The sequence below is a fragment of the Sorex fumeus genome, unplaced genomic scaffold (genome assembly GCF_029834395.1).
Source record: "Sorex fumeus unplaced genomic scaffold, SorFum_2.1 ptg000047l, whole genome shotgun sequence".
NCBI classification, from domain to species: Eukaryota; Metazoa; Chordata; class Mammalia; order Eulipotyphla; family Soricidae; genus Sorex; species Sorex fumeus.
Genome location: NW_026606104.1, coordinates 17,145,265 through 17,216,991, shown reverse-complemented (window position 1 = coordinate 17,216,991; position 71,727 = coordinate 17,145,265). Strand labels below are relative to the sequence as shown.

At 39.0% G+C, this 71,727-nt stretch overlaps 5 protein-coding genes across 5 annotated transcripts in view; 3 read left to right on the top strand and 2 right to left on the bottom strand.

The window, feature by feature from the left end:
* The window catches only part of RPF1 (ribosome production factor 1 homolog), a 17,792-nt gene extending 16,993 nt beyond the window's left edge, over nt 1-799 (top strand). The window contains exon 9 of the mRNA XM_056123048.1: nt 581-799. Coding sequence (XP_055979023.1) covers nt 581-622 — 42 coding nt within the window. The 3' untranslated portion in view covers nt 623-799. The remainder of the gene's footprint in view (nt 1-580) is intronic.
* A 21-nt stretch (nt 800-820) lies between these two features.
* Nucleotides 821-10,378, bottom strand: GNG5 (G protein subunit gamma 5). The gene is made up of 3 exons (XM_056123049.1): nt 10,218-10,378; nt 4,280-4,421; nt 821-1,434 (listed from the first exon to the last, which is right to left on the bottom strand). Exons 1-2 carry the CDS (start codon nt 10,296-10,298, stop codon nt 4,296-4,298), a joined length of 207 nt encoding a protein of 68 aa, XP_055979024.1. The 5' UTR covers nt 10,299-10,378; the 3' UTR covers nt 821-1,434; nt 4,280-4,295.
* Nucleotides 10,379-19,420: 9,042 nt separating this feature from the next.
* LOC130031511 (spermatogenesis-associated protein 1-like) lies at nt 19,421-29,828 on the top strand. The gene is made up of 6 exons (XM_056122857.1): nt 19,421-19,425; nt 20,073-20,190; nt 22,999-23,052; nt 23,133-23,364; nt 28,159-28,282; nt 29,765-29,828. The coding sequence occupies exons 1-6, from the start codon at nt 19,421-19,423 to the stop codon at nt 29,826-29,828; spliced, it is 597 nt and encodes a 198-aa protein (XP_055978832.1).
* Nucleotides 29,829-34,871: 5,043 nt separating this feature from the next.
* LOC130031760 (spermatogenesis-associated protein 1-like) lies at nt 34,872-52,321 on the top strand. The gene is made up of 5 exons (XM_056123251.1): nt 34,872-34,916; nt 38,587-38,803; nt 45,963-46,061; nt 50,584-50,668; nt 52,262-52,321. The coding sequence occupies exons 2-5, from the start codon at nt 38,738-38,740 to the stop codon at nt 52,282-52,284; spliced, it is 273 nt and encodes a 90-aa protein (XP_055979226.1). The 5' UTR covers nt 34,872-34,916; nt 38,587-38,737; the 3' UTR covers nt 52,285-52,321.
* Nucleotides 50,243-65,464, bottom strand: CTBS (chitobiase). The gene is made up of 7 exons (XM_056123250.1): nt 65,232-65,464; nt 60,901-61,039; nt 59,881-60,089; nt 57,614-57,785; nt 55,017-55,114; nt 54,362-54,523; nt 50,243-51,735 (listed from the first exon to the last, which is right to left on the bottom strand). Exons 1-7 carry the CDS (start codon nt 65,397-65,399, stop codon nt 51,544-51,546), a joined length of 1,140 nt encoding a protein of 379 aa, XP_055979225.1. The 5' UTR covers nt 65,400-65,464; the 3' UTR covers nt 50,243-51,543.
* Between the last annotated feature and the right edge of the window lie 6,263 nt (nt 65,465-71,727).

Below are 71,727 nucleotides of genomic sequence, written 5' to 3'. Positions count from 1 at the left end.
TTGGGATATAATCTTAAAAATCTGGAAAGCAGTATTTCATATATCTCACTTTTAAAATTTTATTGGCACCAGAGAGATACAGTATATATAGCATTTGCAGCTGACCAAGTTCAATCTCAGGCATCCCAAAAGGTCTCTTCACCCAAAAGCCCCGCCAGGGATGATCCCTGAATGTAAAACCAGGAGTAAGCCCAGACTACTGCCAAATGTGGCCCAAAAACAAAACAAAAAATGTATATTACATATGCATATACTTGTTTATATTTTAGTAACTGCAAAGCTTTTTATATCAGACTTAAAGACATGATCATTCTTTTTTTTTTTATTTTGGTTTTTGGGTCACACCCAGCAATGCACAGGGGTTACTCCTGGCTCAAGCACTCAGGAATTACTCCTGGCGGTGCTTGGGGGACCATATGGGATGCTGGGAATCGAACCCGGGTCAGCCGCGTGCAAGGCAAAAACCCTCCCTGCTGTACTATTGCTTTAGTCCCCAAGACTTGATCATTCTTAGAGACATTCTTTATTAGCACTTGGTTTTAAGAGTTTATTAATTCCTCCCCACCCCTCTAATTTTTAGCCCAAAGAAATGGATACAAGTAGAAGAAAATTCCATTTATAAGATGTCAAGAAAAAATGCTATCTTGAATTTGTGAAAGAAGATCTTTTCCAATTTAGTATTTGTAAGTTTTATTGTCTGGACAAATTACCATGTTTCATTACTAATATTTGTTCATTGTAGAAAATAAAAGTCATTTTTGGTGAAGGTTCAGAAATTGTGACTTCCTAAAATTTAATTCTTCTGTGAATAAATTAGAATCGACTTTTTTAATGTTTATTTTTTTATTTTTTAATGAAAGCACCGTGAGGTACAGTTACAAGCTTACAAATTCTTGTGCTTACGTTTCAGTCATACAATGATCCAGTACCCCTCCCTCCACCAGTTCCCGTTCTCCCTCCACCACCAGTGTTCCCATCCCTCCCTCCCTGTGGCAGGCACATAGAATCAAGACTTTAAGAGACTATTTGGGCTAGAAATGTTAAGTGCTTAGTAAATTCTATGTAACCCACTGGTTTTATACAAAACTAATCTTGAATAAGGCAGTGTTTGTTTTTTCCTTAAATATATCTTTAATTTTCTAGCACCTTTTGTTTGACACGTTGTCAGAGGAATAAAAACTTAATTCCAAAATTATCATTTATCTTATCAAAACAAATAATGGTGTATTTAATAACAATATGCAAAACAATTTATACTAAGTATTTTATTGTATGCTGTTCTATATAAAATAGTTATTGTGAAAAAGAAATTCATGAAAATTCAGAGGTAGATGTTAAAGGACTGAAACGGTTATATGGCACAAGTTGTGTGTAAGCTTGTATAGACTTCGAATGTAACTCCGGTGAATATTCTGTTTTCTTGAATCGGCAAACCTGAAATAGTGGGGGAAAAACTGCATTAAGGTAAAGTTCAATATAGGTTTTTCTAACAGCATCTCTTTGGTTTTAGGGCATTCATTTGAATGTCAATTTACAATTTCAATTAAACCAAGACTACTTGTCTATTTATTTTGTTTTCGAGTCACACCCAGTGGTGCTAGGGAGGTTAACCAGCTGAAACGTAGGATAGTTTGTAAGTCTGTAACTGTGTCTCATGGTGATCCATTAAAATTAAAAAAAAAAAAACTGTCTCTGTCCATTTGCAAAGCATGCACTCAGCTCACTCACTCTCTGGCTCCTTATCTGTACTAGTAAAAGGGTCATAGCCATATCACAACAGTATTTGCTAAGGATAAAATAAAATCAACTGAAGAGCCAGAGTGATAGCATGGCAGGTAAGATCCTTGTCTTGCACATAGCCAATGTAGCCAGATTTCATTTCTAGCATCCTATAGTCTTCCAAAGGCCTATAGTCTCCCTGAGCACCACCATGTGTGCCCCCCACCCCAAAAAAAGACTCAGATGGGAAATGTCTATGGGTTACATTTTCAACAACTTAATTTTCACACCCACCCTGAGTAGGTAGGTCTGAAAGTAGTAATTTAAAGGTAAGCACACTTTAGATTAATTTGCTAACAATGCCAAAATAACTGATTTATATACATTTTTTTAAAAAATCCTGCAACTCTCAGAGAAGGGAGCACCAAATAAAGGGTGTTGGGAGGTTCCTCCCAGGATGGGAGATGCATGATGAGAGTAGACTATAGACTGAACATGATTGCCACTCAATGTCTCTTTTGCAAACCACAGTACTCAAAAGGAGAGAGATAACAAAAGGGAATGTTCTGCCACAGAGGTATGGGGGCATGAGGGTGGGAGGGATACTGGGATCAGTGGTGGTGGAGAATGGGCACTGGTGGAGGGATGGGTATTCAATCATTGTGTAACTGAAACCCAAGCACAAAAATTTGTAAGTCTACAACTGTACGTCATGGTGTTTCACTAATAAAATTTTTTAAAAAAATCCCGCAACTGAGAAAAATAGGAACATCCTTAGAAAACAGCAACTGTATTAAGAGCCGTTTGACATTATCTGCTGAGGTAGAATGTACAATCACACATCTATATTTCTTTTTATCCTGATAACCTTATATACAGTGAAAATCATGTAGATCGCTATTTTTTACTGTAATAGTTACTGACCAGCAACTTAACAGCAGAATGACTAAACCTAGATATAGGCATGTGATAATCAGCAATTAAAGTGACGACACTCTATGATCAACAAATTTCAAAAAGCAGTAACAGTTTTTAGGAGTGTGTATGTGGGGAGGGGGTGGGGAGGTGGGGAAGAGAAGTGGGGCCCAAACCCAGTAGTAAGTAAGAAGCTAGTTCTAGCCAGCAATCTACTTGGGGGATGGGGTTGTGGGGGAGGAGGACATGACACCATGTGGCACTTTAATCTCTGTATCCTGTAACACATTTGTTTGGTGGAGATGTGGGGGAGTCTGACCCAGGCAATGAGGAGACTGCCTCTGGTTGTGCTTAGGGATCATGTGGTAATGGACGGAAGCCAGGCTCCTGCGTCGAAAGTATAGATGACTGCAGCCCTTTGAGTCATCTACCCAGCCCTAATGGATCTTTACTAAAGGGCCAAAGAGAGCTCTAAGGGCTGAATGATACTGCACTGCACTGTCCCCAGAAAACAGAGCCCACCCCAACACTGCCAAATAAGGTCCAAGCCCAACCCCAAATTAACATGTCAAATAATTGAATACAGTATGATTCACCCGTATCACTTCCTCAAGGAAAATCTGATACATAAAAGATGACCCTCCAACAATGCCTTAAAATTTTTAACCAATATGCCATTCATTCCATTTACTGGAACATTGCAAAGACTTAACACAGACTTCCTGGACACTCCCAAGCCTACAAAGCTTAATTAGGGCACAGCTATGTAACGTGGTATTTTAGGAAGCAGTTTCCTGGACTTTGAGAAGAATGTTTGTAAAGGGTGTGTACCATATAGTCATCACTTTTTAAAAAATACTGGTAAGCCTGTCACAGTGACAAGCAACAGTGACCGCATGCCCTGGCTAAAGTACCACAGATCTTTAAAGTGTAGTACTCTTGGACTGAATCTAAAGAATTATTTTGATCACATTATTTGAAGTTTGTTTTTGCACCCCAACACTTGATCTGGAAAAGTTCAGATTAACATGTAATAAACATACTTTTAAACCATCCTTTTAGTTTATCTTTAATAAGAATAAAAACCAGTTATTCGCCATTCCAAATCAGGCTATTCAACTATTTTCTTTTTCTCATGCATTCACATATCCCAAGTATTTGATATTCTGCCTTGTAGCCAGATCATATAAGAACAATATTTAATCCAAAAGAAATTAGTAGTAATTTAAAAGTCATTACTCCCTGACATGGCATATGGTCCTGAGCACTGTGCCAGGAGAAAGCCTTGGGTGCGGGCCCAAAACCAAGAAGAGGTCATTACTATAAACACTAAAAAAAAAAATATTTTGCATGCCTACTTATAGATATGCAAAAACTTAAGCCAGTATTTATGGGCCCATAGCACACTTATTAGGAGAATGCTACGTAAAGTAACAGGTCTTGTCACGGTAGCATTGAATTTGCTAGTAATTTAACACCTTTTTTGTGGCTAGAGAAAAATGATATGGCTACAATCATCACGTTTCATCAATCCTTTCTTCACAAAAATCAAGATGATCGACACTGGTCAATCTGTAAATGCTGCAAAAAGATTTGACTAGTTTATTTCTACTATGTGGGATTTTATTGTTTTAAGGAGACTTACCTTCCAAAGATTTTATCTACAAAAAGGAACAAACTTTCTGGGGTCTGAAGGGATTTGTACTTGAAGACACTCCAGTCAGTAGGGGGTCATGCTGAGCATTCTGCAGACAGAACTGTTTCAAATCTGCAGCGGCCTGGGAAACCTGTAAGGACAAGGTAGTGGTAAAAATGCCTTAATGACTATTTCATCACATACCTGCAATAAGTACTACTCTTAAAAGATTAAAGGTGAAGTTATATACTGAACTCACTAAAAATACTACTTGTAAGTAGAGAGTCCTCTATCAGAGTTCTTTGGTAGACTTTTCAACATTTGAGGGGAGGCCTTTTCAAACTTCCCAATGATGCTAATCAAGTATTTTAAGTACATTTATGAAAGGCAAATCTAAGCTATAACATTTAGTAGGTTAGATGAATTAAATTCATTTCAGCATACAATATTTTCAGTGTATGATGAGTTTGTAAGTTGAGAAAGATCTGCAGTTTATAGTACGTTTTCTTTTACTTGCTTATTTAGAAACAGCAAATGATTCCGCTGTATTTATCTGCAAAGCATAATATCTCGCTAGTTTACTGACAGGCTGTTCAGCCTTCCAGCGTCCTTAACATCTTGCTTTTCATTAAAAGCAGCACATAATTAAAAAAAAAAAACTACAATTGTAGCAACTTTTCACTTTGTCATGCAAGCAGTGTTACTAAGCATTTTTCCCTTGAAGAAACTTAAGGGGGCAGCCCCTATTTAAAATAAATTAAAAATATGCATTCATTCACTTTAAGTCTACTTATTCTTATAAGGTGATGTAGAGTATAAACTAACTATAAAGCTAACAAAGTTTCTTCAGTTCTGTTTAGTGGCTTACATATATGAAAACTACTAAATCACCTTTAAGGCAAATACCAATTCTTGAAGAGTCTTATAGAAGATGTTTAACAATTTGCTATCAGCCCTTCTATCACATGAAACTCAGAAAAAAGCTCTTTGTTCAGTTTTGTCCATTTGAACTGCTGATAGCATACTAATAAAACAATTGATCCAATGGTTCAATTAAAGAACACGAGCAATCAAAAGATGCTCCACGTGAGAATATCACAGGAAACCGAGATTTAGGAAGATGGAAAACATAATCTTTTCCATTTTAACTAGCTAAGGAGAGTGAGATTAGATGTCCAGTCCACTGGAAGCTGAATATCTGGACTTTGAAAGGAAATTTAAGTTTCATATTCTCCTATAAAGTTGTATTCAACCTTTTTACATGCCCGAAGATAGGCACCTTCTGCATACTAGCCCAAAGACCCGCAATTATAACCACGGCATTAGTGCATTAGTTTTCAACCTTCTACACCCACAAATCAGTACCAGTCCATTAGGTTCTCTAGTTAACGCACCACAAATATTAACTGGAGAAAAGGATTCATCAAGCTGAGATGAATAAAAACTTTTTGAAATCCACTTGTATGTTGGTTTAGAGCAACAACCCAGAGGAACCAAGAAGCACTTTTAAAATCTTGGTATAAAGAAGTACTTTGACAAAAGGTGTGGCTAAGGTGACAATGTGGGTCACTTAATCACTTAATCACTTAACTTCCCGTTAGTCGTCGATTTGCTCGAGCGGGCGCCAGTAACGTCTCCATTTGTCCCTGTCGCGTGCTAGTGTAGCCCAATGGCATCTCTTCGCTCCGGGAACATGGAGGGCCTCAAACCGATCGTTCATGACCTTGACAAAGAAGTCTGACCATCTGGTAGGTGGGCGGCCACGCGGTCTCTTGACATCCCGTGGAATCCAATCAGTAACAGCTCTAGTCCAACGGTCGTCTTTAAATCTCATTACGTGACCAGCCCATCTGATTTTCGACACCTTGGCAAATGAGACAGCGTCCCTGATCCTTGATCGTCGACGGATGTCAGAACTCCGGATTCGTTCTCTCATTTGAGTGAAACGTGATATTCCAAGCATAGCTCTTTCTATTCTTCTTTGGGAGACCTGAATGGCGTTCTCATCTTGTTTGCGTAGGGCCCAGGTCTCTGAGGCATATGTTAATGCAGGAAGAACAGTGGAATCAAAGAGATGTGCCCAGAGCCGGAGGTTCTTCGTCCTCTTAGCTATTTCTTCGACGTTCTTGAAGGCGTTCCAAGCCGCTCTCTTCCTCCTGCGCAGCTCGGGTGCCAGGTCATTTGTCATGTTGACCTCTCGACCTAGGTACACATAGCTGTTGCATTCGGAGATGGTCGTTCCATTGAGAGCGAATGGGGCGTCAGGAACAAGGCTGTTTCTCATAAACATTGTCTTCGTAAGATTCAGCTGTAGTCCTACCTTTCCACACTCACGGTCAAAGTCGGCCAGCATTTGTGCCGCTTGGCTGATGTTTGGTGTTATTAAAACAATGTCATCAGCAAAGCGGAGGTGGTGTAGTTGCCTACCATCTATCTTCACTCCCATTCCTTCCCATTCCAGTCGTCGCATGATGTTCTCGAGGGTGGCACTGAAGAGTTTTGGTGAAATGGTATCACCCTGCCGCACCCCTCTCTTGACATCAACGATCACTTCTTTGTAGAATGGTGAGATCCTGGTAGTGAATCCGCAATACAGCTCACGGAGGATCCTGATGTATTGGGCTTGAATGCCCTGATTGGCTAGGGCTTCAATGACCGCTTCCGTCTCAACAGAATCAAAGGCCTTCTTTAAATCAATGAACGTTAAGCAGAGCGGCATCTTGAACTCCCGAGAAACCTCAATGAGTTTGGTTATCGTGTGGATATGGTCGATGGTGCTGAATCCTTTGCGGAACCCTGCTTGCTCACATGGTTTCGAACGGGATCGGACCACCGTCTCCTTCGTGCAAAATTCTACTTCACAGAGCGGGGGGAAAGGGCTGCAAAGTTCAAAAAGAGAACTCCCAGAACGACCACCAACTGGGAACTCTTTGGTACTATTGCGGCAACATGGGAAGATGCCATTGTTGACAACATTGACGAGGAATACGATCGACTGGTTCAGCACCTCCATGAATGTGCGAGGAACGCCAAGAGAGAGATAGCCACAAAAAGTCGCCTATCTTCGAAAACTCTTGAGCTAATTCGCCAGCGTGGTTTGGCGCATGCCTCAGGCAACCGCAAGCTAACGTCCGAGCTTGCAAAGCAGTGCAGAGATGCGATCAAGGAAGACCTCAAAGAGAGAAGAGCAGAAGTACTGGTAGATGCGGCAGAAGCCGGGAAAAGTATTCGTAACGCCCGCCTGTCCTTCGCCAACTATAAGACCAAGATGACTGCCCTCCGACGTCCTGATGGATCCATCACATCCTCCAGAACGGCAATGGAGAAGATTATCCATGACTTCTACTCAAATCTCTTCGATAGCCATGTCCACTTGCCGACATACCAAATTCCACAGGATGGGTATGTCGTTCCCAACGTTCTCCCTTCCGAAATCCGACACGCCATTTCGTCAGTAAAGAAGCAAACAGCACCCGGCCCAGACAAGGTCAGACCTGAACACCTGAAGAACCTGCCGTCAGTACTCATCAATACACTGGCTCGGCTCTTCACTCGCTACCTGTCTGAATGCAAGGTTCCATCTCAATGGAAAACCAGCAGGACCGTACTACTGTTCAAGAAGGGAGACATCCATGACATTGGCAACTATCGCCCGATCTGCCTATTGTCTGTCATCTACAAGTTGTTCACTCGAGTCATCCTGAATAGGATTGGCAGAACACTAGATGAAGGACAACCATGTGACAATGTGGGTGTTCATTATTTTTCCACAAAACTGCATAACTTGCTGTTATTCACCGGAGTAGCATTCTGGTATACTAGCTATTAATTTTCTGCCTAGAGAGTAGGTTCCAACTTAACATCCTCTTATCTCAAGGGTCACCTGTTGCCAAAAAAACTTGTAAGCATTAAGGATGCTTAAGAACAGTCAGGTTCCTTATTCCTGGTGTTGCAAAGCCTGACGGTTCAGGGGAAACGAAAAATAAAGCAGGTGCTATGCAGAAAAAAAAGTCATGTGCCAGGTTCATGTGACCAAAGGGAAAGTGTTTCTGAGGTGACATTCAAACTGCCATCTCAATGGCAAGAGATGCAGCCAAGTAACCTTCACTAAGAAACCGATCTGTTAAGAGAACTCCGGGCAGGAGAAAGAGCTTAGACAAAGGCTCTAGACCCGGAACATACTGCTAGCTTCCAGGCACTGTATGAACTGCCATCCAAGAAGCTGAAAGGCTATAATCCTGCTATTGTTAGTGTCCTCTTTCACTCTCAAAAGTGCCCTTTTGACAAGGAAGCAAAAGGCAACCCTACATTCAAGCACTCAAAAGTTTAACAGTAAATATATGCTTTTTTGGTTTTCTTTTGGGAAGAAAACAAAAGTTACAAATATGCATTTATCACTGATAAATGCAACAGATGCCCCAAAATAAAACTCACATTTTCCAACCCTAATTCAAGAAAATCTCACTGTAAGTCTCCAGACAAGATGTCCTTTCCCATGCGCACTGCTACCCGACTATCAAACTGGAAACTTTTTCCCTGGCTTTGGGGCCCCACCCAGCCATGCTCAGGGGTTTCCCCTGGTTCAGAACTCAGGTATTACTCCTGGTGGTGCTCAGGAGACCATATGTGATGCTGGGGTTTGAAACTGGGTGGGCTGCATGAATGCAAGGCAAACGCCCTGCCTGCTGTACCCTCTCTCTCCAGCCCCGAAATGAAAACTGAAAACCCAATCACTGCTGGTGGCTTTCATGATCCCAGCCCTGACGCTCCAAAGAACTGGGTGCACCAGGCGGGGGATAGGAGTTGTCTAGTGTCCTCAGGGCAGGGTACCAGCCACTGAGAGCTTCGTCTCATTTTCTTTGGAGACAGGAGTTAGGCACTGCGGCTTACATTTATCTTTTAGCCCACCTTCTTCTGAGGATCCCCTCTCTTTCCCCCTCCCCCACAACCTGCCCCCCACCCCCCAGCCACTTTACTGCATCATGAAAGGCACATCGTGACCGGGCTGGGTGTTAGGAGCGGCACGATTTCAAAGTCTGAGTTAAACTGAGCCAAGGATGGACGACAGCGTGCCACAAGTGAAACTCGGGAGTCTCGGGACACGCACCCCGAAGTCAAGTATTGGGTCCGAGACCCCGCACGGGAGGGACCCCTCCCAACGGAGTCAGGGGCTTCCCAGGGGGCCCACAAGCCAGTCTCTCTGGCAATTAAGGGCCAGGGACCGGGCGGCTCCTTTCCTCCTCCGGGGCGGGTCACCAGCCCCCGCCCCGCCGTCGTGGAGGCAACTCGGAACAGTTGTTCCGAGTCATCTTGGCGATTTTCACAACCTTGCCCAGAGCCCCGGCAGAGGCCGGGGTCCGCGTTAGCAGGGACCGGTCGGCCCCCGGTGCCTCCTCGGGCCGGCGGGCCATGCTCGCGTCCCAAGGTCAGCAGAGAGCGCGCCCGTCCGTGCCCAGCGGCTCCCAAGTGCAGGGTTGTGGGAGGCACCCGGGTCGCCCCGGACACAGAACGGCTTTGTGAAGCCCAACTGAAGTCAAGCGGCGTCGGGGGTGCTGGGGGTGGAGTGGAGCGGGAGGGCCCGGGGAAACAGGCCGGAGAAGGGGGTAAAAAAAGAAAAAAAAATGTCCGCCCCGAAGTGGAAACAAAAACCAAAAAAGGTTCCTCCGCGGCGAAAACCGAAGGCGGGAAGGGCGCGGCGGGGAGGACGGAGGGCCCGGCCCGGCAGGCCGAGGAGGGGCGGCGGCGGCCGCGGGAGGCGGAGCAGGACGCGGAAAGCCGCGGCCCAGCCCGGAGCCGGCCCGGCCGGAGCAGCGCCCGGGCGGAAGAGGCGCGCGCGCGGCTCCCCTCCCCGGACGGCCCGGCCCGAGCGCACGCGCTCTGGGCTCCTCCGGGGCCGCGCGAGCCCGACGCCAACTTCCTCGGGCCCCACCCGCCCGCTCCCGCTCACCTTCACGCGGTTGAGCCCTGCCTCCAGCCGGAGCTGCTGGACCACTTTCTTCATAGCCGCGACACTGGAGGAACCCGACATGGCGCACGCGAGAGCCGGGCCGGAACGTCGTTCCGGGCGGGTCGGGTCTGGCCGTCTGCAGTTCCACGGCGGGGCGGGGGTGGCGGGGTGGGGGGTGGGGGGGAGGGGCGGAGCTCAGAACTTTGTCTCGAAGTTTCCGGTACTTGGCCGGGCGGCGCCGCGCGTTGCGCGCATGCGCCACCCGTCGCCTCGCGCCGTCGCGGTTCTCGGCCGAGCCCTCTGGCGGGACCCCAAGCCGGAGGGCGGCGGCGAGCGGAGCGCGCGAAAGGGCGGAGCGGACCGCGGGCGTGGACGCGCGCGGCGCAGCCTCTCCCCACCCCCAACTTTCTCTGAGGAGAGGTGGGAAAGGTACCCGCGAGGAGGACTGCTCGGGAGCGGACGGTGGAAAGCAGCCAGGTGCTGGAGGGAGTTTGTCGAAGGTGTGGTGGGGCGAAGAAAGTCCCCCCACCCACACCACACACACACACACACACACACACACACACACACCCCGCCCAGTGTTTTCCCGACGGAGTTGGAGGTGGGGACGGCGGCGGAGACGTCCACACTGGAAGCAGTTCTGCGCGGTCAACCGCTCTGGGTTCCGGTGACTCTGAGCCACTGTGTGTGTGTGTGTGTGTGTGTGTGTGTGTGTGTGTGTGTGTGTACACATACAGAACATACAGAATCACAGCACTGCTGCAAAGTTGTTCATGATTAGGTTTTAAGGCCCTGAGCCACGGGGTGTGCGTGTGTGTGTGTGTGTGTGTGTGTGTGTACATATATAGATCAGGGCACAGTTCCAAAGTTGCTCATGGCTCTGAGCCGCAGTGTGTGTGTGTGTGTGTGTGTGTGTGTGTATGTGTGTACACATACAGAATCACAGCACAGCTGCAAAGTTGTTCATGAATAGGTTTTCAGGCCCTGAGCCACGGGGTGTGAGTGTGTGTGTGTACATATATAGATCAGGGCACAGTTGCAAAGTTGCTCATGGCTCTGAGCCACAGTGTGTGTGTATGTGTGTGTTTGTGTGTACATACATACATATATACAATCACAGCACAATTGCAAAGTTGTTCATGATTAGGTTTTCAGGCTCTGAGCCACGGGGTGTGTGTGTGTGTACATACATAGATCACAGGTAGCACAGTTGCAAAGTTTTTCATGACTCAGAACCGCCGTGTGTGTGTGTGTGTGTGTACATAAATACATATATAGAATCACAGCACAGTTGCAGAGTTGTTCATGATTAGGTTTTCAGACATACGATGTTTCAGCACAACCCTTCCCCTTCACCAGTGTAATTTCTATGAATTTCGAGTCAAGATTAAGAACAGAAGATGATAGATCTACCAATAGTCAGAACCACAGTAGACTATGATCATCCATTTCTGTACTCTATCTTACTGAGACCAGATGTGAACTTGGGATCCTTTTCAGCAGTTTTCTTTTATGTAGTCAATTATCAATAGATGGGATTTAATATGCAAGATAAAAAACAATCTCTCAATCCTGGCAAGGAAGTGAAAGCAAAATTGTACAGTGAGATATTAGACTAGAGCACTATGGTAATTTTTCTCTGGCTATAGAGCTGTCAGAAATTTCTTTGAAATTTTGTTTTAATTTTATTAGTAATAAGAATTGGGAAATCCTAACGGTTGTATGTTAGGAGATAGACGCTATGTGACATGATTTGATTATGATTAACTACGCATTCTAAGAATTTCTGGAGAAGCTAATCAGTATTTTTGGTTTTAATAGCAAATTACCTCAAATAATAAGATTATTGTAAAGAAAACAGTGGTAAGAGGAACGATTGCACTAATGCAATGCCAAGGTGAAAAAGGGAATTTAAGCTTAGAACTCTCCCATCCTTTTAGTCCTGATTCTCTTCGGGCTGTGCTTGAGGGACTAAATGCAGTTCCCAGGAACTAAACAGGACTCAGTTGCACGCAAGACAAGCAGCATACCTGTGGTACTATCTGTACTAATCCTCTCCTTATTTTGTTAACAAATTATTAAAACTTTCTCATATTTGCTTAACTTAAGACTTTCGTACTGCTTCCTGATTTCACATACTACGTTCTTTTTGTTTCAGTATCTACTATGTGTTTTTGAGGCTTTCGTTCTCACAATTTAAGTTCCTAATTCTATTCATGCCAGACCATTTATTTGTCTCTGGGCCACGCAGGAGTAGGTCATTTTAGTACTGATTCACTGGAAGATTATAAAGACAGGTATAATTCAAATGCTTTTGGGGTTGGGAGAGTTAGTACACTGGATAAGGTATTTGCCTTGAACACGGCCAGGTTGAATCCCTGGCACCCCATATGGTTCCCTGAGCCTGCCGTAAATGATCCCTGAGCGCAGAGTCAGAAGGAAGCCCTGAGCATGACAGGCTGTGGCCCCGAAATTTCTTCTGAGGCTATAATGATGGTACTTGTGGGTAAGGAACTTGCCTTGGCTGTGGCTGACCCAGGTTCATTGGGCCCTCAGCACTGTCAAAAGTGATCCTTGAGTATAGAGTCAGAAGTTAGCCCTGAGCACAGCCAGTCATGCACAACCCACAAGCCCCAGAAAGAAATTTGTTCTGAATTTAAAAGTTTGGTTCCTTATGCATCCACAGAGATAAAAAAAAAAAAAAAATTAACCTCTCAATTTGAATACCTGTTAAGAATGCCCAAGTAACTATTGTAAATTTTTATATGAGAGAGAATTTACCATAATTGCATCATTAGATGTATACTATATGTGGCTGAGTTGTGTTTTGTTAAAAGACTAAGTTAGTACTATGGCAGAAAGAACCTTTGAATAGATAGAAATGAAATAGGTCAAGTGTTCTTAACGCAACAGTATATTTTAATAGTGTTAAAATGACAAATCGCATTTTAAGTTTTAATCACTTTAATAAGTATACCATTATATAGGAAGTAAATATAAAAATGATTTTGAAAAATGTGGACTCCAGAGTATAATCTTTTATTTTGACAATATTAAAAACAATTAGTGGTCTGGTAGGATGTTAAACAGATCACAGACATTTTCAGGTTATTTGGGATTTGAGTGGGATTTGGTTGGTTTTGGGTTTTGGATCACATTTCAGTTCAGGAAAGATGGGGGATGGATCACGTGGTGTCATGATTGAACCCAGAGCTTCTGAGTGCAAAGCATGTGCTCCTGCCTTTTGAGCTACCTTCCCAGCCCTGAATTTTAATTTTTGTTAAATTTAAATTACCATCTCAGTTTAAATCAGGATAGAGCAATGCTTTGAAATCTTGAAAAAGTTTCTGCTCTGGTGGTGGTGTGATTAGTATACTAAGGATCATCTTATTTTGATAAAGTTCTTAGGGCAATTCATATCAACATTATTCTTTGATTTATTATATATTTTTAATTTTCTTGTCTATTATAAGTTATTTTAAATCCTATCATCAGGACATCTTTTTATGACGTCTTATTATCTCATTATCTCATTCCTACTTTGGACAAACTTGCAGGCTATCGAATGTAGCCTGCCCACAGGGCAGAGTCTGGCAAACTCCCCGTGGCGTACCAAATATGCCAAATACCAGTAACAATGATGGGTCTCATTCTCCTAAAGACCCTTGAATATAATCTCAGGGCTAGGATGAAAGAGACGTTACTGGGGCCTGCTCGAGGCAATCGATGAATAACAGGATGATGAAATGAATGAAATAAAATCATCAGTACCAAAATATTGCCTGATACAGATTGACATTTTTTTGCTATTGAGTTACCAATTCCAGGAGAATTACTAATGATAAAGCTGTTTATGGGACTGGAGCACAGCAGGTATGGTGTTTCCCTTGCACACAGCTGACCCGGATTTGATTCCCAGCATCCCATATGGTCCCCTGAGCACCGCCAGGAGTAAATTCTGAGTGCAGAGCCAGTAGTAACCCCTGTGCATTGCCGGTGGGGGGAAAAAAAACTGGTCACCATTATTATACCTATTTATATAAATTAAGTCTTCCTACTTAAAAAAGTATATTGGACTATATTGTAAATGCCATATAAATTTGTCCTTAACTTTTTGGCTAAGAGAAAATGAATGGTTTAGAATAACAAAATATGCTTAATTGTAGTCCATTATAATGAATTTACCACTTAATTTTATAGTATGAATGTTCATGTCAATGTAATTATCAAAGCTGTTTACTGGTAGTATATATTTTTAAATTAGAATAAGACTATATATATTCTTAAGATTTAATTTAAAATTTTAAGTCTTTATGGTTTTCTTTTCACTTTTTGAACAAATTAGAGACAATAAATGAATGGAATACTTTTTTCCAGAAACCAAACATCTATTATAACTTTTATTAACTTATGCTGAAATGAAAAGAAAGATGTGAATACACACTATTTCAACTGACAATTATACTATGGAGACATTAGTGAATATGTCCATGGATCCTAGTCAGTCATCCTCATCAGAGGTAAGAAAATCTTTTTGTACTAAAATATAAAAACCCTTATTCTTTTTGAAAAGGTTTGATAAAGCATAGTATTGTTATATAGTATAACTAGGGATTTATCTTTTTTAAATAGCTTCACTGTCAGCTGTGTGCAGATGTCTTAAATTGTTGACTAATATTCTTTCATGAAAAAGTATAAAAGTAAAGGCATATATCTCAACCTGAGATGTGTACTTAATTTAATTTTAGTCTGTTTTAAACGAATTTGAGTCAGACATTCAGTTCAAGAATCATCCTAGCAAAAGCACAGCGGGTAGAGCCTTTGTTTTGCACATGGCTGACCCAGGTTTGATTCTCAGCATCCCATATGGTCCCTCGAGCACCGCCAGGAATGATTCTTTGTTTGTTTGTTTGTTTGTTTGTTTTTTATGTAGGAGTACTGCTATTTATTCAGCCACTGATTAGCTGAATGAATTGGGCATGAACTCCACCTTACTGGGTTTTTTTTTTCATTTTTTATAATTTTATTTATTGAATCACCATGAGAGCAGTTACAAAGCTTTCGGGTTTAAGTCTCTGTCATACAATGAAACACCCGTACCTTCACCAGTGCCCATTCTCCACCCCCAAAAACCCCAGTATGCCCCCATCCCACACCCTTCCCCTACCTGTGGGGCAGATGATTTCCACATTATGGTCTCTCTACTTTGATCACATTCAATATTTTGACACCAGACCCACCATTATTATTTGGGATTTTACTCCAACATTCAGATCTGCTGAAAAGGCAACAGTAGACAATTTGTTTTCTATTGCTGGTTATGAATAACATATGGTGTCGCATGGCTGCAGTAGTGGCAGCATGATTTTGGAATTCCAAAGTTTTAACAGTTAAATCTGGAGGGATTTCTGCCAAAACCTGCTGGGTTCCAAGATTTGCTCCTGAGTCTCTGGGATCATGGCCGTTAAGCAGCTTGATCAGGAGCCAGAGAGACCATTCGTGGGCGGTGACTCGGGATCTCCTTGGGATGGGGAGGGGGAAAGGGCCGGCTCCACCCCAATCCCATGAGACCTCATGTGTCTCGTCACGGAGGGCCCAAACCTGACTGTCCAGTGTCCTCTGGAGGATGGAGGCCACCAAGCCGCCCAAGGGTAGCAGGCGGAGGGACAACACCCTTTTCCCCCCTGGGGTGGCCCTGCGACAGTAATCTACTGCAGGGTCCGTACGCATTTCTGCCAAAAGCTGCTGGGTTTCAAGATTTGTTTCTGAGTCCCTGGGATCATGGCCGTTAAGCAGCTTGATCAGGAGCCAAGGAGGCCATTTGTGGGCAGTGACTTGGGGTCTCATTGGAGTGGGGAGGAAAGGGCCGGCTCCACCCCCATCCCTTGTGGCCCCACGTGTCTCGTCACTACGGGCCCAAAACTGTCCAGTGGCCTCTGGAGGATGGTGGGCCACTGGGCCGCCAGGGGGAAATGCCAAGGCATGTAACCTATTACCACCTGGGTTGGCCCAGAACTGGTAACCTGCTGCAGGAACTGGACTCATTTCTGCCAAAAGCCGCTGGGTTTTGAGATTTGTTTCTGAGTCTCTGGGATCATGGCCATTAAGCAGTTCAATCAGGAACCAGAGAGGCCATGCCTCCAGTTATATAACTGAGCCGGAGGTGGTTTGTGGGTGTGTTTCCCACATACCTAACTTTTTGGCCATTTACTTTCTTGGTAAACTTTGCACCAAGTTTTGGGGGTCTGGCCAAAGGCATAGCAGCAATTTTGAGGTATCTGAAAGTCTGAGGCGCCATCAGGCTTCTGATGCGCTCGCCTCACAGGTACAGATTGACCTACTGGCGGCACCATACCCCTTAGGAGTGATTTTTGAGTACAGAGCCAGAAATAACTCCTGATCATCACTGGGTGTGACCCAAAAAGGAAAAAAAAAAAAAAGAATCATCCTATAGGGGCCAGAATGATAGCACAGCAGGTTGGGCTTTTGCCTTGCATGTGCCGACCAGGGTTCGATCCCCAGCATCCCATATGTCCCCCGAGTACCACCAGGAGTAATTCCTGAGTGAATGAGCCAGGAGTAACCCTTGTGCATTGCCAGGTGTGACCCAAAATGAAAAAAACAAATCCTATAAAATCACTAATTACTGTCATATTTACTAAAATTTTAAAGTTCTTTCAGATCTTTAACATTTTTATGTTAAATAATACATTTATAATTATTGTAATGCTTTGATTTTTAATATCTAGTTTAAAAATTTATTAGACAAAATTTAATATTTGCTTTACTTATGCTGTATCAGCTAGTTTTATAAATACATGATATTATAAATACATACCTCTTTTTGAGGTTATAGCAAAATATTAATAGGAAAAAGATTGGATATACAAATACAGACAGTCTTAGAGACGTGCTAGGTAAAACCACCATTCTTTTTCTAATCACTTGTCAAGATTAAGTACTTCCTGGAGTTTTGAGAAACAAATACTTCTCAAAATTCAGTGCTTATTCCTTTTCTGGTGCTGAGATGTATCAGTCGTTACACTATGACAGGAAAAAAATATATAAAGTATAAAGACTCACAAGATTACTCAAATGGAATAAGCAGGATATTAATGTAAGGGAGAAACTGATTGTAAGAAAACTGATGTTGGTATTGTAGTATTATTTAAGACAACAAAAAGAATCCTGTATTTCAAAGATGTTAGAGTAATCTAGGATGTATGCATAACATTATTTACAGGGAAAATGTATCCCAGGGAAAAGTGTCAAGTGGCTAAGTTAAGAATAGATGTTAACGTCTTCTATTTTTTCTTTACATCTTTATTTTAGTTATGATTGTTAAAATTCTAGAGAACATCAATTTTTTTCTGCTTGAAAAATATTTTAACTAATATTCTTCTTAACTTATTCAGTTGGTGGAACTTCATGTTTTTTATGTCCCTGAAGGATCATGGAACTATAAGTTAAATACTGTTTCAATGAATGTTATTGACAAATTCATTTCAGCTGGATTTATAAGGCAAGTATTTTGTAGTTATATGTAAATGTTCCTAACAAAGAAAAGAGCAATTATTTCTTACAAATAAAATGTTTACTGAAAATATGAATCATATAACTAAATAGTACTGTTAGATAAATTAAACAGTGCTACAGAAACATTTCACTTCATAAAAATGCTGCCACCAAGAATAACCTGAATATTATTATGGCTGTACACAAAGGAAATTAAGAAATTTCTGAATTAGATATCTGTTGAAAACTGAATAATAAACAACCCAGAATTTCCACAATAACTTCTTCTCAACCTGTATAAAAATTAAGACACGATGGGCTGGAGTGATAGCACAGCAGGTAGGATATTTGCCTTGCATGAGGTTAACCCTGGTTTGATTCCCAGCATCCCATATGGTCCCCTGAGCACTGCCAGGAGTAATTCCTGAGTTCAAAGCCAGGAGTAACCCCTGTGCATTGCCGGGTGTGACCCAAAAAGAAAAAAAAAATTAAGACACAATACATGTATAGTGTAAATGTGTGCGCATGCACACACAGATTTATGTTTGTGTATATACATGTATGTATATATATATGTATACACCCACACACACATATGTATATGTATTATGTCTGCATTCACTGAATTACATAGCACTATGTGACCTGACTGTATTTCTCTTGAACATACTTTAAACACCTCATATTCCCCATAACTTTTCATAAAGAACACTAGTTTTCTTTCTGTTCTGGAGCACAACAGACTTGTCTTTAGGATTCTTGCACTTAGATTCTTTTTTCTAGACTGCCTTATTCTGCCTCATTTAGATCTCATTACTCAGCTACTGGGGCTGGAGTGATAGCACAGCGGTAGGGCGTTTGCCTTGCACGCAGCCAACATAGCCGACCTGAGTTTGATTCCTCCGCCCCTCTCAGAGAGCCCTGCAAGCTACCGAGAGTATCTTGCCCGCATGGCAAAGCCTAGCAAGCTACCCGTGACGTATTCAGTATGCCAAACACAGTAACAATGAGTCTCACAATGGAGACGTTATTGGGCCCGCTCGAGCAAATCGATGAACAACGGGAGGACTGTGACTGTGACTCAGCTACTACTTTTTTGTTGAGATCATTTCTGATCACTGTATTTTTTTTTCTTTTTTGGGTCACACTCAGCAATGCTCAGGGGTTATTCCTGGCTCTGCACTCAGGAATTACTCCTGGCGGTGCTTGAGGGACCATATGGGATGCTGGGGATCGAACCCAGGTCGGTTTGCCAAGCAAACGCCCTACCCGCTGTGCTATCACTCCAGCCCTGATCGGTCACGGTCCAGTCACAGTCCTCCCGTTGTTCATCGATTTGCTCCAGCGGGCCCTGATCACTGTATTTTAAAATACAGCTATTGTAACTTGTTCCCTTCCCTACTCAATTTTTTCTAAAATACTTAAAAGTATATCATTAGTGATATATTTCCTATTTTGTTTGTTCTTTTTTTCTCCCCCACCACTCCTTGTAAGGTCAGTAAGAGCAGATGTTTATCTCAGTTTTGTTAACTGCCATATTTCCATCTCTTAGAATTTGCCTGATAATTTGAATCAAATGCTTAAAAAATTTTTGATTAATTGAATTTTTATGTCTTCCACAAGATCCTTATAAAACAGAACTCGGAAGAAGCCCAAAAGTGACAAGTTTAAATTTTAGACATTGAAGAATGAAGTATGCCTTATGATCAAAGATGTGGAATCTGATATTTTATCAGCAAAGAAATTTAAACATTGTCTTTCAACTTCTAAAATAAATATCTATGGTGAAGCCATTCTTTTAATATGTGTATAAAAGTAGTTATGAAACTTTCATAGAAAGCGTTCTTTTTACAATTATGTTTGGAGGTAGATGAGAAAAGTGGAGAAGCATTTTCCTGTTCAGTACAAAAAAGGACTTTCATGGCTAGAGAGTTCAAAAGTCCAAATGCATTCTCTGCATTCAGTGAGCTCTGGTTTGAGCCCTAACATTGTGCAGTCACGAGCACTGCCTAAAGTGACCCCTGAGCACTGACCTAAGAGTTGCCCTGAGAACCACTGAGTTTGTCTCCTAAACAGAAACAAAAAGGACTTTCTATGTTCGTGTGTAATTTGAAAAGGTAGACTTTAAATTTATTTAAAAGATACTGACATCATAGAAATTTATTTAAAAGTTACTGAAGTCATAGAAAGTACCCAGAACTATAGAAACATAACATTACTGAGGTTATAAATACTTTAAATTAGTATTACGCTTGATATAATTGGCTAAAGTTATTCTATCTTGAGTATCATCGAAACTGATTTTGTTTTACCTTATAACATAATGTCATGATATTTCAGAATATCTCCTGACCTTACTCTACAAGCCCTGAGGGAAAGACTTGTTGAGTTTCTTGGTGAAGATGCTATTGCAGAAAAATTTTTATTTCTGAAATGCATTGGAAATAATCTGGCTGTGGTAAGTTTCTTATTTTTCCCTTTTGATTAAACAAAAGCATACCTTAACAAATTGTGATTTATAAATACTTATTACTCAGATTCAATCATAGTGAAAATATTATCAATAAATAGATCAAGAATAGATCATATTTGGCATATTTTGGGGTGGGATTGTTTTGCATGTATATTTCCTTAGAAAAAATATAGAAATTTCAAGTATGCATATCACTATCACTATCATCCTGTTGTTCATCGATTTGCTCGAGCAGGCACCAGTCTCCATTTGTTCTTGTCATGTGTTAGTGTAGCCCGATAGTATATTGGGGGTTCTCTCAGGATTGGGAATGAGGACCATCATATGTATATATTTATTTTATGTAATTTCAAATATGTATGTAATTTAAGGGATGATCTTTTAATGTTTTTCTAATATGCGTTTGTGTTATGGGGGAAATAGATTCCTTTGTATCAAGTGCAACAAGTCTTTTTTGGTCTGAAATTTTTTGATGCTGTTATCTTTTTGATATTTATTGAATACTTCTATTTGTAGTTTCTATAACCTAATGGTGATTTCCTAGCTGGAATTCTTAATTTAACAAGCCTTCAGATATTAAGATTTTAGAGGCTGAGAGATAGGAAGTGGTGTTATTTTTTAAATTATTTTTGTTCTCTTTTTCCCACCCTTTTGTTGTCGGTAATGGTAATGCAATGAACAGTGGATTACACATGCCTGGCAGTGGTGCTTTTTCCATTTTAAAGTTGTCCACTGCATGGGGCTGGAGCAGCGGGTAGGGCATTTGCCTTGCATGCAGCCAACCCAGGTTCGATTCCCAGCATCCCATATGGTCTCCCGAGCATCGCCAGGAGTGATTCCTGAGTGCATGAACCAGGAATAACTCCTGTGCATCGATCGTCGGGTGTGACCCAAAAAAGCAAAAAAAAGGAAAAAAAAAAGTTGTTCATTGCAGGTCATAGATAAGGTCCCACGTTTACACACTTGGTGAGGCACTCACCAAGATTTGCACTCATTCAGTTGTAGTATGTGCACATGTGTTCTCTGGGACTTGTACTCTTAGTTGAAGCACATAATTTATAGTTTTGAACTTGCCGTGAATTACTGCAGTGTTCATCAGTGATTTGAACTCACGAATATACATTTAAAAGCAGGTGCTGTAACCAGAGCACTAGTTCTTTGGGCCCAAGGTTTCAGATATTTCATTTTAACTGTCTTCCCGTTGTTCATCAATTTGCTCAAGCAGGCCCAGTAACATCTCCATTGTGAGACTTCTTGTTACTTTGTTTGGCATATTGAATACTCTCGATAACTTGCCAGGCTCTCCGAGAGGGGCAGAGGAATCGAACCTGGCTCGGCCAGGCTGGATGCGCACAAGGTGAACGCCCTACCGCTGTGCTATAAGTTTATTTCTTTAATCAAAATTTTTTATTTTGAGAGTGCCTGAGTGATAGTACAATGAATAGGACATTTGCCTTGCATGTGGCTGACCCAGATTTGATCCCTAACATCCCATATAGTCCCCCTGAGCACAGGAGTAATTTCTGAGAGCAGAGCCTGGAGCAACCATGAGCACCGTTGGGTGTGACACAAAAAGAAAAAAAATTCTTTTTTTTTTTTAATTTATGGGAGAATTTGAGCCATAGCTAGAAGCTGTGGCTGGCTTCTCTGCTCAGGGATCACTCCGGGTAGTGCTCAGGGATCTAACTTAGGCCAGACATATTCAAGGCAAGCACCTTAACCCCAATACTATATCACCAGCCCCAAGAGTTTTCATTTTTAAATTCTTTAACAGGTAGTACTTTCTACTACACTCTAGTTAAGATACTGTGTCATTATTATGTACTAATTAATGTTGCACTAATAATTAGTATATTGTTATAAATATACTAATTATGTACTAATTTTTTTTTAAGATCTGCCATTAGGCTATAGCCTCTGTGTGTAAGAACTTTGTTATAACTAGCATCTGACTAGGTGCTTAGCATCATGTAGATACTTAGTGAAAAGTTAAATAATGTTAGTGGAAAACAAAGCAGTTCATCCGAAGGTAGTAGTTACTATAACCTCAATAGTACTATTTTGGAGTGAAATGTTTATTTTTTTTTAAATACCACTTATTTTACACTAAGTATCTCCCTAGTACTAAATAATGCTGTTCCACCCCAGTACTAAATAATGCTCTTTAGTACTGAGAGTGTTTTGTGAGATTTTTTTAGGAACAACTAGTAAATTTGAACTATTTTTTATCGATCTCTAGTTTGGCACAATACTAATATTTGCAGATCTTCAAGTTAGTTATTTGTAATTGGAGGAAAAATAACAAATCTCAGCATTTTGTTCTTTTGTATTATATGTAAAATTATAAAATATCAATCTCAGATGATTATAAGATTGGATACTTCAGTCAGATTACCTGATTTTGAATACCACTTTGGAAACCTCCAGTTTTAAAATCTTAGACCCATCATTTAACTTCTAGTCTCCTCAATCTTACTATTTTTGAACTAATATTTTTGTGCTTTTCACATGGGATTGTGAGGATTAATATAATCCATATATTTTAGGACAAGTTCTTTACATAGTGAATCCATGCTAGCAAAAACAATAATTGTTATTAAAGTATGTGGTAGTATTTATGTTTAATACAATTAACGGAAATAGAATTACATTTTATGTTTTTTAGAATCTAGACTTAGCTATCAGCTTTTAGAATTAATTATCACGTCAAATTACGTATACCTTCTTCAGGAAAATAGGGTAAAAGCAGTTTTAAAATGTGAAAGTTTTCATGCTTTTCTCATTTATTTCTAGGTAAAGGCAAAGCAGGAATCTGAACTGAAACTTAAATCATTTGCTCCTCCACATGTATGTAATGATTTTAAGTTTATGTTGATTTTTCAAGTTACTGTATTTCATATTACAAAATAATTTCCTATGTGTTTTAGGCTCTTCAACCAGAATTATATTTGCTTCCTATAGTGGATCATTTAGGAAATGTTTTTTCAGCTTCAACAACAGTTTCTTTAGATGACCAGCAGATCAATAATAATGTTGCTGAAGATGATGGAATAATCCAGGAGCCATTTAATATAGTTTTGCCAAATGAAGAACCTGGAACAGAGTCCAGTCTTTTAGAAAGTATTGTGAAAGAACTTCTTGACAAGAATTGGGAAGAAGGTGACTTCAACTGCAGTGGGGAAGACGGAGTTTATTATAGTACATTTTAGTAGTCAGATCTGTTAGCAAATTCTGGGAAAATCTCATTTTACAATTATGGGCAGTAAAGAGGAAAACTACAGTTCAGTTCAATTTGGTGCTTAAAATAATGTTCTTGCCTAATGGGAGAAAAATAATTAAGTATTATTCTAAGATAAAACTAAATCAAAATACAACACTTTATGAACTGTACTATTTTTTACTTCCTTTATAATAGTTTCGGATAAAATTATGTCTAAAGGAGATTATTGCACTAACATTGGTATTCATTATCATGTGTCCAGAAATATCTTATTCAGGAAAATAATGCCAGACCAAAACTGTAGGATAACATTGGTTTGTCCTTTCTCCCTGGCTGCAGGGAGCTTAGGTTTATTGCGTTACACCCATCACAGTGCTCCCAAGGCACTCCCATTCCTCTGTGTTTATCTTTAACTTCTTCTCTGTGTTCTGCTTCCCCAACCAGTTAATCACCATTTTCCCCTAAGCAATACCTGTGACTTGTAAAGTCAAATTTCTCAGAAATCTCTGATTTTGTATTTGTAAGTGAAATAATGCTTTTCTTCTTCCCTTATGTTCTTTGTATAGTTTACTTCAGAGCAATGTCCTTTTTGTATAGACACAGGAAGACAGTTAATGGTATGCTTTTGTAACTTGGGAGTTAATTGTCTCCGAATAATATTCACTCCTGGGCATCTGAGTGAGATGTCCCTAGGAGAGCCACCCTACATGCTTAATGTGTCTCTTACTGTGTCCTTACAAAATGACGATATTAAGAAGTAGAATTAAGATGAATGTTTAAATGGTTGTTGAACTAAGGAAAGGAGAAACACACCCCTATGTAGTGGCTCTTGAATGGATCTCCTGGCTGCAAGAGATCTTTGTCTTATTTTAGAAGAGATTCCCTCAGAAGGAAGGGCTTTCATATGTTGGTTGTGGCACCTCACCTGAGTGTAGTTGCTACCCCCAATGCTTGAAGGTTGAGTACTAGACTGAGACGATGAGAAGGATCACAGAAAGACCACCATGGGGGACAGGAGGAGACAGGAATGAGGGGCAGCGTGGGACAGGAGACAGGAATGAGGGGCAGCGTGATACTGGAATGGGGAGCTTAGTGAGACTGGAACAGGCGGTGGGGAGAATGGAATAAATGGCAACTGACCAGTCTGGTGGCCCTGTTCCTCCTTCACGTGTCTGCTGGTGGCTGCTACAGGCCGGGTTGGGGAAGCCACTCATGGTGGCAGAAGAGAGAGACCATGCCACCGCTGCCACTCTATTTATTTAGTGTTTACACACAAAACATAAGTGGGATTTTTAGTCGTACCTCAGGGGACCTAGGGGCTGTTCCATGCTGGATGTGGGGGTCACTCCTGATGATGCTAAGGGAACCACACAGTGCCAAGGATTGAGCTATGACTTCCTGCATGCAAAACATATGTTTCAACCTGTTGAGCTATCTCTCTGGTCCATGCACTAAGAAAAACTTTTATGTTGTAAGACGTTTGTATTTCAGTGAGTTAATATTTTATTTGGTTGTAGCTGTCAATTTACTGATGATTTGATTTGGAACAAATGGTAGTTAAAATAATAAATATATACGTAAATATGATACTGCATTCTGCAAATCAATACAAAAAATAGTTGAATTCTTTTACCTCATATATACAACAAATGTGTATTTGAAATGGAAGAGCAAAAATGTTAAATATTTATAAATGAATGAGTTCCTCTAATGACAATACCTAATACTAGTGCAAAATAAGGTACTAAAATAGTTCTTAAACACTTGCATTTTCTGACTTTAATTATAGCAGATCTTTTATCTAAAGTTCACACTATGCCCAGTGATATTTCTTTAATTTTGAGCACATTTAATAATTCACTGTTCTGATGTGATTTAGTATTTCTAATGAGACATGCGGATAAGATCATCTGTTTGATTACTTAATACTGGGCCCGCTCGAGCAAATCGACGATCAACGGGAGGGCCTTTACCTTTACCTTTACTTAATGCCAGTGAGATGCACAATGACAGTCTTTACTTCTTTTATCTAGGCATTTCTGCAGTGTTACTTTCCAATATTACTTTCCAATCATGGTATCATTTAAAGGCTAAACGAAAAATAATACAGCAAGCAAAAATTCAGAGTGGAATACCAATATTCCTAAAAAAAATCAAAATTCCAATTCATAAATCTATGGAGTAATATATTTCATATCCTAGTATCTTGGCCAAATTGCTGAACTATGCTACTTGTACAACCCCCCTAAAATGTTTGTTATATTTAATCTGATTATTCTGTGCCAGTACAGGTTTTATGTGGTATTAATTTATGGGTAGGTACTCAAAACATAATGCTATAAACAGAAGACCACTCTGCTTATTTTTTAAAGTTCTAGTGACTGGGGAGATAGCCCACATAGTAGAACACATGGCTGGGATGGGGGAGCCCTGAGTTTGATCCTGGGCACCTTATGGCTGGCTCACTCTCAGCACTGCTGGTTTTAGCTTAGATATCCTCAAGTACTGCTGGACCAGAACTTCTCTGGGTCAGAAGACCAAACTGACCTGCACCCAGGTGCTGAGAGTTGCTAGGCGTAAGCTCCACCCTTCTCTATACCCAGATAGTAATAGCCCCTATAAAAATTGTTCTAGAAACATTAGTAAGTGTGAAAAAGAAAATAAGCATAAGGAAATAAAGGACTTGAGTGAGTGCTTTGCATGAACTAGTTTCTGAGTTCGACCTGCTGAGAACCACTAGGAGAGCTGGCCTAACCAGCATTGTGTTGTGTGGCCAAGCATTGAACTATCATACCACAGAGACTGGATGAGCATGATAGAATTCCTCAAGGCTCTCTAAATACTGTTTAGAAGGCCCTTCTCTGCCTTCAGAGAAATAAAATATTGTCAATAATTCCACCATTCAGATATAACTTATTACAATTTTGGTATATACTAGTCCAGTTATTATATTTTAGTTCTTATTCATAATGCTATTTTTTTAAATGAAGACACATAAAATGTGAAAAAGACATGAAGAAATGAAGTTCACCTGTAAAATCTCTTAGTTTAGAATATATCAGGCATTTGATATCAATGAATATAGAGCTACATCCTTATACAATTCCTTTGTATAATTTAATCCTGTATTATGTTTTTGTCATCATGAATAGAATTGTAACATTTTTCTCAATTTACTTTTATACATTTGTCCTTTGGAGCCATAGCACAGTGGTAGGGTGTTTGCCTTGCATGCAGCCAACATGGCTGACCCGAGTTCGATTCCTCCGCCCCTCTCGGAGAGCCCGGCAAGCTACCGAGAGTATCTCGCCCGCAAGGCAGAGCCTGGCAAGCTCCCTGTGACGTATTCGATATGCCAAACACAGAAACAACAAAGTCTCCAATGGAGACGTTACTGGGCCCGCTCGAGCAAATCGATGAACAACGGGAGAGCCTTTACCTTTCTTAGACATGTAATAACTTTCAGAGATTGTGCTTTTTTTTTTTCTTTTTGGGTCACACCCGGCAATGCACAGGGGTTTATTCTTGGCTCTGCATTCAGGAATTACTCCTGGCGGTGCTCAGGGGACCATATGGGATGCTGGGAATCGAACTCAGGTCGTCTGAACTCAGGTCGGCTGCGTGCAAGGCAAACGCCCTACCCACTGTGCTATTGCTCCAGCCCTCGAGATTGTGCTTTTTTGTTATCAGAATTTTCTAAACTGCGTCTCTCTTCTCTAGTCATATCCTCTGTGGTTCCTAATAGAGATAATTACTACTTTGATTTTTTGCATTGTTCTCTGACTTTCATGTGAGAGTATGATACAGTGCCAACTATGGCATAGTTTCAGAGGTAATAACCTGTCTAAAACTAAACTAATATGGACTTCAGTTTGTAAAACATTGTCACAAGCTTTGTGACATGGCTTTTTAAATAGTAGTTTGTTTTCATCTAAATAAAAAATTTCTCCAATGGGAGAAAGGAGAGAAAAACCAATGCATTAACATCATCAAGTTTGAGAATCTTTTGCTTGTATATCACCCGTAGAAGATTAGTGTCTTAGTGTTAATGTTTTAAAGACAGATTGTAATTTTAAATTGTAATTTTAAAGACAGTGTAATTTTAAAAGTTCTATCAAAATAAAGGAATAGCGGGAGAGATAGTTCAGTGGGTTGAGCTCATGATTTTGATGTGGGAGATGTGGGTACAATCCTTGGTCTGTCAGGAATTTCCAGGAGCGATCCCTGAGCACAGAGCCGAAAGTACTCCCAAGCACCACTGTGTGTGTCCCCTGAGATAATGAAGGGATATTTGTGAATAGAAATAGAAAATAGCAAATGATAGTAATTGTTCCATATTTATTTTTCCTAGAAGGTTTCTCAAAATATTATTTCAAAAGATGCTTTTGGCAAAAACTTTCTGGAGTCCATAAGTTTGAGTAAAGCCCAATTTATTCCTGTCTGGTAAATTCACATGATACATAAAAACAGAGACATCCTTTGTGTTTGTGTGTTATATTCCTGTTAGTGTGATTTAAACCAGTTTTTCCCAAACTGAATTGTAACAAGAATTCTTCTTTCTTGTAACCTTTATGTTTCATAAAATTCACTTTGTGAATTGTTGGTTTATGGTACATATAGTAAAAATTTATAGAGATCGTGAACAGAAGACAAAGTTATAGTATGTAATAAAGTATTATTTTTAGTATTTTTTTAATGCCATGAACTTTTTTTGCATGTACATGAATGTCCAGCAGAATCAGCTGAGGAGAAAGATAATTCAAAAGAAAACAAGGCTGGAGAAAATCAAAGTGAAAATTCTGAATTGCTCAGATCTCTGGAAGATTCAAAAAATGAAAATAATAACAGTGAAAACAGGTAATTAGATACTCTTTTCATAAACTGTCATAAACTGTCATCAAGAGTGAGATATAAATAATTGTAAGGATACCTCATTAGACAAAGACAAGAGTGAAGCTAGTGACTGATTCATTAAAACTATATTTTTCTGATCTATACCAGTAGTCTTTTCAGTATAACAGCTAGTGGTTTTTTCATTTGGGGACACATCCAGCAGAGCTTGTGGGCTTCTCCCAGCTCTGAGAAGTGCATTTTAAGTAATGTTGCAGGGGGCAGCTGGTGCTGGAGATCAAACCCAGGCCTGCCCTACATGAAGAGTTTGTGCACTAGCTCTTTGAGTTATCTCTGTTTGGTCTATCTTCTTCAGCATAAATGAGGCTTAGTTTATTGCTGTACTTTACTCTGCTGTAATTCTTTTTTCCTTCAAGGGAAACCTCATAACAGAAAATTTTCTGTCTTTGCTTTTCTCAGAACTTATTTTTCTGCCTCCAGTTCTTGTTATAAGTAGCACTGTATCACTGTCTTCTTGTTGTTCATTGATTTGCTTGAGCAGGCACCAGTAATGTCTCCATTATGAGACTTCTTTTTACTGTTTTAGGCATATCAAATATGCCACGGGGAGCTTGCCAGGCTCTGCCATGTTGGCGGGATATTCTCGGTACCTTGCCGGGCTCTCCGAGAGAGATAGAGGAATCAAACCCGGGTCTCCCGCGTGCAAGGCAAATGCCCTACCCGCTGTATTATGGCTCCAGCCCAGAGCCAGGAGTAACCCCGGACAATCACTAGTTGTGATCCTCCCATCACCTCACAAAACAAAAAGAAACTGAAGTCAGTCTTGAATCCACAGGATTTGCTAGGATCCCTGAGATCTGGCAGGATTGATCCTTGAGCACTGAGTTTGGAGAACTCATTGAGCACTGGTAGGTGTGGCTAAACTCAAATACAGCAAAACAAACAAACAAAGTGACTTCAAATTGGAGAGAGACGGGCACTCAGGCTACAACCTACATCCAAGGCTCCTTCCTGAAACTCAAGAGACAGAGGCTGTGGAAGTCTGTGCGTGCCTGTCACTACATCATGTCACCACATCACTCTCCTCCCTTTGTTATAAGTAAACTCATCAATATGCTTGACTTTCACATTTGGATACTGTCTTTCATAATTAGTACTTAGACAAAAGTCTTCTGAATTCTAAAAGGAGTTATTCACAAAATAACTATAAACAAAACATGTTTATAAAAATATCAGTTATTTCATCTTGCTGAAGATAACTAGACTTTGATTTGATTTTAACTATAAGAAAATTTAATTTATTATCTATACTAAATACGGCTTATGCTAATCAATGATTCTAAAAGATAATATGACAGTAGTCTCAGGATTACTTATAATTGTTAATTTTTTGTGTTGACAGAATAGTAAGTGATATATATATAAATATGAAGAGCTAATATTCATGACTTCTTATTTTAATATCACTTGTAAATCCTTTCTTTTAAGTGCTTCTTGGAAAAATGAAGATGATAGACTTTGTGTCATTAGAAAAGAAGACAACCAGGTGTGATAAGAAATATTAAGTTTTGCATTGCAAGAAAATAATTATATTGAATTTGAAATTACTGATTAATGAGTAATGTCTAAGTTTTCTAATCTTAGAGTTTATCATGTGGGAGGTATACTTCAAGAAATTGAAGGAGGAGCCGGAGTGATAGCACAGCGGGTAGGGCATTTGCTTTCCACACAGCCGACCCGGGTTCAATCCCTGGCATCCCATATGGACCCCTGAGCACTGCCAGGAGTAATTCCTGACTGCAGAGCTGGGAGTAATCCCTGAGTATTGCTGAGTGTGACCCAAAAGGAAGGAAGGGAGGGAGGGAGGGGGAGGGAGGGGAAGGAAGGAGAGGACAGAAGAGGAGAGGAGAGGAGAGGAGAGGAGAGGAGAGGAGAGGAGAGGAGAGGAGAGGAGAGGAGGAGAGAGGAGAAAGAAAAGAAATTAAAGAAAAGCGCTGAAGAGGTAGTATGAAGAGGCAGTATATGGATTAAGGTTCTTGCCTTTCATGTGGCTATTTCAGTCCCCAAGCACAGCCGTGGTCATTCCTAAGCATAGGGCCAGGTCATTTCTAAGAACCACCAAATATGACTCAAAACTCACTAACTTGCAATTTAAAAAATAGAAAAGAAAAGAAATTTTAGGATGCTGTCGATTCAGTGAAATTTCATCATCCAGAACATGATCCTTATGATCCAGAACGTGAAACTGAACATTAAAACCAGGTTTTGGTATTGTGCCTCAGCTACCATTGAGATTTAATCACTTCATAGATTTCTTGGTTATTGGGAGAGATTTTAATATGCTACTTCATTCATTTTTTTAAAAAATCAAATCATCTAAAAGACTACCAACTTTTGAGTTGGATGCAAAATAGAAGACTCATATGTGATCAAAGTAGAATTGTGATCAGTACTACTACTACATGTGTTTTAATATGTAGCTGATCAAATATAATTGATGTGTAGTTGACTGGAATATTGAAATCTGTTGATTGAAATATTCTCCTGATAGGAGAGTAACTACTAGGACTTATAATAACAGTTGTTATATCTCAGTCATTAGTTTTTGAAATGGAAGCACTCTGTCTTTGGCAAGAAATTGTTCTTTTGTTGCTGAATTTAATAATTCTATTTTTAAAACTTGTCAGATATATGCTTAATACAATTTTGCTATGGTTTAAGTTTAATTTCCGTGATTAATGATATAATTGTTTATGGTTTTGTATTTTATTGACCCACCCTTATTATAAATGAGTTATTAAGAATTATAAATTCTTAATAAGTCAATTTATAATTGGGTTTTTATAGCTTTCTAAATAGCAGGAGTGTTTTTTTTTAATATATATGGGGGATAGTTCTTTGATGCTTATATATTTTGTAAATTATTCCTTTAGTGCTTGAATTATCTGTTTTCCTTCTCTTATTTTAGTAAGTGAATTTCTTTAAATAAAACTATTTAACTTCATCTGTGCTCAAAAAGAATTATCAGAGAGATCATAATTGGTCCACAAAGCCTAAATGACTTTCTTTCTGGCCCATTGTAGAAAAAAATGTTCTATTTCTGGTTTGAAAACCTAGATACTTAAAAGGTTAGTTTAATTGGTTATAACATCCTTGCCTAAGATCTTTCTCCCCAGAGTTTCCTTAAATGTTGCTCTTGGTTCATATTTATTTAAAACAATGATTAGATTACATATTATTATTTAAAATTGCAATGCCAATATGATCTGTTAAAAACTGATTTGGATACTTTGGCTGGATGGGCCAAAGGATTTTTTTAATGTGTAGTCATTTTATCAGGCTATCTTTGTCAGTATTGTAGGCTAGGTTTTTCTAAATCCACACGGACCCTTTCACTATGAAAATCAAGACTATTCTTACTTTAAAAATACCTTCTAAAATTATAATTTTCTATGTAAATTAATAGCTTATGTTTTTCTTTGTTTTGTTTTTCAGATAGCATGATTACTCTTACCTTATATCTTCTTTACCTTTTATAATTTGTCAATTATCTACTTAATTATTTTATTTTTTGTTTCTTAGTTTTCTATTTTTTAAATCTCTGTTCCTTCTTGAATAACTGATACATTGTTAATTTTTTGATAATTGTATTTCAATAATAATTTCTTCATTTGACCAACTTCCATTTCACATCTTCATTTTGTTTTTCCTTTTGGTTCTTGGGAAATACCCAGCAGTGCTGGGGAACCATAGAGTGACAGATTGAATCTAGGGCTCTGCATGCAAAACATTCATTCTAGCCCCTTGAACCATCTCTGCAATGCCAGTCATTCCATCTTTATTCTGAAATTTTTAAATTCTTATTTGTAGAATTTATTCTGAGGCTTTGAAATTTTCAACAGCAAATGTTGATTATTTATATCTGATCTATGTTGGGAATATTGTTAAGCTATCCACTACTTTATGATTGTCTCTTTGTTTTATTTTGTTTTTAGTTCTCAACGTTGAGGGTTTTATTTCAAGTAACTTTGTGTGCATGCTAGTGTATAATATTATAGATGTGGTCCATGTGTATTTGTGTTGGATTTTTCTCTTCAGCATTAATAGGCAATCTTGCAGAGGAAGACTGGTGTTTTGGTGTCTCATCTATTTCTTAGATGAGGAGCACCCTCTCCTGCTACTATGGTGAAATGCAGACATATCTATTATAAATTTTTTGTATAATTATATTTCTATATTGTGCATATGCATGTTATTACATATAATTTTATTAGGCTCACCTAGACCCAGTAGTACTTGCCTCAAAGATGCTTGGGGTCCAGCAGGACCACTCTGAGTAGTGCTTGGAGAGGAGAAATGGACATGTTAGGCTCACTCTTACCCAGTAGTGCTTGCATCAAAGGTGCTTGGGTCCAGCAGGGCTACTCTGAGTAGTGCTTAGGAGAAATGGTCATGTGATGCCAGGGATCAACTATAGCCCTGTTCATGCTGAGCATGTGCTCTACCCTTGAACCATATTTCTGGACACTTATATTAATAAATTGGGGCCCTTGGGGGAATAGCTTTGGATTTGTTTTATTTTCTTTGGATTCTTATCTACTAGAAATTCAACAGTTATTAAGTATATTGGCCACTTTTTTTCTTTCAAATGCTGAATAAACACCTCTCACTTTCCACATTTTCTTCTTCCATAAACTCCCATAAATTCCCAATTACACCTTCTTACTCCTACATTTTACAAACCCTTTCTTTTAGATCCCTCATAGGAAGTGCTCTGATTTACCAGATCTTGGACCTGTAGTCTTAGAATTTTTTCAGAGCAAGGCCCTCTCATATAATAAATAGTAGCTGATATTGTCCGTATTTTATCTACTTCTTGTGCTCTCTACATCATAGTAACACCTGATTTTTGTGCTACTGAACACACTCTGCTATTCTAAGTGTTCATTTCCTCCACTTTAAATGAAAGTATGTATAAATTTAAGGATCCTATATTCTAGATATTCTGTAGACATAAATAATTGGTGGCTATTTATTTTATAATAGTTGGGAGGACATGTGAAGAGACTCTAATCGAGGAGGTTGCCATTATCTGTTGAAATCTGACCATATAAGTTAGAAAAGTAAGGTAAACTATAAAAATAGTAATAAAGTTAAGATTAAGGACTTGGCAATAGATGTAAAGTAATATGTTACAGTAGTAAGAATAACATTACAGAAGTGAAAACTAACAAAAACAATTTCAGGTATACAAAGTATTAATATAAAATATCAAGATTATTTATAAAAAAAGAATATGAAGAGAGATGAAGTTGATATAGATGCAAATACAGAAGAGATAAAGAGATAAAGTTTATGAGAATGAAATATATATTTTGAGAATATGGAAAATTTCCATTTTCTAAGCAAATATAAAACATCAATATTGTTCAAAAAGTTTTAAATGTTATACTTAGTAACTAAGATCTAAAATCTTAAGACAGGATCTGAGAGATAGTGCAGTGACTAAAGCATTTGCCTTGCATCCATCCAACCTGGGTTTGATTCCCCACACCTTGTATGGTCTTTGAGGTCACCCAGAGTGTTCCCTGAGTGCAGAGTTAGGAGTAAGCCCTGAGAACCACTGGGTGTGGCCCCAAAACCAAAAACAAAATCTAAGAATGTTTTTAAAGAGGAAATTGTATTTAAAAAAGAGTAATGAATTATTTTATTTTCAGTTTGAAGTTCCTATAACAAAGCCCAAGTAATAGTAAGACTATGAAACAAGAGTTATAGTTAAAAATGTAGACTTAGGGGGCTGGAGCCATAGCACAGAGGATAGGGCCTTTGCCTTGCACTTGACCTACCTGGATTCGATTCTCAGCATCCCATATGGTCCCTCAAGCACCACCAGGAGTAATTCCTGAGTGCATGAGCCTGTGCAATGCCGAGTGTGACCCAAAAAAGCAAAAAAAAAAAAAAGTATGTATGTATGTGTGTATATATATATATATATATATAGAGAGAGAGAGAGAGAGAGACTTAAGAATTGATCACCATATAATTTTTTTAATGTACAACTGTTGTACACTACCACATGCCTTCAGATAGATGAATTTTATTGTATCGCCTTACTAAATTTTATTGATTTTCATGTTTTACAGATAAGTAAACAAGAGTACGTTGTCCTACCAGATGTTATTGATTTTCCTTCACTTCGTTCTATACATATTTCTATTCCAGGAGATACCTCCTTGTCACAGAGTTCAAGTAAGTACAGATGAGTCTGTGAGTTAAATAATGTTAATAGATAGTGATTATTTAATGGGTAGAGGGTTTCAATTTTGATTTTAAAAAAGATTTTAAAAGTTCTGGAAATGGATGGTAGTAATATTCAACATTATTAATGCATGTAATGCCATTGAATTATACATGACATATAAGTGGTTAAAATGATAGACCTTATATATATTTTACCACAAAAGTGAATTATTTATTTTATTTTTGTTTTGGGGCTATACCTGATGTACTCAGGTTTATTCCTGACTCTGCACTCAAGAATCACTCCTGGTAGAGCTCAGGCTTGCCACAGATAGAAACCAGAATTAAATGCATAAAAAGGAAGTGTCCTACCTGCTGTACTATTTTTTCAGTCACAAAAGTAAATATTTAAGTGCACATATTTTGTGTGATTAGTGTATATATACATATATGTCTTCTTATACAAGTTAGAATATATATATTTAATCACTAATATCATCTGATATTAACCATACCTTAAAATGTTTCTTTTCAAGCCAGGGAGAAAATTTAGAGGTCTAGAGAACATACTCCGTATACCAGAGGCTTAGATTTTATCCTTAGCACCTCACTTTCCCATACAACCACACCAGAAGTGTTCCCTGAGTACTGCTGTGTGTGGGAAGTACTCCCCCCCGCAATACACACACACATGCGCACAAAAAAAACCAAAAACCTTAAAATGTACATTTCGTGTAAGATTTAAGTATGGCAATTCTCAGGACAAGTTTACAAAAAAGACTAAACCACGAAGTTTAAGTGTTTGAATTTTAATTTCTGTACATATGTGTAAATATAGAAAAGAGATACTATCTTCTTTACATATATTTAAATTACTTTACATATCCACTTTTGAATAAAATTTTATATTAAATAAAATTTATATTGAATAAAATTTTATATTAAATAAAATAAGCTCTCATATTCCATAGTGTCAAATGTTATATTGTGACAAAGAAAGCAGAATTTTAGGTAAAGCTTATTCTTGCCATTTTAGGCATTTTAAATTTGCACTTTGTATTTAAGTAAATAAACCATTTTAGCAGTCAGCCTTTGATGAGTGTGGGTTATAATTGTCTTAGGAGAGAATATTATTGAACAAATTAAACAATTAAAGGAAGAAAGACTACAATTGGAAAGAATTAAAGAAGAACTAATAAAGAAAATTGAAAAATTATTTGAAGAAAGCAAAGTGAAACAACTTCTTGGTAAGGTTTATTATATATTATCACTATAAAAAAACCTAAAATTTTAAAGAATTTATTTGCATAATTTTTGAATATATAATAAAATTAAGGAATATTTGCTACTTTATAATCATTAAGTGATATACCATTTACTTGGTATAATTGCTACATTTAATGATGAAAAGAAATGGTTTTAAGAGAAATACCACACAGTGTATTTTATTTGCTTTTGGTTCTGTTTCTTTGGGGAGAGGAGGATCTACCAAAAAAGTGCTCAGTGCACCTAGGGTGATACTTGGCTATACTGTGCAGGCTTGTGTACAAGGCATGTGTTCTTCCCCTTTGAGCCATCTCCCCAACCACATAAAAAGTGTATTTTAAAAATCAAGGTCCTGACTTTAGATATTCAACTCTGTTTGCAAAGAAAACAAAAGCAAAAAATAAACAAATGGGACTTAATCAAACTAAAATGTTTCCACCTCAAAGAAACAGTAGTCAAAATAGATACCCAACTGAATGAGCAAAAACGTTTGCCAAAGTGCTAATAATCCAAGATGTAAATTACTCACAAAACTCAGCAGCAAAAAAACCAAATCATCAAAAAGTGGGTAGAATTGCTGACATAATTTCTAAAAGAAGACATAGAGATGGTTGGTAGGCATATGAAAAATGAATTCATCATCACTATCAAGGAAATACAAATTCAAATGATAATATGTCTTCTTATACCAGTTATAATGGCCTGTATAAATAAATCCAGTAACAGCCTTTACTGATAGATATATGAAAAAGGAACATCATTAAGTATTGTAGGGACGATTGCAGACTAGACCTCTATGGAAAACATATGGAGATTTTGTTTAAAAAAAAAAAACTTTCCATGTGATCCAACTAGTCCACCTTTGGAATCTCTCCATCTCTCCCAAGAACAAAAAAAGCATCAATTTAAAAAGTTATATACTCACCTATGTTCACTGCATGCACCTAGTGGAATACCTGCTGTTAAAAAGAGGACATCTCCCTTTAGTTACAACTTGAAACTAGAGGCATCATGTAAAAGAAAATAAGACAGGGAGAGGACAAATCCTGGGTGATCTCACTCATGTAATATAAAGAGAAACAAAAGAAGTGGATAGGTTAAATGAAAACAAACCTTTGAACTGTAGCAATAGTCAAGGGGTTAGGGTAGTGATGATGTGATATAAAAGAAACTTAGGAACAGTGGTGGAGGATTTGGAGCAGTTTGATGGTGATGGTTGAGCACCAAAAGCATAACGCTATTATGAACTATGTATAATCTAAAAAATAATCATGTAAATAAAACAACTTATTCCAGTCATTTGATTTTATTTTCAAGTTTCCTTTTTAAATTTTTAGATAATTTTATTTAGAAAAAGTAGCATCTGACCATAGTAGAATTAAACTGTAAACAAATTACAGAAAAAAAATAAAGATTAAACAATATAATTCTATTCCAAGGGCACGGAGAACAAAAGTTTCCCAAGAAGAATTAGAATTTTGTATTTGTTTTGGGACTGCACTCAGCAGCTTACTCCTGGCTCTGTGCTCAGGGATAATGGATATCAAACCAGGGACGGCCACATGAAAGTCAAGCACCCTACCGACTCTATTATCTTTCCAATGCCAGCACTAGAAGTATTTTAAACTTTTGGGACTGGAGCAATAGTACAGCAGGTAGGGCATTTGCCTTGCACTCGGCCAACCCGAGTTCAATCCCCAACATCTCATATGGTTCCCCAAATACTGCCCGAAGTAATTCCTGAGTGCAGAGCCAGGAGTAACCCCTGAGCATAGCCAGGTGTGACCCCCCCAAAAAAAAAAGTATTTTTAACTTTTTAGAGCAGTATCAAAGTGTTAAATTCTTCTATTTTATTTTAAAAGGAATGTTTTCAAATTATTTAAGGGTTTGCTAAAAAAAAAAAAAAGAAAAGAAACAATGAACCATACTTAAGAGAAAAATTAAATAGAAAAGAGCAGAAATCAACAAAATTGGAAATAAAAAATGAAACAACAATATTTTTTCGAAATTTCAGTGAAATTAACACATCTCTAACAGGACTACAAAAGGGAAAAAGAGAAATGAGATATTATCAGTATATAAAATTTACTTAATATAAATTTAATTTAAGAATGAAATTAAATATACCACTTATAAACTCCCCAAAATTAGAAGGGCCATATGGAACTGCTTTGAACAAAAATTCAAAAACTTGGATTAAATAGACTCAGGTGGTGTTAGGTTTTGTTATTTTGGGTCATACCCAGTGGTGCTCAGGGGCGAATTCCAGCTCTTTGCTCTGGAGACCATTTATGATTCCTGGGATTCAAATGAGGGTCAGTAAGATAAAACTCCTATACTATCTTTCTGGTAGCAGAAGTATTTTTTAAAGTAATATTTTTTATGACTAATTCCAAGCTTAAAGGAGAACATGATCATGCTTCCTGTATCTATCGCTATTTTACATGGTCATGCTTCCTAGAACAATCACTGTTTTACTTTATTTTCTGGCGGGATCTTTTATTATCCAAAAAATATTTCTCTTTTATCTCTGATTTCTTCAGCATATAAGGAAGAAAGAAGAGAGATGTTTAATTCCAGAATCCTTTTTTTCTTTTTTTGGTTTTGGGGTTACACCCAGTGATGCTCAGGACTTCAACTGGCTCTGCACTCAGGAATTCCTCCTGGTGGTGCTTGGGGGGCCATAGGGGAGGTGCCAGGGATCAAATCCAGGTAGGCCACCTGCAAGGCAAGAGCCTGTACTATTGCTCCAGACCCTTCAAAATCCTGTTCATCTTAAAAACAAAATTAAGTCCTTTTATCAGATTCAAACTATAGCATTTACTTTTGGGGGGACCGGTAGCCTCTGATGATTGGAAAAAAAAGTACTTTGAAACAAAGAAAGTGACGGCATCATTGGAAGAGATCCTAACAAAACTTCGAGAAGATTTGGAACTTTTCTATAAAAAATTGCTAATGCAGCTTGAAGCCCGGGAGAGCAAGATGAGACCAAAGAATCTGGCAAACACAACAGACTCTAAGGTATTGCTAGACGTGTTATTCAATTAGAGAAGTCTGACTGAATGACTGAAAATACATGTTTTATAGTGTTTAGCCTTATGTTCAGCATTATTTTATAATGTTTAGTATTATCATATGTTGGACGCTTCAGGCTACTTAAACTGGCTTGATAAGGTAAAGGTAAAGGCCCTCCCGTTGTTCGTCGATTTGCTCGAGCGGGCCCAGTAACGTCTCCATTGGAGACTTTGTTGTTACTGTGTTTGGCATACCGAATATGTCACGGGGAACTTGCCAGGCTCTGCCGTGCGGGCGAGATACTCTCGGTAGCTTGTCGGGCTCTCCGAGAGGGGCGCAGGAATCGAACTCGGGTCGGCCATGTTGGCTGCGTGCAAGGCAAACGCCCTACCGCTGTGCTATCGCTCCTGCAGAGCATATAAGGTACTTCTGATATTTGTAGAAGTAGCACTGCGCTGTCCTCCTGTTCATCGATTTGCTCAAGCGGACCTAGTCATGTCTCCATTGTGAGACTTGTTACTGTGTTTATCATATCAAATACGTTCTGGGTAGCTTGCCAGGCTTTGCCGTGCGGGCGAAATACTCTCGGTAGCTTGCTGGGCTCTACAAGAGGGGCAGAGGAATTGAACCTGGGTCGGCCGGGTCGGCCGTATGCTAGGCAAACGCCCTACCTGCTGTATTTCTAGTCCATGTTTTTTGGTGTTGACATTACTATAAAACTGTTTTTCTTCATGGGAGCCGTAGTTACTGATGATTAGTAAAGCTATATACCTCCAAAACTATGGAAGAATCTCTTACACTCTGAGAATAGTCGTTTTTAAACACTAATTTTTTAAAAGATGTTGGTTCACAGCAATACACAGGGTGAAAAACACTATCCTAGAATAGATAACATTTTCCTTTCTGGATAAAGACTAACTAGGCTTATCACTGCATTGATAGTAGTTATATTGGGAAATACTGTCTAATAACTAATTAGACAAATTAGGATCTTTTCTGTAGCAAGGACAGATCACTTTCTCCTGTGAAAGAGATTGAGTGCCTGATGAAGTGAGTTATGGCAGAGTACTAACAGCGGTCACTCACTACATTCTTTCTTTTAGTTGAGGGTGGTGGCTAAAACACTTATAAAATTTCAAGGCATTAACATTTTAAATAAAATTTAAATTATACTAAAATTTGTTTAATATAATCTTGAATCTTAACAGGTTCAGGAACATGAAGTTTATTTTTGAGTAATTCTACTACATAATAATTATATTGATTAATAATTATAAATAATAATAAAAATTCCCAAAATCACCTATAAATGATAGTATTACTTTAACTTTGGACACATTGAAATATTTAAAGTCTTACTATTTTATTTTCCTGATTTTATTGAGATCAATTTACATTTTAGTTTAAGATATACAGCATAATGACTTGGTATGTGTATATGTTAAATCACTGTCACTGTCCTCTCGTTGTTCATCAATTTGCTCAAGCAGGCCCAGTAACATCTCCATTGTGACAATTGTTACTGTGTTTGGCATATCAAATATGTCACAGGTAGCTTGCCAGGCTTTGCCGTGCGGGCGAGATACTCTCGGTAGCTTGCCGGGCTCTCTGAGAGGGGCAGAGGAATCGAACTCGGGTTGGCCATGTTGGATGCTTGCAAGGCAAATGCCCTACCCACTGCGCTATTGCTCCAGCCCTATGTGTTAAGTAATTACCACGATAAGTTTAATTCATATTACACAGTTATAAAATTAGTTCTTGTAATGAGAACTTTTTTAATTAAATATTAAGGAACCCTTGATCCACAGTTATTCATAGTTGAGTTTCAGGCATGCAGTGTTCCAACATCACTCCCACATCCAATGTTGCCAGTTTCCCTTCATCCCTCCCTCGTACTGCCTCCTTCACAGGCACGATTTTAAGTTTGGTTGTTGAAGTTTGAATTCCATGTTCACAGTATTGTTGACTCTGTAGTTTAGATATACACAAACACCACACCTCTACATCATCAGTGTGCTCAGGCCTCTGACCACTATCCCTCTTACCTCCCATCCATCTCTTCTTCTCCATTTGTTTTCTTACATGTTCCTATAATTTCTGTGATCAGGGGTCAAGTGTAATCTGGGTAGCCTTTCTTTGATAACATGCATTCTCTCATGTTATTTTTCTATATACCACAGATAAATGAGATCCTCAGGTAAAAAGTTTGAAGATATATCTTCTAACAAAGCCTTAAATATATATCCCAGCGTTTTAAATTATAATTGTGACACTAAATCATATGCACCCATAATTTACTGTTCTTATAACTGGAAGTTGGTGCCTTTTAACCCATTTCCTCCATACCCACCCACAGTTCCTACTTCTTATGACTATTAATGTTACGAAGAGTAACATTTGTGTCATTTTACATAAATTTCATGTAAAACTGAAATAGGCTTGTTATAGTTTGCCCATATTGGCTAATACAGTTTTTAACATAACATATTTTTTTCTTCTTATATTTATTTATTGAATCACTGTGGGAAAAGTTACTAAGCTTTCAGGTTTAAGTCTCGGTCACACAATGATCAAACACCTCTCCCTTCACCAGTACTCATTTTTCACCACCAAGAACCCCAATATACCCCTCTCCCACCCCTCCCAATGCCTGTGAGGCAGATGATTCCCACTTAACTCTTCTCTACATTGATTACATTCATTATTTTGACAAAAGATGCACCATTATTGTTTAGAATTTCCCCCCAACAATCAGAATTGCTTAAAAGGCATCGTGAAATACTTTGTTTTCTATAGCTGGTAACATATTTTTTTTAATTTTTATTAGTGAGACATCATGAGGTACAGTTGTAGACTTACAAATTTTTGTGCTTGGGTTTCAATTATACAGTGATCAAATACACATCCCTCCACCAGTGCCCATTTCCCACCACCACAGATCCCAGTATCCATCCCACCCCCATCTCCCCCATCCCACCCTGCCTCTGTGGCAGGGCATTTCCTTTTGTTCTCTCTCTCTTATTGGGTGTTGTGGTTTGCAAAAGAGGCAATGGGTGACAGTCATGTTTGGTCTATAGTCTACTTTCAGCATGTTTCTCCCACCCTGGGAGGATCCTCCCAACACCCTTTATTTGGTGTTCCCTTCTCTATCTGAGCTCCCTTTTCCCCTAGCATGTGTGGTTGGCCTCCAAGCCATGGGTAAAATTCCTGGTACTAAAACATAACATATTTTTTAAAAAATCTTGTTTTATCAAGTTCACAGAGGCAGCTTAAGTTTTGAAATATTTCTATATTGACCATTTTACTTTATAAACTTTTCTGAACAGAAACAACCTAAAAAGCCTTTATATATTAAATAGGTTTTCTCATAAAAATACTGTTTGTTATGTATTTTAAAGTAGTTCTTACCTGATTCAGCAAATAAAGCATTACATCAGTCTGTAAAGCCTTTCAAATCTAAAGCTTCTTTTACCTTATTATTCTAACCTTTATTATGCTACATCCGCCTTTCCTTGAGATGCTGGGTGACTTACAAAATCTCTGAAAATAACTTCTGAGAGTTGTGAGGAGAATATTGCTCCAACTATTCTAAATAAGAGGCATAGGAAAACATTTTTAGCTTGGGTTTTTCAGTAATTAAAGAAGAGAGCTACATTTCACATCTATCCTTCTCGAATTCTTACAAAATTTCAGTCCCATTTCTACTTGGGTAACTACCTGGTCTGTAGGTGCTATTTGATAAATATCAGCTGAATAATTCTTAAGCCTCTGCTTGAGTTACTTAACCTATTTTTTAAAAACATTTCCAGTTGAGATTCTACTATAATTCCCTTGCACTTCTATCCATTTTTCCATTTTTCTGAGAATATAAATATTTGAAATATTAAATAGTATGATAATTATATACCTTTTATCTCATTGTTTATCATTTTATTGTGAAGTAATACCTTGGTTTTGTTTTATGTCAATATTAACAGATCACTTAATCACTTAACTTCCCGTTAGTCGTCGATTTGCTCGAGCGGGCGCCAGTAACGTCTCCATTTGTCCCTGTCGCGTGCTAGTGTAGCCCAATGGCATCTCTTCGCTCCGGGAACATGGAGGGCCTCAAACCGATCGTTCATGACCTTGACAAAGAAGTCTGACCATCTGGTAGGTGGGCGGCCACGCGGTCTCTTGACATCCCGTGGAATCCAATCAGTAACAGCTCTAGTCCAACGGTCGTCTTTAAATCTCATTACGTGACCAGCCCATCTGATTTTCGACACCTTGGCATATGAGACAGCGTCCCTGATCCTTGATCGTCGACGGATGTCAGAACTCCGGATTCGTTCTCTCATTTGAGTGAAACGTGATATTCCAAGCATAGCTCTTTCTATTCTTCTTTGGGAGACCTGAATGGCGTTCTCATCTTGTTTGCGTAGGGCCCAGGTCTCTGAGGCATATGTTAATGCAGGAAGAACAGTGGAATCAAAGAGATGTGCCCGGAGCCGGAGGTTCTTCGTCCTCTTAGCTATTTCTTCGACGTTCTTGAAGGCGTTCCAAGCCGCTCTCTTCCTCCTGCGCAGCTCGGGTGCCAGGTCATTTGTCATGTTGACCTCTCGACCTAGGTATACATAGCTGTTGCATTCGGAGATGGTCGTTCCATTAAGAGCGAATGGGGCGTCAGGAACAAGGCTGTTTCTCATAAACATTGTCTTCGTAAGATTCAGCTGTAGTCCTACCTTTCCACACTCACGGTCAAAGTCGGCCAGCATTTGTGCCGCTTGGCTGATGTTTGGTGTTATTAAAACAATGTCATCAGCAAAGCGGAGGTGGTGTAGTTGCCGACCATCTATCTTCACTCCCATTCCTTCCCATTCCAGTCGTCGCATGATGTTCTCGAGGGTGGCACTGGTTCAGCCACCCTCCATGAATACGATCGACTGGTTCAGCACCTCCATGAATGTGCGAGGAACGCCAAGAGAGAGATAGCCACAAAAAGTCGCCTATCTTCGAAAACTCTTGAGCTAATTCGCCAGCGTGGTTTGGCGCATGCCTCAGGCAACCGCAAGCTAACGTCCGAGCTTGCAAAGCAGTGCAGAGATGCGATCAAGGAAGACCTCAAAGAGAGAAGAGCAGAAGTACTGGTAGATGCGGCAGAAGCCGGGAAAAGTATTCGTAACGCCCGCCTGTCCTTCGCCAACTATAAGACCAAGATGACTGCCCTCCGACGTCCTGATGGATCCATCACATCCTCCAGAACGGCAATGGAGAAGATTATCCATGACTTCTACTCAAATCTCTTCAATAGCCATGTCCACTTGCCGACATACCAAATTCCACAGGATGGGTATGTCGTTCCCAACGTTCTCCCTTCCGAAATCCGACACGCCATTTCGTCAGTAAAGAAGCAAACAGCACCCGGCCCAGACAAGGTCAGACCTGAACACCTGAAGAACCTGCCATCAGTACTCATCAATACACTGGCTCGGCTCTTCACTCGCTACCTGTCTGAATGCAAGGTTCCATCTCAATGGAAAACCAGCAGGACCGTACTACTGTTCAAGAAGGGAGACATCCATGACATTGGCAACTATCGCCCGATCTGCCTATTGTCTGTCATCTACAAGTTGTTCACTCGAGTCATCCTGAATAGGATTGGCAGAACACTAGATGAAGGACAACCATGTGAGCAAGCAGGGTTCCGCAAAGGATTCAGCACCATCGACCATATCCACACGATAACCAAACTCATTGAGGTTTCTCGGGAGTTCAAGATGCCGCTCTGCTTAACGTTCATTGATTTAAAGAAGGCCTTTGATTCTGTTGAGACGGAAGCGGTCATTGAAGCCCTAGCCAATCAGGGCATTCAAGCCCAATACATCAGGATCCTCCGTGAGCTGTATTGCGGATTCACTACCAGGATCTCACCATTCTACAAAGAAGTGATCGTTGATGTCAAGAGAGGGGTGCGGCAGGGTGATACCATTTCACCGAAACTCTTCAGTGCCACCCTCGAGAATTAACAGATACCAATTTTTAAAATCCTTCTAAAACAACATGACAAATAGATATACAATAAACATTTATTGTATGCATGGTAATATGTTTCTAAATACTGATGTTTTCAGAATAATCAAAATGCAGTTGATGGTTTTGGTGGAGAAATTGGTAAATGGCAGTGAGATGTTGCCAAAATTTGGTTTTTCTACTCTTTGTGGTAGCTGTTTGTACTTCTTTCTAAAAAATAATTGGCTATAAAAGAAACATAGTTTATTCATTTTGTAGTAATAGTTGTTAGCTTTTATGGAACTAATTTAATTATAATTTATACAAATACCTATTTTTACAATACATGAGTCATGATAGTACAACAGAAGATAAAGTGGTCCTTAAAATAAATGAAATAAATATAACTTATTCCAAAGCAATATGTTGATTTAAGTTTATTTATTTTTTGATTTTTGGGTCACACCCGGTTACTCCTGGCTCTGCACTCAGGAATTACTCCTGGCATTGCTCAAGGGACCATATGAGATGCTGGGAATCAAACCCGGGTCAGCCACATGCAAGGCAAACACCCTACCTGCTGTGCTATTGCTCCAGCCCCCAGCAATATGTTGGTTTTAATGGAATAAGTTAAACGTATGATTTGTTCATATGATACTTGTTTATCATAGTTTATTTCAATAGGCAGTTAAGAATAAATATGGGGGTGCTGGAGCGATAGCACAGCAGGTAGAGCATTTGCCTTGCACAAGGCTGACCCAAATTCGATTCCCAGCATCCCATATGGTCCCCTGAGAACCTCCAGGAGTAATTCCTTAGTGCAGAGCCAGGAGTAACCCCTGTGCATCACCAGGTGTGACCCCAAAAGCCAAAATAAATAAATAAATAAATAAATAAATAAAAAGAAAAAGAAAATAAATAAAAATAAAATGGGGAGTCAGAGAGATGGTGCACGGGTTTAGATGTTTGCTTTGCCAACAGTTTACCCTGATTTAGTCTCTGGCACTGCATATGGTTCCCCAAATACCATCAGGGATGACCCCTGAGCACAAAACCAGTAATAAGTCCTGGGCACAGCAGGGTGGGACCAAAAAATGGGGTGTAATAGAAATAGAAAATAATTTTAAATTGTAGAATTATTCTAAATAAAGATATCTTTACATATCCCACACAGAATTATCTTATAATCAAGATCGCTGAGGTACAACATGAAATTGACCAACTTAAGAGAAAATTGGATATTGAAAAAATGAAACTTATACTGGAAATAAAGGTAATTTAAATTTATTTTGATCATATTTATAAAATTTATATTGAAATAAAATATTTTGCAATTCTAATTTGGGGTATTAATAGCATAAGTGTAGTAGGAATTGTCTCTAAAATAACCCTAACCAAAAAGTGCATACATGAAAACAAATGCAAGAATAAATTTTTTTAACTTTTTTTTATTGAATCACTGTGAGATAGATCCTTTACAAAGCTGTTGATGATTAGATTTCAGTTATATAGTATTCCAACAGCATCCCTCCACCCAGTGTACATTTCCCAGCACCAGTGTCCCCAGGTTCCCTCCCTGCCTCTATGTCAGGTACATTTCTCTCTCTCTCTCTCTCTCTCTCTCTCTCTCTCTCTCTCTCTCTCTCTCTCTCTCTCCCTCTCTCCCTCTTTCTTTCTCTCCCCCCACCCCCACAGTCCCCTTTTGGGTATTGTGGTTTGCAACATTGGCAATGAAAGGTTATCAAGAAAATGCCTTTACCTACTTTTTAACCCTCAAATCTTGTTCAGCATGATCATTCCCAGCTATTGTCATACTAGCCTCTTCTCTATCTTACCTACCTACCCTCAGCCCCCCCCTACATACTTTTGGTTAGTTCCAACCATTGACAAGTCCTCCTAGCTCCTGTTTTCCCTGACCATGGATATTAGCGATAGCACAGCGGGTAGGGCGTTTGCCTTGCACGCAGCCAACATGGCCGACCCGAGTTCGATTCCGCCGCCCCTCTCGGAGAGCCCAGCAAGCTACCGAGAGTATTCGATATGCCAGACACAGTAACAACAAAGTCTCCAATGGAGACGTTACTGGGCCCGCTCGAGCAAATCGATGATCAACGGGAGGGCCTTTACTTTACTTTACTTTTACTATATATAGTATGTATATATGTGTGTGTGTATGTATATATGTGTGTGTGTGTGTGTATGTGTGTGTGTGTATGTGTATAATCTCTGTCTCTGTCTCTCCCCCCCCCCAAATGAATATCACGGTACTCTTGGAATATATATATATATATATATATATATATATTTAAGTATATATTCCAACAGTATTCTAACAGCATCCCTCCACCAGTGAACATTTCCTAACACCAGTGTCCCCAGGTTACCTCCCATCACCTCCCAACTCCCCACCCCCTGCCTGGAAGCAGGTACATCTCTCTCTCTCTCTCTCTCTCTGTGTGTGTGTGTGTGTGTGTGTGTGTGTGTCTGATCTGTCTCTTCCCACCCCCAAATGAATATCACAAATGAATGAAGTCATTCTATATCTGTTCCTCTCCTTCTGACTCATTCCACTCATAATCTCCATGTCCATCCATTTCATGACTTTGTTTTTCCTAACAGCTGCATTGTATTCATGGTATTACCAATATACATAGTATTGTGTAGATGTGCCATAGTTTCTTTATCCATTTGTCTGTTCTTGGGCACTCAGGTTATTTCCAGATTCTGGCTATGGTAATAGTGCTACAATGAACATAGGAGTGCAGATGGTGTTTCTGCTCTGTATTTTTGGACCCCTAGCGTATATTCCCAGAAATGGCATTGCTGGGTCAAATGGGAGCTCAAGGAAGAAAATTTTTGAAAAATTTTACTAAGGATTTAATAAGGAAGTTCTACTAAGGAACTAAGGAAAATGGCACTATGAATCAATATAAATTAGAGCCCACTAGAGCCCACTTTGCTGTAAGAGACCCAGTATAGCTGACCCTTTGCTGTAAGGTTCAATTCCAGTATAGCAGGATCTTCCAAGCATAGTCAAGCACAATGAGCTGGGAATAGCTCTCTAAGCACTGCTTCAGTGTGACCTTTCACCCCCCAAAAAAAAAAATTATATATATTAAAAGAAATTGTTTTCCTAGATTAGAGATATTCATTAATAGACAAACCACTGAGCTTTTCTTCCTCTCTTCCTCTTGCATATTTCATATATGTATTTTTTACATATAAATCGGGGCTGGAGCGATAGCACAGCGGTAGGGCGTTTGCCTTGCACGCAGCCAACATGGCCGACCCGAGTTCGATTCCTCCACCCCTCTCGGAGAGCCCAGCAAGCTACCGAGAGTATCTCGCCCGCACGGCAGAGCCTGGCAAACTCCCCGGACATATTCAATATGCCAGCCACAGTAACAACAAAGTCTCCAATGGAGACATTACTGGGCCCGCTCGAGCAAATCGATGATCAACGGGAGGGCCTTTACTTTACTTTTTACTTTACATATAAATCATACGTTTTCTATGGGATGTTAGAACAATTTCGCTCAAAGCAAAGTCTGTCTTATATAACTTTGTTTCTCCCATAGGATTTTCTGTATAGTAAGGATACTGGGAATGCTTTATTTGTTTGATGATCATCATGATAATTATCACAAGGGGTGATCACTGAAGATGTCTTAAACAGCTCTTTTGTTGATGAGTACAGAAGAGAATTATACTTAAAAAAAATTGTTTGCCATTTTTATTGAGGCACAAAGGTTTCCAATACTGTTAATTCTACCTAAAATGCATACATCATACTAACACTACACCCACCACCAGAATGCCTGTCTCCCTCCACCAGTATCTCATGGGCCCCTCCCAGCCCCTCCACATCCATGTAAACTCAGTTCTATAGACAAAATCTGCAGTTCTAGTGGAATTTTATATTTTCACACAAGTTTTCACATCAAATAGGAAATAATACTGGTAATTATATGAATGCTTTCAATTCACTTCTTTATCAAAAGAGTTTGAGAACACAGATTAATGATCTCTTTCTGGAATCAGCACACACTAGTAGAACTTTCTACAATATTCATGAAAATGCTGCTTACCTTCATTATCTGACACAGCAGCAACTAGAAGGATATTGAGCACTTGAAGTGTAGCCTGTTGCACAGCAGAGGCGTTGAATTTTAATTTAGAACAATTTTTTTCAGTTTAAATAGCTGCATTTGGGAAATAGTTATTGTACTGAACAGTGGAGTCCTAGAGTCTTTTTATTAGCAGCATCCTCATGGGTAAACCCTGGCTCAACTTTGAGATACTTAAAACTGAAAAGGACACAAGTCAGTTTTTATTTTATTATTCTTTTTACAAGTCAATTTTTAAACAAAATATGAATTATTTAATATAGTTTAGTGTGAACTCAAATAATTGTTTTTGTGAATTAATTTATGTATTCAAAAAATAGAAACAGGGACCAGAGAGATAGTACAGGGGATAGGGTGTTTGCCTTGCACGTGGCTAACCTGGATTCGATCCTGGACATCCCATATGGTCCCCCGAGTATCACCAGGAATACTTCCTGAGTGCAGAGCCAGGAATAACATCCTGAGCATCGCTGGGTGTGGCCCAGAAAGCCAAAAAAAAAAAAAAAAACAAATGGAAAACAAAAGAAAAGGGGAAAAAAAAATAAGACAAAACCCTGAAAATTTGTACACTTAAACATAGTTGTGTTGGTACAATAAATAATAAATACTCCCAGAGTCTTCAATTATTACTTGCTCAATCTTCTTTTCTTTTGGATTGTGTATACATTAGGGCTTACTGTAATTAGCCTTAGAAGTAAGACTTGAAAGGTTGTTTCCATTAAAATATTAGTACAAAAATGGAAACACAGACAAAAATTTCAGTCAAGTTTTCTGCTTATAGACTGAGGGAAAAAAAATTTAACCATAGTGCCTGATATGTAGTAAAAATGATAGGTATTAGTATTAATTTCCAGTGGTTAACCCAAAACTACCTATAAGATTAGAAATTAAGGGGCAAAAAAGCTATCCTGACTCAGTTGTAGAACATTCAACATAGTACAGCTAAGCAGTGCTTTACAAAATATAATGAAATTTGAGGATCCTGTTAAATTAGGGCTTTATTCTAGGTCAAGGGTGAAGCCTATGAGTCCTTTTTCCTAACATGAAGCTAAGCTTTCCTAGACAGTACTTGGAATAATAAGGGATCTGGTAATAGATGGTTTCATTTTGGATCCTGGCTGTGCAAATTTTGTAACTTGAGCAATTTCCTCTAGGCTAGCCCATCAGCTCTAAAGTGGAGATAAAAAATAGTATCAAAACTATCTTCCTCAAAAGTGGGTTTTTTTTTAACAATCAAAGGGTTTCCACTTGTACGAGTACTTGCTACATAGTAAACAGTATATTTCTTAACAGTATATTTCTCCTCAGTTTCTAACACCTGGGAAATCAGAGTTTGGGGGGTTTATTTTTCCTCTTTATTTCTTAATCACAACAGTTTCTGACACTTAAGCAAAAATTAAAGTTCTTTCTCACTCTAATTTTTCAGAATTTTGATTTTATTATGCCTATGTACTAATCAATGAAATTATGAGATAGAACACTTCTCAGAAAATAAATATGCTTATTTAACCAGATTTGTAATTTACATATTATAGTAATTCAGTGGGAATGAAGATATTGGAGGCAAATGGGAGAAGAAGTTTTAATAAGTTCATATTTGTATGACAATTCTGTAATTTTAGAAGGGTAAGATGAAAGTGCATTTTTGAAAGGTAATTCTTTCAATAGATGAGAAAACAAGCAGTTTCCAATTTACGTAACTTAAAAGCTGAACTGGCACAGAAGACAAATATTCTTTCACAATCTCAACCAGGTATGCTAATTCAAAACTTCTATTAATCAAAAATAGTAAATAACTGAATATGTTTGACTGTTTTCTTAACAGATATTTTATGTTTTATAAAATATATTTTATATAAATCTGTATTTTTTTCCACTTTTCATATGGATATTAAAAAAGTGTTTCAGGAAATTTAAATGTAAAACAACAAAATCGACTAAATTGCAGACTTGAATTTAGAGATACTGAACTGGAAAACTAGTACAGGGGTTAAGGTGCATGCCGAAATTGCACCTGACCCCAGCTTCACATATGGTCCTCTGACATAATTGGATGAATACCACCCGGTTCTGCTCTCAAGCACTACCAGGCATCCTGAACAATGCTTAAGAGGCCCCCTAAAAATAAATTTAGAGTTTTTTTTTATAGTACAGAGCAAATCATTTCTTCAGATTTTATTTTTTAAAAAACTGATTATAAGCAAGTTTTCACTTCAAATTATAAATATATTTTCAAATAGTATATATTTTTAAGCATATATTTTAATACTGGGGTAAATTTTTTGCACAGCATTTTGAGGACAATTTCTTCTAATTTTATATTAATGCTCATAATTATATACATTCATGCGTAGTTACACAACTATAGTGTGTAAATATACCTTAAATTACATACACAATTAACTAGATTTTATAATTACATAATCAAAGCATAATTATAATATTTAATGTATCTTAAGCTTATATTTCCATATAAAATATATATTTAAGTAACATTTATTTTCAGGTTCAAAGTATTCTTCATCTGCTTTTGAGTATACTAGTATGGAGCAATATTAAACTATATACACTTGTATAAACTGTAAATTTTGAAAATTTCAATAGTTTGACAAAAGATGCTCATCTCTGTCACAGTTTTGGTTTTAAGGCTTGCCACATTTCTTCAGTTTGCTGTTTGGCTATAGCATCTTCAGAGTAGTCAAGACAGTTTGCATTCCACATGCCAATGCCCCGCAAGCCATGGTTCTTTATGTATGCTACCTTTAAAGAAATACTTTGAGGATTATCGTACCATACTTGATGAAAACGGCCAGAATTATCCTATATAAATAAAAATGAAAATTTAAAAATATTATCCACAGTAATAGGGGAAAAGGCTTCTTAAATCTAAGAACTAGGAAAAGGAGTCAATGACATAAAGATTTTAGGGCAAGTGACTTTCTGGTTGCATGATTCTATGATTCAGTATGAGATACTTTCTAAATATCATTGCTTTTGGCACTTTAACAACAGAAGAGACTATGCAATTGGGTCTACTATTATGTTCTATTTAAGGTTGTTCTCTTGTCCTAAGATTCTTCTCTTGCTCTGATTTTTGAGCATAAGTATTATCTAAGATGTATATTACCTAAGATGTATATCCAAATCACTTATGGGGCTTTTTAAAACAGACTCTGACACTCATGCCACATGAAACCTACTAAATCAGAATATTTCAGACTAGTATATTTGTTTGTTCTGGGCTTAGTGTTTCATTAGATAATTTCGATATGCACCCAAAGTAAAAAAGGATTACTATTCTTAGTTTTCTAAAACCAACTTATATACTTCTTTGTATTCCTTACAGTACCTGGAAATGTTCCTTATTAGGTCAACATGTGATTTTGTTTTTGATGACAGCCAGATTTTTTTTTAAAAAAAGGTAATAACAATGGAAGAGAAAAATATCTCCTTTTGTATGTCTTAAATAAATGATTCCAAAAACCTATCAAAACTGGACTCTGGTTAACCTTTGCATAACCTGATCAAGAACTTTACAGTAGACCACTAAAATATAGTTTTACTCTCACCTTCTACCCTATAAAGCACTTTTCTGTATGATTTCCTGCCTCTCCTTTAGAAAACTTACAAGCTATTAGATAAAAAATGAAAGAAGCAGAAAGGGGGAAGGGGAAGCTAAAACAGAACACTTACGTTTAAAAATAATTTACTGGGGTCTGGAGTGAATGATAAGTACAGTTTGTAGGGTGGATTGCTGGAACCCCAGATGGTCCCCTAAGCCCCACCAGGAATGATCCCTGAGCGCAGAGCACAGAGTCAGGAGGAAGCCCCAAGTGTCACTGGGTGTGGCCACCCAAAACCAAAATAATAACAATTTACTGATATTTATATACATGAAACTTTAAAGGCAGTTCTCAACTAATGCCAGTAATACTTTTAGTTATGGCAGTATCACTGGAGTTAGACTAGTGCCCTAAAATAACTATTAGTAAATGAATAAGCTGTGGCACATGATAGACTACTTACAAGTATATCTCATATAATATATTAAAATGTTGAAAATAGGGGCTGGAGTGATGGCACAGTGGGTAGGGCGTTTGCCTTGCACACGGCCGACCCGGGTTTGATTTCCAGCATCCTATATGGTCCCCTGACCACTGCCAGGGGTAATTCCTGAGTGTAGAGCCAGGAGTAACCCCTGTGCATCGCCAGTTGTGACCCAAAAAGAAAAAAAAATGTTGAAAATATTTTGTTTTGGGGCTGGAGTGATAGCACAGCAGGTAGGGTGTTTGCCTAGCATCCCATATGGTTCCCTGAGCACAGCCAGGAGTAGTTCCTAAGTGCATGAACCAGGAGTAACCCCTGAGAATTGCCAGGTGTGACCCAAAAAGCAAAAAAAAAGGGGGGGGCCACACACCTGGTGGTGCTTGGGGATTACCCCTGATTGTGCCTTCAGGGGTCACTCGTGGTGGGCAAGGGGGAACATATGAGATGCCTAGGATCAAACTCTGGTAGGCAGCATGCTGTACTAACACTCCAGCTCCTGTTTAAAATCTTTAAAACTGGAAAATAGCCATGAGCATGCTCTAGTAACAATTGTGATTTGCTACTAAAAGAATTTGTAGAGCCTAATCTAAGTATAGAAATACTAATTTTTTAATATTCAGGAGCAAACCCAAGATAAACCTTAAGGAGCTATAGAGATAACACAGCAGGTAGGTATTTGCCTTACACGTGGCCGACCAGGATTCGATTCCAGCATCCCATATGATCCCCTGAGCAACTGCCAGGAGTGACTCCTGAGTGCAGAGCCAGGAGTAACCCCTGTGCATCGCCAGGTGTGACCCAAAAAGCAAAAAAAAAAAAAAAAAAAAGAGAGAGATACCTTAAATTTTATCATAATCCTGCTAGTATTTAGGCAAGCACTTTAACCATTATACTGTCTCTCTTTTCCTTATTTTTATTTTTTTAACATTATAATTTGTCTAATAAGACATAGGTTGCCTGAGTTTTGAAATTTGAAATGATATGGACGTTTAGAGCTGGACACCTCTTCACCCAAAGCTCTTTCAAAAGCCACAGCTATTATACATATTAGTAAAATATTAAGGAAATCCTGTTTATGATTAGCATGTTTCTATAACACCATCTAAAATGACAAGTGGCCTGTGTGGAGCAATTCCGTTACAAGCATTACTGGAATTACTCATCAGAGAAGTAAAGTTCCTGGTGATTCATATTTAAAGGCAAGTTAGTGCATCTAAACAGAAATCTCTGTGTTGTGCTTAAAAGAAAACTGATGGAAATTCTATTGATAGTTTCAAATGTATACATTGTAAAAATGTATAATTGTATAATTATATGTTTACAGAAATGTATACAGAAATGTTATTCAGAAATGTATAATTGTAAAAATTGAATGTTTATAAGTTGTGAAAAGTCTTACTTTATAATTATAATAAGGAGCCTGCTGGTCTGTATTCCACTGACTCCCAGAAATAGAACTATTTACTTGCTTCATGATCACTTTATAGGGCACCTGACGTCCTGCAGCATCACTACAAGGTGCCCCCCGGAAAGGGACTTTTGCAATGGTACAAACATGATCCTAAAAATGAAAAGAATATTTATGTTACAAGTGATTAATAAGACAGGCATAAAGAATTAAATCAGAAAAGTAATGAACTATTAGACATAAAATGCATATTATTTTAAATACGAATAGCTAATTTGTAAAAATTTTTAAGTTTCATTAGTAAGTGGAGATGTAAATTTAAATCCTTTCATAGTATTTGATAATTAAAAATAAACCTATTTTTCCATCTCAAAATATTTTTCAGAAATTTTAGTTCATATGTTAAATACACATATTTCTAAATTTTAAATAAAGCTTATAAAAGTAAAAATTTAAGTTTCATTAATAAGTGAAGATATACATTTAAATATTTTCATAGTATTTAATAACTAAAAATACACCTATTTTTCAGTCTCAAAATATGTTAAGTACACATATTTCTAAATTTTAAATAAATCTTCTATAAATTAAACAGTTTTTCAAAATACAAAGAAAGAGGAAGAATAACATAAATTATTGTTCTTACTTCTGATAGATTCAAGCAGGCATAATCATAACCATACCAGGGGACACCCATAACAAGTTTCTTAGGGTTAATACCCATCTTGATGTAGTCATCATATCCTAATCAAACAGGGACAGAAAAAGCTTATTTTTTTTATATGTCTAATAATATGTTCAGGCAAGTTATGCAGTCATTCAAAATCTAAGTTAATAAATCAAAATCTAAGTTAATAAAATCAGGCATATTTATACAAAATAATACTAACATAGCATTTCTCTTTTCTGATAAAAGGTATCCTCTAAGAACCAGAGTTCTTTGGGGCTGGAGCAATAGCTCAGCAGGTAAGGCACTTGCCTTGCACCTGGCTGACTCAGGTTCCATCCATGACATCCCATATGGTCCCCCAAACCCTGCCAGGAGTGATTCCTGAGTGTAGACCCAGGAGTAACATCCTGAGCGTTGCCAGGTGTGGCCCAAAGAACAAAAACAAAAAGAACTAACAATTCCTTACTCTTACTGGCCCATTTCTTTCTTTAACAAGAAAATATTAAGAAACACTTGATCACATTAAAGTCAAAACTTCACATTTTAATTCTAAGTATAGAATTTAAGGACACATAAGGAAAGCATGCAGCTGTGTATATAAACTTCATATCCAATATTCTAAACTTTCAAAAATGTTCTGTAAGTCTTAGACTTTCTTGCAGGGATGGTTTCTGAATTTCTCATAGGAAGAGTTGTTCCATATTTTATAAGTATCCTTTACTTATTAAAAAAAAAAATTCCTGGTATTATCGACTTGTTTCTAGCACAATGATACAGAATGGTTTCTTAGCAAGAGATGATCCAACATTATTGGATCCAAGATGATCCAGGATTATCCAGAAAGTTGAGCTTAAGTAAATTTTCTTCTTTTTTAGAGCCATTAAAGTTATTTTGTGTTGTTAAATATTTAAGAGATGGGTGGAATATGCATCACTTCTCAAACATAGTATGAATTGATTATCTCTTCCATGAAACATAATTTGACTTTGTAATTATAATGAATCATTTTTTATTTTAAGTAGTATACACTTGTGATCAAACTACTCTAGTCGAACATTTGATAAAAATGAGACCAGGTTCTAAAATTTTACCTTTATATGAAGCTCTTGGAGAGCCCGGCAAGCTACTGAGAGTATCCCACCCGCACAGGCAGAGATTGGCAAGCTACCCGTGGTGTATTTGACATGCCAAAAACAGTAACGATACCAGGTCTCATTCCCCTTACCCTCAAAGAGCCTCCAATTGCTGGGAAAGACGAGTAAGGAGAGGCAGCGCAAATCTCAGGGCTGGGAGGAATAGAGACATTATTGGCGCCCACTCGAGTAAATCAGTGAACAATGGGATGACAGTGATACAGTGATATATGAAAAATATTTTGTATTTATTAATCAGACAGGTATATCAGCACCAACCACCCTAGAATTTTTCAGCTGAGTTCAAAAGAAAGGAAGCAGTTTTTTATTCAACTGACTAATATAAGATATAAACCATTCTAAACTTTTAGAAAGAATAATTAAAAGTCGAGATATCAATGAGAGGAATACTCTTCATCTAGCAGGAATATTGATTTTCAATTTATCATTCGTATTAAATGCCAAATCTAACAAAGTCAGTCTTATCAATCATATTATTATATACTTACATAATAATTGTGTTTGCTATTAAATTGGTTGGTTTTTTTTTTTTTTTTGCTTTTTGGGTCACACCTGGCAATGCACAGGGGTTACTCCTGGCTCTGCACTCAGGAATTACTCCTGACGGTGCTCAGGGGACCATATGGGATGCTGAGAATTGAACCCGGGTTGGCCGCGTGCAAGGCAAACGCCCTGCCCACTGTGCTATCACTCCAGCCCCTAATTGGTTATTTTTAAAAGTCTTGAAACTCTACCTAAACAAACATTTCCTTTGTGTAATATGCTTGAGTCCCAATTATGCAATCATGAGCATTTCATCTGCTGTAGAAGGTTAATAGTAATATAACTATCCGCAAGATTTTTGAAGAATTACGTGAAAATGACCAAGAATGTTTTAAACTTTAAAATCTCTCCAAATTAAATTATATGTCTCAAGAAAGCTTTTCAGAGGCAGGAACAATAGCACAGCTGGTAGGGCATTTGCCTTGCATGCAGCCAACCCGAGTTTGATCCCCTGCATCCCATATGGTCCCCTGAGCACCGCCAGGGGTAATTCCTGAGTGCAGAGCCAGGAGTAACCCCTGTGCATCTCCAGGTGTGACCCAAAAAAAGCAAAAACAAAAAAACAAAGCAAAACAAAAAAAGCTTTTCAAATGTAAATGATTATACTAGTAAGGAGCTCGAAAGCTAGTACATCAGCTAAGATGCTTGACTTGCATGCAGTTGACCTAGTAGCAATTCCCAGCATCCCATATGGTCCCCAAAGCACCACCAGGAGTGATTCCTGAGTGCAGAGCCAGGAGTAACCCCTGAGCACTGCTAGGTGTCACCCACAGAAACAAAAAAAGATTATACAGATATCTTAGAAATGTTTAAATAATTTTAATTTTTGGAAAGGTTTTAGAATTAATGAATAAATGATCATTTGTGAATTCTTACCTCTTAATGTCTGATTATATGGAGCATTGGCTGCTGCAATACATTCTGACCAGATTTGACTTTGTTCATCATAAGACATCACAAAAAGAAAGTCGCAAGCATCTGCAATTCCAGTATAATTATAGCACCTTCTGTCAATGCACTTTGGAGACCAAGCCACATCAAAGGTTACCTGTGGCAATCATACCAATTTATGCAAAATGAACAAATATCCATATTATACCAGGTTTTATTAATTATATATTCTCATGTTTTATACTATCCAAGAAAAAAACAACTCATATATATGAATCTATATACACGTGACAGAGTACTAGAACTCTCCTTAGAAATACATATTGTGCCTTCATGAACTAACTTTGTCATTTATTTGGAAAATATTTTGAATGTATATTTATATAATAGGCATATATTTTCACCCAGACATATTTGAACATACACAATAACCAGGAACAGGGCCCTAAACTCAAATGTCTCCATAGGCTGGACTGGTAACTTACATGACTGAAACAAGCTTAATGACAATAAACTTGGTTTGTCCCCTAAGTACCTGAACAGTAAAAGCACAATGAAAGAATTCAAATACAAAAGTTTTTTAAAACTGTTCAAGCTAAATAGTGTTGGAGTACACGGAGCTTAGGTTTATCAGGTTGCACCCATCACAGTGCTCCCAAGACACTCCCATTACTTTGTCTGTCTGTAACCACTTCTATGCTCTCTTCCCCAACCAATTTGTAAGGTCTCATCCTTCTTAGACACTGAAGCTGTACTGTAAGTTAATATTACCTTTCTCCTCTCCTTATGTCTTTTGAGCAGTTTACTTTAATGCAATGTCCTTTTGTGTAGATACAGGAAGACAATTAATTAATATGCTCGGTAACTTAGGAATTGATTGGCCTTGAATATTATTCACTCCTGGGCATCTGCCTTCTCAACTTAAGCCTCAGTTGCCCTCACTTCCTAGCACCCCAAAAGCAGAGTCCCGACGTGGGACTGGATGGAACCAGGGCAAGCCGGTAAGTTATGTGCTACCCTGGCATCAAGATGGGCCAGGCCAAGGTTCCACGATTCTTAACTATAAGTTAAGAGTTTGATCATAGGCAAATGCTGTCATGATCCAAAAGCAATGACGAGACTAGGACCCTGCTGCTAGGAACAGGAAAGAGAATAATCGACGTGGGACTGGATGGAACCAGGGCAAGCCAGTAAGTTATGTGCTCTCCTAGGGCCCTAGGGCATCCCTCATGTGAGAGCTTGGAAAGTCGTAGTGGCACTAGATGTGAGATCCAAAATCTTTGCCTCTCAGGGAGAAGCTGGGAATTAGAGGTTCCCTTCCCACTGTTGTGCTGTATACTACAGAGTAGGGTTTTATCTGGGATAACTGTCTTAGTCTATCCTACTCATTTTGATGTCACTTTTCCAAGATCCTTGATCTGTAAATGTCATTTCATTTTGTGATTTCTCCCAGTGTAAGTCTTTCTACATGTAATTGTACATTCTTTGCATCCAAGGGTAGAGGGAATTCATGAGTCCCATATGTCATGTGGTCCAGAATCTCCTAGCAGTTCTTAACCATAGTCAGCAATGACACATTTTCAAAATATCAACTGCGAATTCATCCAAATACTTCTAAATAGTAATCTGGGATTATAGGTGCATATATACATTTTCTTTTTAAGACTCCTGATTATTAAGTGACTAGATCTGGGAGTAAATCACTGATCTGGGGCAACATTATTCTTTGTAACTCAGATATCCTGGTATAACCTATTGTAACTAGGTTCATTGTAGTATTAGAGAAGCATGTTACCTTTTTTTATAGCTCTGACTAGCTCTATGCAATTAGACTTTAGCCTCATTGGACCTCAGATGCTTTGCAAGTAACTCGGAGTCTGTGAAGTAAATGAAAGTTTCCCCAGATTTCATTCTACTCTAAAGCAAGTGTTTCATCCTCCGTATGTGATCAGCTAAGCCCTTGCTTATTCTTGCTAATTCTGTTATCTAATATTTTTTAGTGCTGCTAAAGACAAGTAGATGGAGCTATCCCAGTACTGTATTTTGACTGAAAAGAAAAGATTTAGCATGACAAAATTCTTAAAAATTTTCTAATAATAACCACAAAAGTTCCATAGGAATTTTTTTAGGAAATGTACTAAAATCACTTTCTATCCCTTTACTATAAAACTAAGATTTGATTAGTTAAATTTAATAAACATGTTTTCATAAGTAAAATAAGAGGTTTCAAAAAGTAGCAAATGAATTTTTACCTGTGATCCCTCAATTTCCTGGTGGAAAGAATCTGTGGTTTCTTTAACTAAAGCAGTTAATGCATCATATTCAGGTGATGAACAATTAACTTCTTCCTCTATGTCTATATTAATTCCATCCATATATTGGATTTTGGCCAACTCAAGTTTTTGATTTATCCAGGATGCTCTAAAAATAGGATCAATGATATCCTTTAAAGACACAGCTCCTATATAGAAGAAATATAGATTTTTTTTTGTACACACTTATACAATCCACAGTTCAACAACATTGTTTCTCACAGTCTAAAGAAATAAAAATATCTTTAAAATGTCTCATTCAAGCTCAAGAGATAGTACTTGTCTTGTATGCAACGAAACTGGGTTTGATCCCTGGCACTTTCTATGGTCCCCAAAAGAGTGATCCCTGAACACAGAGCCTGGAATAAACCCTGAGCACTGCTGAGAGGGTCCCCAAAACAAAACATAAGTTTATTTCATTGTATTGAAATATTCAAGATGCTAGTTTTAATATTCCAGTATTTAAAAATGGATTATGAATAGTTAGTAAAAACCATTCTTGCATTAGCAAAAAATTATGGACCATGACTAATGGTTATCATGCTAATTAGTAGTAACATTTGCTCAAATCCATATAGTGAATTATTTGACTCTTTAAAAATATATATGGGCTGGAGCTGTAGGACAGCAGGTAGGGCGTTTGCCTTGCACACGGCCAACCCAGGTTCAATTCCTCTGTCGCTCTTGGAAAGCCCAGCAAACTACCAAGAGTATCCCGCCTGCATGGCAGAGCCTGGCAAGCTCCCCATGGGGTATTTGATATGCCAAAAACAGTAACAAGTCTCACAATGGAGACGTTACTGGTGCCCACTCAAGCAAATCGATGAACAACAGGATGACAGTGCTACAGAGCTTTAAAAATATACAGCAGATATAAATGAAAAGGGAACTTTTTGGAAAGTCAGCGTAGTAAGTGATGTGGAACTTAACTGATTGGACATACATGGTAAAGAAACTCACCTTTTAGCACAACTCTTACTCCTTTTGAATGAGCATAACACATAAGTTCTGGATCATATCTTCCAAAAATTGCCACAGTTGTAATCTGTGACCAGTCATAAGATTTCCAAGTTTTCTTTCCAACATCAAATACAAAGACCTGCCAGAACAACCATGTAAACACCATCACTAAACTAAGGATAGCATGCTGATCACCCAAAATAACATTAACTAAACACCCATATGTCCAGTACTGGTAGGCCCTGAGAGTACAACAGTGAATAGAGGTCTCAGTAATAGATACCAGAGTGTGGAGTATGGCAACAGGTGCCATTGCAGATAAGATCTGTCCCTGGATAGCATATAGGCCCTGTCCCTGCATAGCAACCCAGTAGGGAGTATCTGGGCGCATTTGTCTGGGCACTTTGGGGAAGAAATAGGGAAAATTAGCCAGACCTAGAAAATAGGGAAAAGTTGGCAAGGAAGAAAGAGTGTCAGTAGAGTCAGAGCCTGGAGGTAGAGAAAGTTGGTGGTTATGTAAGTAAACAGTGAATATGGCCAACACCTAGAATTTGGAGGGAGTTAGCAGTGAACAACTAAAGTGTGGTAGGTACAGGTAAATTATGAAAAACCTTGTAAGCCTCTTGAGAAAGTAGTAATTTATCCTCATGAAGATCATTTAAAAAAGAGAATATATGCATTTTAGAAAAGTCCCTTCTGAAGTGAAAAACTAAGACTAAAGCTAGAGAGAGAATAAGGAAATTATTGGAAAATCCAATAAGGAGATGGCAGTGACCTGACCTAGAATAATAGAGAAGCAGTAATAGGACATTGTGACTAGATGAATGTGCAAGGCTAAGAATGGGGAGGAGGTAGATGATTTTAAATGTCAACACTCAGCTGGAATCATAGATACTGCATTAGCTAAGTGATTCTTGATTTAGAGTAGGACTCAAGTGAAATTCTAAGTTGGTTGATGCATTGATTCCCCCACCGATAATTCTAGAAGCAGATTCAATAATTCAAATAAGGTATTAGTTCATTGATTTGGTAAAAACTGATCGAATTGCAATAAGGTATGCAGTTTGTTTATCATTAGGCAATATTGACACTGAGGTTAATAGAGAGACCAGACAGGTGCCTCTTAGTTATTAAATTACAGATATTTAAAATTTGTATGGAAACATAACACCCCAAATAGCCAAAGCTATTCTGATTTTTAAAAAAGAAGTTGGGAGGTATCACATTTCCTGACTTTATACTCTAAAGCTATTTTAATCCAAACAACATTGTATTTTCAGGGCCATAGCGATAAGACAGTGGGAAAGGCTTTTGCCTTGCATGAGGTCAACCCGGGTTTGGCCACTGGCATCTTGTATTGTCCCGAGTACTACCAGGACTAATTCCTGAGTGCAAAGTCAGGAGGAAGTCCTGAGCATTGTCAGGTGTGGACCCCAAGCGAAAAACAAACCCAAAATGGTACTGGAAGAAGGATAGATAATCAGACCAATAGATTAGAATCGAGTGCCCAAAGGTAAACCCTCAAATCTGTGAGCAGTTATTCTATGACAAAGGAGCTGTGTGCATGAAGTAGAACAAGGAAAGCCTCTTCAACAAATGGTGCTGAGAAAAAGAATAACTATGTGCAAAGAATGTGTGTGTGTGTGTGTGTGTGTGTGTGTGTGTGTGTGTACACATATAGGCAATCTGACGCCATTCACAAAAGTTAATGGAGTGGATAACAAAACTCAAGATTACAGAACCCATAGAATTGAAGAAAATACAGCCTCTAATTTCCAGGATCTGGAGCTCAATGCTGTTTTAAATTATTAGATTCCATTGGCAAAAACAAAAAGTAAGATTACATCAAATTAAAAAGTTTTATGTGAAAAAAGAGACAAGACTAAAACTAAAAGATACTATACTGAATGGGAGAGAATATTTGCCCACAGTACAACAAAAAGGGGACTAATATTCAAAGTATATAAAGCACTTACAAGTAAATAAGCCCATCAAAAAATGAGAGATGATGAACACAAACCTCCATGAAGAGGACATAGAGATGGCTAATAAGGGTATGAAAGTGTTCATTAATTAAGGACATGCGAATCACAATATCAGTGAGGTATCATCTGGCACCAGTGGAACGGCATATATCAGAAAGGCTGCAGATAACTGGTGTTGGTGGGAGTGTGGTTAAAACATGCAGTGTTTCTGGGAATGTTGGAATCATAAACTCCCAAAATAGCCAAAGCCATTCTGATTTTTAAAAAAGAAGTTTGGAGGTATCACAGAAAACAAATGTTCGTTACAGTACTTAGTTCAATAGCCAGGATATGGAAATAGTCCTAAATGTCCAACAGCAAAAGAATGGATAAATAGTGGTATATAAACAAAATGGAATACTATGCAGCCAGAAGAGAAAAATGAATTTTCATACATCTTCATGCTGAGCAAAATAAGGAGGGCAAGTACTGGATGGTCTCACTTATTGTTGCATATAGAGAAGCAAAGGGCATGGACAATATCATGTGATAACAAATCCTGGGCATTGGATTACAGAACTGAGAATACCAGGTTTGGGGGACTAGGGTGGTGAAGCGCACAGAGAGTCATGATGAAGTGGACTGGAAGTAACATAAAGGCATTGCTAAAAGGTCTTGGGTGGTCTTGGGCACTTCCGTGGTGGTAAGGTGAGGTAACTATGTACACCAAAGTCATAAACATCCACTTTATTATAAATATATAAGCTAAATTACAGTAATTTTTTGAGGACAGTGGTGTGGGGTTATGCGCATTTTGGTGGTGATGCAATAAACTTTATGCAACTAAAAACATTAATACTATGTTATCAGGTAACTTATGCCAGTGTTCTTTGATCTTTGACCATTTTACACCTGAAGGGGGGGGGGGTGCAAGGGGAAGGAATAGGCAAAATATTTTATGGACCAACTGACAATTAAGAAAGAAAAACCAACGTTTAGATAGTATTTTATTTCTTAAATCCAGTGTTGTAAAATTAACTTTTACCTAGGAAACTGAGCTTAGAGGTTAGAAATTAAAAATTTTGGGCAGACTTGCAGGAAATTGCCCACCGAAATAATAAAATTAGAGTAAAATTGGGCCAGAGCGATAGTACAGCATGTAGGGCGACAAGAGCTAGGGCATTTGCCTTACACACTGCCGACCCAGTTGGTTCTCAGGCATCCCAGAAGGTTCCTTGAGCCTGCCAGGAATGATACCTGAGCACAAAGCAGGAATAAACCCTGAGCACTGTTGAATGGCCCTAAATCCAAAAATTAAATTAAAAATTACAGTAAATAGAGTGAGCTATTGTTTTTACACACAATTATATTTGAACTCATAACTGCAATTAAATGTGTTACGAAAAAATAACTTGCAATGCAATAGAATTTTTTTAAGCTGCATCAACCAATTGACCAGATAAGGGGAAAAAAGAAATGTGTTTTTGTCTTTGTATTGCGAAAGTACAGAAAAGATCAGTAGAGAAAAGGGCCATTAACTATGTATAATGAACAACTCTTCTGCCTTGCAAGGCTGACTTTGAAATTGCCAAGAAGGTGGCATTAAGTGAGCAAGAAGTGAGTATGATATCAAACTTTCAGATATTGATCATTTACACACTCGGCAGGTTCTACATAAACACTTGGATCTCGTTCCGTCTCCCAAGCAATGTGCATTTTTGTATCCCTTACCTTAAAGACAATGTAGGTTAAGAATTGGGAACTGCCCCTTTTTGGGTTAAGCCATTCCCACTCCCTGACAGCATCCAGTCGCTGCCAAATTCTTGGCAGTGCAGGCAGTTTTCATATTGCCTCTCAAGGTATGTCTGATCAAAGTTGTAAAGGTCTTACGAAGTATTAAAGCAGGTCGAAGAACATTTTGTGGACATACGGATTCTGCCACCGTCCTTGGGCAGTTTCGGGTGCTGCCAAGGGCTGGCAGGGGTGAAAGTCTTCCAAGGCACCGCTGGGTTTCAGACTAAACCCTCAGTCTCTTGGAAACCAAGTGGGTCTTCATCCACCTGGGCTCACTCGTGTCCGACCTTCCTGCTTTTACTCCGTGACCCGAGGAGCGTGCGGGTCACGGAAGGGGCTTGCTTTGGGAGGTGCTGCCCGACTACTACGCCTCCCCCTCGCTAACCCGTTACACTAAGCCCAGGAGCACCTGACTGCGCCTCTCCAAGCCAGAGCTCCCCCGTGCGCAAGAAACCCGGGAGCAAAAGGAGCCTCAGGGAGAATCCGAACTCCTTTCGGCACCTACACCACCCTTTTCAGGGCTCGCGTCGGGCCGAGAGAGCCCAGACCCGGAGGGGAGGGAGCGGCGCTGACCTCGAAATCTGGGTGGTGGGTGATCGGGCGGCACAGCGCGGGGTCCTGGCACGGGCAGTCGGCCCCGCTCCCGGCCCGCAGTGCCAGCGCCAGCAGCACCGCCAGCAGCAGGGGGGCGAGCCCTGAAGCGCCCTGGAGCAGCCCGGGTCCGGGAGACGGCCGAGACATGGCAGCAGGCCACTGCAGCGGTCTTCCACCCGCCTTCGGTTGGTATAAGAAAGCGGAAGGTCGCCGCGAGGCTCGTGCGCGGCCGAGCTGAAGCCTCTAGCCAGGACTAGGCAGGGGCGGAGCGGGATGCGCCGGGGCGGGGGCCTGCTGCTGGGCGTAGCCGGACCGAACGGGGCTGGACCTACAGAGTCAGTTACTGCGGACCAGGCCTGGGATCTGCTGGGCGCAGCGGGGCACAGGGCAGGGCGGGGTCTGCCAAGGAGATCGGCGGGGCGGGGCGGGGCTTGCCCAGTAGATGAGCGGGGAGGGGAGGGGCCTTCCATGTAAATAAACGGGATAGGGCGGGGCCTGTCACGGAGGTTAAAAAAAGGGGGCGAGGACCGGCCAGAAGAGCTTGGGAGGGGAGGGGCATAGTGGGCGGGGCGGGGCCTGACTCTCGGAAGCAAGTTGGATCGAATGCACCCTCGCGGCGCGGTTGGGGACCAGGAGGGTAAATCAAAGAGAAGGTCACGTGTATCCCTGCTACCTAGAGCCGCTAGCGCGCAGCGAACCACTCGACGTAGTTCGGAAGACTGCACCTATATCCCCCATCCCCCAGCGTGGTTAGCTGTGGGCTGTTCGTGGAGTCCGAAGATTGAGAGACCCCAAAAATAAAGCAGTCGAATCTTGGATAACTCAAACATGATCGGGACAGTCTTGTGATTCCATTCTTCAGGTACTGATCTGAACACAATCTTCTGATTGCTCTTCCACGTTTAAATTCCAGTAAAACCCTAAACTCTCGGTGACAAGGAAGTGCCAGCAATAAAATTTGGCGCCCTGGAAAGGAAGTGTGAAACAAAGTCAATTGAAACCAATTTAAATTCAAAAGTTCAGGGTTGCAAAATTGGACAGTTGCTTCCGTACACACACACACACACACACACACAAGATTGGACAGTTGCTTCCCCTACACACATGCGCACACACACTCCCCAACAACACACACCCAATTTTGGAATTTTAATTCTTTGCATTGGGTAAATTCTGTGTTTGAGTAATACATCTTTAAGGGAAGTACGTGACTTTGCACCTAACCAAAGATAAGGCTTTTCTTGACCAATCAGAGGAACCTGCAGGGAAATTCATACTCGAAAGCACCAGTCCACACAAAACTTCCTCTTTCTGATTTCTATCTTCTCCTTTTAATCATAGACCACAAACAATAAAAATCCTGTAACAGAAAACTAAGAGCTTTCAACAAAAGCAAAAGGAATATGGAGGAAACATTCACTGCAGGGAAAATGCTTTAGAAAACCAAAACCAAAACATGAGATGAAGCCGTAGCATAATGAAAAAGAAAAAGGAAAAGAAAAAAGTAGGGGAGGTAATAAGAAGCAGTATAATGGTTCTTGGAAATTAGAACTAAGAAAACAGATGAAGAACAACAGATTTGAGGAAAGCAAAATAAAAAAATTCCTCAAAAACAAAGATTAGGAAGTTGGAAGAGCAGTCCAGAGGGGAATTATTAAACAATTCAAGAAAAATTACAGGACTGAAAGACATCAATTTTCAGAATGTAAATAAAAAGAGTCTAAAAGCTTTCAGAGTAAAAGAGAGAAAAAGTCAAAGGATCAAGAATCAAACTGTTAATCAGATTTCTTTACAGTAAGTTTAATGACATTGAAGCAGTGCATTTGGATTCTAAAGAAATGTGATTAGTATGTAAAATTCTGCCAAGTAAGTCAAGTGATAAAGTCATAAAATATTTGATAATATTTACCTCTTAACTGCTCTTTATTGAGCTACTGGGAAATGTTTCATGAAATGGGAAAATAAGCAATCAAAGAAGAATAAAAAAGGAGACGGGTAAAGGAAAATTTAGGTGGCCCAGGATGATAGTTGGAGGTGGAGGAGGACTTGACTGTGCTTAAACCAGCCCTTCTCTTGATTGCATCAGTGTTGAAGGAGACCGGCAAGCTAAGTTCTTGTGGTGGTTCTGAGTGGCGGGGAAAATCCTCTTGTCCAAAGGAAAGTCCTGCTAAGCACAATTGAATTGTCTTCTGAGGCCTAACACAGGTCTGCTTAAACCTTCCCAATTGCCTGAGAAATGCAGCCCAGGTGCGCATTTGGTGACACGCTTAAGATTCATCATGTTTAATTTTTAATTTTTGATCATTGTGTATTCAGTAATCATTTACGACTGCTAAAGATCTTTTTGTAGACCCTTCAATCCCCCAACCATAGTTAGGGTCACAAGCCGCAACTTAAAAAGCCTATCAAACCCTTCTGTGAGAATGTGGAGTGCTATATGACAAAGTGGAGGGAGGTTAAGCACCAGAATGGTGTTTGCAGGATATATTTTGAGGCAAGTGTACCTCAAACCTCTTCCCCATTCGCTTTGTTACCTAAATAAAATGAGGGTTATTTTTTTTTTTTTGTGGGCAAACTCCCATAAAGTGCCAATTCACAGAACATTAGAGCATTACACAGTGGGTAGGGGGATTTGCCTTGTACGGGAGACCGACCCGGGTTCGATTCCTCAGTCCCTCCCGGGGAGCCCGGCAAACTACCGAGAGTATACCACCCGCACGGCAGAGTCTGGCAGGCTCCCGTGGCGTATTGGATATGCCAAAAACAATAACAAGTCTCGCAATGAAGACGTTACTGGTGCCTGCTCCAGCAAATCAATGAACAACGGGAGGGCAGTGCTACAGTGCTACTATTAACAAATCATATTTAACTGTGTACTCTCTCATTGTGAAAGGAAATTGACAAACGATCCAAGGTCCCAAGTGGTAATACATTTACTAGAGCAAGCAGAAAGGAATGCACATCTTAAAGAAACCTTCACAAAGTCAAAAAATTCAAATTTGTTTTTTAAAAAAGAAACATATACACTTTATTTATTTATTTATTTATTTATTTATTTATTTATTTTGCCAAGGCCTGGTGTTGGTGCCTAAAAATAAATGCTATTAAATGGTGAAAGGCTGGAGCGACAGCACAGCGGTAGGGGGTTTGCCTTGCACGCAGCCAACATGGCTGACCCGAGTTCGATTGCTCCGCCCCTCTCGGAGAGCCCGGCAAGCTACCGAGAGTATCTCGCCCGCAGGGCAGAGCCTGGCAAGCTCCCCGTGAGGTATTCGATATGCCAGACACAGTAACAACAAAGTCTCCAATGGAGACAATACTGGGCCCGCTCGAGCAAATCAATGATCAACGGGAGGGCCTTTACCTTTTTTTAAATGGTGAAAGCTTTATTCTAAACAGCCCCAAGTGTTGAAGCCTTCACTAAATTTTGTTCTGTTTGTTTTTCTTGTTTTTGTTTGCAAAATGATAAAGGGGGAATGAGGGATGAGGAGTGGAGGTTGTTTATTTGTGAGGGGAAAATATTTTGGTTTGTTTCTCCTGACCTCAAAGTGTTAGATCTTCATGTGTTGTTTTGGTTTTGCTTTCTTGATGCATGGGTCTATCCTAAGTGACTCAGTTGAAAAGTTAAGAATAAATTTTTGGGACTGGAGCGATAACATAGCGGGTAGGGCGTTTGCCTTGCACTCGGCCAACAGTGTCGGATTCCCAGCATCCCTTATGGTCCTCTGAGCACCACCAGGAGTGATTCCTGAATGTGACCCAGAAAGCAAAAACAAAAGAAAACAAAATAAATAAGTAAATAAATTCTATTGATGACTATAAAAGAAATGTAATAACATAGACCCAATAAAATAACAATAATTAAGCTACTGATTACAGCATATGAGCTTACTTAGATTTTTTTTAGATTTCAATGCCAGGGTAGCACATAGTTCATGGCTTGCCCTGGGTCCATCGTCCATCCAGTCCCTTGTTGGGACCCTGCTTTGGAGGTGCTAGGAAGTTAGGGCAACTGAGGCTAGGTTGAGAGGACAGATGTCCAGGAGGTAAAAAAATATCATTGAGAGTCAATTAACTCTCACTTTACAAAAGCATAGCATTTACTGTCTTCTTGTGCCCATACAAAAAGGACATTGCTCTGAATTAACTATGCAAAGGACTTGAGGAGAAGAGAAAAACAATACTTACAAGTCAACAGAACACAAAAAAAGAAGTAACAAACACAGAGAAATGGGAGCACTGTGATGAGAGTAGCCCAATAAACCTAAGCTCCCTGTGGCAAGGCAGAAAGGACAAATCAATGTTATCCTACAACCTTCTATGCATTCCCCTAAGTCTGGCAGGCCTCATGTTCTCCCGTTCATCTGCCGGGCCTTTATCCTACCTGATTAGGGTAATACAACACAAAAAAAAACCTCTTCCTCCCTTCTCTGGCTGACTTGGGGTTGGTTTCAGTGTCTTAGTTCTCATTAGTTTCATAATTCTCATTACATACAGGTTCTTATTTACCATTTCTTATTTGTCATCATAGGACCAGTAGGCATTTCCACCAACAATGAAGGAGAGTCCCTTTCTCCCCATATCTGCTCCAACACTGGTTGTTTTTGTTCTTCTGGATGTGTGCCAGACTCAGTGGTGTGAGATAATATCTCATTGTTGTTTTGATCTGCATCTCTCTGATGATTGTGATGATTTTTTTCATGTGCCTTTTGGCCATTCGAATCTCTTCTTTGAGAAAGTTTCTGTTCTTCTGTTCTTGATGCATGGGTCTATCTTAAGTGACTCAATTGAAAAGTAACCCCATTTTCTTTCCGGATTGGATGTTTTTTTTTCTTGTCCTGCCCATAAAATTTTAAATGATGTCAATATATTTCCTAGAACAAAAATATTATCCAAAGATTCCCATCCAGCTCTCTCAATAGAGGATGACTTAAATTGAAACAAAAATAGTATATTTCCACTTTCTTATATTTGAAAAGGTTCATTTTAAATGTCAGTTCTTATAGGAAACCAGATTTATTTCACACATATCAAAGTCCCCTTGGAGACTTTTTTTTTTTTTTGGCTTTTTTGCGTCATACCCAGCGCGATGCACAGGGGTTACTCCTGGCTCTGCACTCAGGAATTACTCCTGGTGGTGCTCAGGGATGCTGGGAATCGAACCCAGGTCGGCTTCATGCACGGCAAACACCCTACCCGCTGTGCTATTGCTCCAGCCCCTCCCCTTGGAAATTCTTGAGTGTTACCATTTCTCTATTCTGCCAGCCTCAAAAATTTGTGGAATTTTACATTTTAGTACCCGGAAAAAAATTATTTTATTTTAGACAATATGGTTTACAATACTGTTAATGGTAAGGTTTCTTGCATGAATCATTCCAGCAGCACACTTTCGTAGTGTCCACTTCCTCCTTACATTTTCCCAGTATTCCCTTCCCCCATTCTAATCCCCCACCTCCCCCCACCCCCATGGTAAGCTTCTTAATGAAAAATCAGTTCTAAATTTCTGTTGCCTTTGTTACTCTATTGCTTTGTTTCTTTATATTCCGATTCTGAGAGACCATTCTGTATCTGCTCCTCTCCTTCTCACTTCACTCCATCATGATACTCTCTAAATATCACGTGAAAATTCTTAACAAAAGAATGTTACTCTCCCCTGGCTTGTAGCTGTCTTCCTTTATCTCAGATTCCTATCCAGTAGAAAAAAAAAAGTGTGGGAGTAGAACCACAAGTTGCTCTGGTGTGAAAGAGAAATAAGATTGAATAGCTCTGATTGTTCATTCCTTACATTCCTGTTCTATTGCCAGGGTGATCCTACTTAAAGATTGCTCTCCTCATTGATAGAAGATCAGCTCCTTGCAGAATTACAACTCACTTAAGGATTATGACCTACCTTATGTTTAATGTGAGAATGTGAATTCCAATTGGCAGAAATCTGGTGAGAATTCTGGAATTTTGATGAGGTCACATTATCAGGAGGAAAACATGAATTATTTTTTGCATTTATTTCTATAGATCACTTGACGAAGTATCATGTCAGTTGAATTGAAAATAAGAGAATTAAAGTACACTAATTTGCTTTGCAACCAGATCTTGTTAAGGGGTAGCACATGCCAAATTCAAAACAATCAACACAAACATATGTTAAATTTAACTTTATGAAATCTTCTCCACTGATCTCATTGTTTTTAATCATAAATCTACAGATGTCTTTTTTTTTTCTTTTTGGGTCACACCCAACAATTGCACAGGGATTACTCCTGGCTCTGCACTCAGGAATCACTCCTGGCAGTGCTGGGGAGTAGAAACCCCATATGGGATGCTGGGAATTGAATGCAGGTCTACCGCGTGCAAGGTTGCCCCCATACAGATGCTATTTAAATGCTGCATTTCTAGTATGTAAGAACGCCATACTTGGGACTGAAGCAATAGCACAGCGGGTAGGGTGTTTGCCTTGCACGCAGCTGACCTGGGTTTG

Excerpts from the sequence above, each read along its gene's own strand:
- GNG5 (XM_056123049.1), bottom strand. The coding sequence starts at position 10,298 with ATGTCGGGTTCCTCCAGTGTCGCGGCTATGAAGAAAGTGGTCCAGCAG. Across the intron at positions 4,422-10,217 it reads CAGGGCTCAACCGCGTGAAG|GTTTCCCAGGCCGCTGCAGA; the intron begins GTGAGCGGGAGC and ends TTGTCCTTACAG.
- CTBS (XM_056123250.1), bottom strand. The coding sequence starts at position 65,399 with ATGTCTCGGCCGTCTCCCGGACCCGGGCTGCTCCAGGGCGCTTCAGGG. Across the intron at positions 61,040-65,231 it reads CCCACCACCCAGATTTCGAG|GTCTTTGTATTTGATGTTGG; the intron begins GTCAGCGCCGCT and ends TTGTTCTGGCAG. Across the intron at positions 51,736-54,361 it reads CTCCTTATTATAATTATAAA|GATAATTCTGGCCGTTTTCA; the intron begins GTAAGACTTTTC and ends TTATTTATATAG.
- LOC130031511 (XM_056122857.1), top strand. Across the intron at positions 20,191-22,998 it reads TTGGAAATAATCTGGCTGTG|GTAAAGGCAAAGCAGGAATC; the intron begins GTAAGTTTCTTA and ends ATTTATTTCTAG. Across the intron at positions 23,053-23,132 it reads AATCATTTGCTCCTCCACAT|GCTCTTCAACCAGAATTATA; the intron begins GTATGTAATGAT and ends TATGTGTTTTAG.
- LOC130031760 (XM_056123251.1), top strand. The coding sequence starts at position 38,738 with ATGCAGCTTGAAGCCCGGGAGAGCAAGATGAGACCAAAGAATCTGGCA. Across the intron at positions 46,062-50,583 it reads AACTTATACTGGAAATAAAG|ATGAGAAAACAAGCAGTTTC; the intron begins GTAATTTAAATT and ends TTCTTTCAATAG. Across the intron at positions 50,669-52,261 it reads TCTTTCACAATCTCAACCAG|TACCTGGAAATGTTCCTTAT; the intron begins GTATGCTAATTC and ends TATTCCTTACAG.